This window comes from Chanodichthys erythropterus, chromosome 4 (genome assembly GCF_024489055.1).
Source record: "Chanodichthys erythropterus isolate Z2021 chromosome 4, ASM2448905v1, whole genome shotgun sequence".
Taxonomy (NCBI): Eukaryota; Metazoa; Chordata; class Actinopteri; order Cypriniformes; family Xenocyprididae; genus Chanodichthys; species Chanodichthys erythropterus.
The window spans coordinates 25,146,569-25,218,657 of record NC_090224.1 but is presented as its reverse complement, the minus strand read 5'-3'; the positions used below and the strand labels follow the sequence as shown (position 1 = coordinate 25,218,657).

Below are 72,089 nucleotides of genomic sequence, written 5' to 3'. Positions count from 1 at the left end.
TGGTACCTTTGGCCTTAAAACCCCATATAATCAACCAACTTGCTGAGCTATTTAGTGTAAATTAAAGTGCAGTTAGAATTTACAGTCTTTATAGTGTCCACTATCCAGGCACCAACATGGTGAAGGAAGCTCTGTGGACAGAGAGGAAGCTTTGGTCATCTGAAGATTACAGCACCTTCAATGACGACATTGGTGCCGGATGCTGGGCTCGCATTTTAAACCAGAACTACGTGAACGGCAGAATGACCTCGTGAGCTGTTTTCAGAAACCTTTCGCTAGCTCTGCAATACACATTCATATGCTGATGTGCTCAGAGATGGACTGCTTTGTTTTAGGACTATATCCTGGAATTTGATAGCAAGTTACTACGAGAATCTGTCCTTTGGTGGAGATGGGCTGATGACAGCGGAGGAGCCCTGGAGTGGACATTATGTAGTGGAATCTCCGATATGGATGACTGGTAACGTGTTTCTAATATTCACCTACACATGCTGCTATATAAGTTGTGAATTTTAACACTTTCAGTCTGGCCCATTTTGGGTACATAAAAATATGTACATATACAGTGCTGCTTGAAAATTTGTGAATCACTTGCAGAATCTGTGAAAATGTGAATAATTTTAACAAAATAAGAGGGATCATACAAAATGCATGCCATTTTTTTAATTTAGTACTGTCCTGTGTAAGATATTTTAAACGCTGTTTACATAAAGTCCACAAGACAAAAAAATAGCTGAATTTATGACCCAATTCAAAAGTTTATGAACCCTTGATTCTTAATACTGTGTGTCATTACCTGGATGATCCATGACTGTTTTTATGTTTTTTGATGGTTGCTCATGAGTCGCTTGTTTGTCCTGAGCAGTTAAACTGAGCTCTGTTCTTCAAAAAATCCTCCAGGTCCTAAAAATTCTTCAGTTTTGCAGCACCTTTTTAGTGTATTTGAACCATTTCCAGCAGTGTCTGTATGATTTTGAGATCCATCTTTTCAAACTGAGGACAACTGAGGGACTCAAACTCAGCTATTAAAAAAGGTTCAAACATTCACTGATGCTCCAGAAGGAAACACAATGCATTAAGAGCCGGGGGGTGAAAACTTTTTGAATTTGAAGATCAAGGAATATTGTAATTCATTTGTCTTCTGGCAAACATTTAAGTGTCTTCTGTTGCTTCTGAAGGGCAGTACAAAAAGAAAAAAGAAAAAGATATTTAAACAAAATAAAAAAAATGTGGACATCCTCAAGTTTTCACCCCTGACTTTTAATGCAGCGTCTTTCCTTCTGGAGCATCAGTGAATGTTTGAACCTTTTTTAATAGTTGAGTTTGATTCCCTCAGTTGTCTTCAGTGTGAAAAGATGGATCTCAAAATCATACAGACACTGCTGGAAATGGTTCAAATACACAAAATATGCTGGAAAACTGAAGAATTTTAAGGACCTGGAGGATTTTTCTGAAGAACAGAGCTCAGTTTAACTGCTCAGAACAAACAAGGGACTCATGAACAACCATCACAAAACAAAAAAACAGTCACAGATCATCCAGGTAACCACACACAGTATTAAGAATCAAGCATTCAAAAACTTTTGAGTGGGTCATTTTTATGTATACATAAACAGCATTCTATTTTTTTTTTTTTTGTCTTGTGGACCATATGTAAACATTTTATATGTAAAATATCTTATTCAGGACAGTACAAAATAAAAAATAACATGCATATTGTCTTATTTTGTTAAAATTATTCACATTTTCACAGATTCTGCAAGGGGTTTACAAACTTTCAAGCAGCACTGTGTATATTTCAAAAAATGGGATACAATGAGATGACAATATTCAACCTTCAACCATCAAACAGTAAAAAAAGGAAATTTAAAAATGTAAAAGCATTAACAAATTACGACAACAGACCATGAAAAAGTCAAGCTCAATTATTTCCGTAGCAATATTATGGACATGTTAAATATCACTGTAGATATATATGTCTGTATTATGTAACATATGCTGCCCTAATCAAAAATGTTCATTAACTGGAATATTGAGTGGTAATATTTCAAAGTGATTTCTGTCAAACATTCCAGCAAACACTAGGATTAGAAGTGAAAAGGGGAGGCAATTACATTTTAAAGCAAATGTGTGAAAACAAACCTGAAAAGAGACGTGAAGATTTGGGGAGGAAAACGAGAGATTCTTAGTGCATTCCAGTGAATTATTAATGGGATTTATTGTAAATTAAATAGGGTGAGAAGACCACAAATGTGCAGAATATGTTGACTTTTTCATACTGTTACAGAGGAATACAAAGGAAAAAATAAAATATTCAGGAGGAAAAGAAAGCAGCGACTGAAGAGCTCTTAGAAGAGCTCTTGTCACATTAAAATACAAATCATTACGTCCTGACATCTGAAAATAGAATGTTAAGGAAGTTTTACAGCTCATTCAGTCAAACTGATGTATAAAGATTATTTGTAGAACAACCTTATGATTCGAAATTTGTTCAGTCTTTCTGAGTGGAACTTCCCCAAACCGGAAGTGCCTCTCATAATCTAAAACTAGTTAGGGATGCTTATCCACCTTTTTCCTTTCTCAAGCATCCAAATTACTGCAACTTCCCATCTGTCGTTCTTTTCCAGATGATGGAATGCTATCGATACAGGAATAAATGAGTAGAATGAAATAACTTACATTTATTTAAGAAATAGTTCAAGTCGAGACAAGTCCCCTTTATTTATATAGCGCTTTATATAATACAGTTGGTTTCAAAGCAGCTTCACTGTGATAAACAAGAAAATAACGGCCAATGATGCAAACTTCATCAGTGTCATTATTCAGCTTTAAAGTTCATTCAGTTATGAAATCAGTTCAATTCAGCTATACGTAGCTCTACAGTAGACAATATTGCTGTTATTCGCTTTGAGTCAGTTTAGTATTGATTCAGTTTGATTCAGGTTTTTCAATTATGAAACATCAAAGTCAAAACGGCTATAAAGCAGCTCTGCAGAAAACAGTGCTGTCATCATCATTCAAGTGTTGTTCTCATCTAATAGTGTCATTGCTGTTGAATCGATAATGTTACTGAATATGAAGTGTCTTATTAACCCCAACTAACAAGCCAAAGGCAACAGTGGTAAGAAAACCATCAGGTGACAGAAATGTTCTCCCCAAAATTAAAGCTATTTACTCACCCTCATGTTGTTCCAAATCCATTAGACTTTTTTCATCTTCGAAACACAAGATATTCTTACTGATACCTGATAGATTTCATTCAAACTGTATGAATCAAGCAGTTTAATCCAAGTCTTCTAAAGACACCTTTATGTTATGAACAGATTTTATTCAGGCTTTTGTTTACATCAATGCAAATACATAACACACATCATGTATGGTAAAAGGAATCCCGAGCATGCATGCTTGATGAGAACAAACGCACCAAGTAAGCCAGTGGGACTGAGAATGGGTTGTTGTAGCAGATGAATGTCAGTTATTTCCTTGAGTGTTGAATTTTGTTTCTTTTTTTCTTTTAACCCTCTATGGTACGCAATATGATATCAATGAGGAAAAAATTATTTGTGTTGTTTTTCCTGCTTAAAATTGGACACTTTAACAATATCAATAAACATTTTCATAAATATTTAATTTATTTATTTTTTATAAGTTTGTTGCCTCGAGGCAACATTGTACCACAATGGAAAAATTTAAACATTTGGCATTTTTATGTAGAAAAAAGAAATATATTTATTGAAAACATCAATTTCTTTAACTAGACACTTGAACAAACAAATTTATCCAGTTTTTAAAGTATTAAAAGTTTCACATTAAATAAAAAGTAATGTTTTATATCCAGCTGTTGCCCTCAGGCAACATTGTACCATAGTGGAACACAAGTATTACCAAACCATCATATATTTATGTTATTATATCAAGTTATCATATCAAGTTATCATATCAATCTTCATCCTCATCTCCATCTTCTCTCTCACCCTCACTCTCTCCCTGATGGATTGCCACTATGATTTCATCTTCCTCATCACAGTATGACCCCTCATCATCATCCTCATCAACTGGCAGTGCTACATGTGTTTTACACCTTTTTGAAGTGCTATAGAAAATGTGCAGATCATAATATATGCAGAAATAGTATGTGAATTATTATTCTTATAAGTGAAAATGCAAATATATTTAGATAATTCTCACTCTTTTCCTTACAAATATAATACATTTGTATGCAAACCTATTATGCCTGTATGGCCTTATGTGATTCCATTATGGTACAATGTTGCCTTGAGGCAACACAGTTTTTTGTTATTGTATAATGCAAAGTTCTTGAAAATACTTCTTTACTTGCCAGTGAAGGTGACACATATCTTTTGTGGGTGATTAAATGGATACAAACAAGTGAAAAAAAGCACTTTTCATTGGAGAAAATATGGAGCCATGTGCACATGTGCTGAAACAGGACACAAAATGAACCCCTGTTGGTCCTGTTTTGGTCTTTTTTGCACTTTTATTGACTAGTATTTGAGTTATTCTGTCCTGAGATACATTTGATCAGTTAATTGGTGGCTTATTTTTATTAAAAACAAACTAAAATATTATTTCTTTTTCCTGTAGCACACACAACTCAATTTACACAGCCAGGTTGGTTTTATCTACAGACGGTGGGGAATCTCACCAGTGGAGGAAGTTATGTGGCTTTAACAGACCGTAAAGGGAACCTAACAATTGTTATTGAAACCATGGTGGGTGGTTAGTTATTTTCTTAGGTCTGAAGGTCACAAGTTTTAGTGAATCATTTATCTGACCTGTACACAAAATGAACTCCTTCCTGTCTCCTTTTGTAGACACATAATCACTCTCAGTGCATTCGTCCTCCTCTACCGTACTTTGAAGTCTCTCCTCAGATGGTCACATTTCGGCTCAAAGGCTCTTTTGTAAGTGCAGCTCTGTCTGTTCTTGATATATCTATTCATTTATTTCTTAACCTCAAGGCTTAATTTTATGTTTTATGCTTTCAACTTTTTCAGGCACATCTCACTGACCTTAAACTGTGGTACTCAAAATTGGATTTTGAGACCAAAAAGGATACACTCTTTGAGCTGAGGAGTCCTATTAAGGTATACTTCAATCAGTCCATGTTTGGTGTCTAAACATTGAATTGGCACTAAAGGAACCGTCCTGTTTCCACAGGTCCATAATGGTTCCTTCACCTTAAAACTGGATGTTGATGAGGTTTACACAATCACAACAGTCACCACTGGAGAAAGAGGCTTCTACCCAGAGCCCCCCAAATCCCGCCCGTTTCCGAAGAAATACTCTGATGATTTCACAATTGGTAAGGAATATTAGTGTCAACAGGAAACAACTGTAATTGACTCAACTGTCAATTCCTAACAGCATTTCTTTTCATTCCAAGATGACCCTCCATTTTCTGAGGCTCCGTATTTTGCTGATCAAACCGGTGTGTTTGAGTACTTCAGAAACAGCACAGATAATGGCTCACACGCCTTTACCTTACGGCAGGTGATCACTGAACGGCCCGTCACCTGGGCTAGAGATGCCGACCAGACCATCAGCATCATAGGGGACTACAGTTGGTATGTTTGTCCTCGGAACTGTGATATTTTGATGAGCCAGCGAAATAAGGGTGGAGCACACTTTACTCAAACTTGCATCATCGCAACATTTTATTCGTAGCATTATGGTCAATTGATCTTCCTCAGGCTTACAACAGACAAGTATCAGTAAATTTAAAAACTTACAGCTGTTAATAATGAAAATGGTCACAACTCCAATTGGTAAATACTCAGCCAATATAGAAGAAAATGAGAAAAGAAAGTTCAAATACCTCTTAAAAATTAATCAAAAAGAGAACAAAAGCACAATTCTGCACCCAAATTGTTCAAGACTTTTGCATTACTAAAATATATACCATTTAAGGGTTAGTTCAACCGAAAATACTCACCCTCGTGTCGTTCCAAAGTAGGGCTGGGTAAACAATATCGATTTATTATTTCACTCTCTTTATTGTTTTAAATTTTAATTTTTAATGTTCTTCAATATTTAATGCATGTTTGAATAAATCAGTTATGACAGCAGCAATTTTAAATGTTTATATTGAAAAAAAAAAAAAACTAATTGGAGTAGATATATGATTATGTAATTCAAAATTTTATTTATTATTAAAAAAAAAAACATAATTGAGTGTAATTTGTGTTTGTATATAAATAAGTTAATTTTAACCTTCAATATTATTATAGTAGTACCAACTGACTCCCATGTGTAGTTTACAGCATTATTTGAGAGATTTTTTTCCTCTAGAAAATTTGCCATGTACTGTAACTGATACACTACATCCAAAATAAGCAATATTGAACTTAATTGAATCAGAATCGAATTGCACAAGCATGTGAATAGAAATCGATTCAAATCGTGAAAATTGTGTCAAGACTTTCATTCATCTTCGGAACACAAATTAAGATATTTTTTTAAAAATCTGAGCCAGTTCTGTACTCTTCATTGACAGCTACACAACTACCACTTTGACGCTTCTAAAAGTTCATAAAGAGATTGTAAAACTAATCCATATGTATTAAGAGGTTTAGTCCAAATTTTCTGAAGAGACAGGTTCACTTTATATGATGAATAGATTGAATTTAGTCTTTTATTCACATTTAACATTGAACATAAACAGAAGCTCAACCGAACCTGCTTGACATGTGAGAACAAACCTCAGTGGTTCTTGTGGAAGCTCAAACATGCTGCGTAACACACGAGAATGAACCTCATTGGTTTTTGCCTGTCAAGTGAACCTGCTTGAACTTCTGTTAATTATAACTGATGTGTGCATTGATGAATGTGAATAAAAGCCTAAATTAAATTTGTTTAACGTTATAAAGTGATCATGCCTCTTCAGAAAATTTGGACTAAACCGCTCAATCCATATGGATTATTACAATCTCTTTATTAACTTTTTGAAACGTCAAAGTGGTAGATGTGTGAGTTGTGATTGGAGGGACAGAAATTACTAAGAATTTCTTCATTTGTGTTTCAAAGATGAGCGAAAGACTTACATAGTTGGAACGGCATAAGGGTTGAGTAAATTAATTTTAAGAGATGCCAGTGCAAGTTGCTTTCAGTTAAAACCACTCAAACATGCATTTTAGTCTGGGAAAACTGGGGGATTAGTACATAAATATCTACAATGGATGTCTACAATGCTAATGAATTTAATGATTCTTAATGAGTTGTTTTTAATTGTACTGATTTTTGAGTGTTGTAAGTCTGAGGAAGGTCAATTGACCGAAATGTTCCAAATAAAGGTCCCACTTTATATTGAGTGGCCTTAACTACTATGTACTTGCATTTAATCATCTGATACAATGCACTTATTGTGCACATACATGTTTTTACATTGCACTTATATTGTAAAAACACCTGCATGTAATTACATCTGTAATTAATTTTTAATTACACTGTTGACCCATCCCTTACACCTTACCCCTACCCTTAAACCTACCCATACCACCAAGGCTTTCCCTAACCTTACCTGGATCCCACCTCAATAGCAGTGTTTTGCAGTTCAATATGAACCCAATAAGTACATTGTACTTATTTTTTCATGTAAGTACATAGTAGTTAAGGCCACTTAATATAAAGTGGGACCCAAATAAAATTGTGATGCAAGTTTGAGTAATCTTTTGGATTTATAAATTTATTTTGGACGTCCCAATTTTTATTGGACATTCATCTGCCCCACCTATGAATGATTTGGGTGTGCGAGGCTCTATATTATCTATTTAGAACACACACTTTTCAGGATATTGTATGAGATGTTTTACTCAACAGTTCTATAGTAAATGAGATTGAATAATTCTGCCTCATAATTAATCAAATATATCCAAACTTCACTCTTGTGTAACTAGGACAGACCTCACTGTGTCCTGTGAGGCCCTAATTGAGACCAATGTCACTGGAGGTGTGTTCCTGGCGGCCAGGGTTGATCAAGGTGGAGAATCTGTCAGAGAAGCAAAGGGTGTCTTTTATTGGCTTTTTGCAAATGGAACCTATAAAGTGACAAATGACATAGGTAACAATTTTATGTTTCCATTCCTTTAAATATTTTAAATACAATGTGTTCATGTTTGTTTATATCATTCTAAACCGGGTTTGAAATTAAGTTTTCACTCACCAGCCGATTTTTAAGGTACAGCATAAAGTTACAGGCCATTCAGAACTTCTACTAGCCAAAACAAAAATATTAGAAATAAACCAGATTATCAAAATTAGAGCAGACACCATGGCATAACTGCTAGAAGCTTTCCACACTGTCTGCAACAAAGTGACTGTTGCAAATCTATTTGTTCTTCGTGTCAGAAGTAGCTTAGTATCGATGATAGAGATATTATTGTTTGATGGCTGGTGCCTTTGATGATATCAAAACAATAAGTGGCTTGTTTTCTGATTAATGTATTAGTTGCACATTAATGTAAAGTGCCCCTATTGTGCTTTTTCGAATATTACCTTTCATGTGGTGTGTAATATAGCTGTCTGTGAATGTAAGTGGTCTGCAAAGTTTACATATTTTGTAAACTTTTTTCCCTGCATCTTTTGCGCATGCGGGTCAGTTCAATATCGTGAACTGTTCACACTTGAATCTGATATTGGCCACAAAATAATGTGAACAGCCAAAAAGAAGAAAAAAAAAAAACTAAAATCTGAGCAATAAATCAGAATTGAGCACTGTGAACAACCTAAGGCTGTGTTAACACTGTCATCCCAAATCTGATTATTTGTGTATCCAATTGGAATCTGATCTAAATTAATTATGACTGTCCGCACTGTGTATCACAACTATTCGGATTTGATTTGTATGTCCATGGTGTTCTTTTGTTGTCCAAAATATCTGCATTTGTTTCTATGCAAATGACGATGAATTGGTAGGCATACATTAAAAACAATAACCGCAACATGGAGGGGTTTGCAATACAGATGTTGTCTTATTGTCAACATTACAATGTGTAGCCATCGTGCTGGACTACTGCATCTTATGAGGCAGCGGCAGAAACGTCGGAGGCTGGAATGAGTGGTTTTATTCTGTGCTGTCATCTCAAAACGACTTCCTATATTGTAATTTTCCTATGCAATTTTTCTTCATCACACAACCATTCTTAATTCTCAAGATAAAAAAATAATTAAATAAATTAGTAAATAAATAAGTAAATTTAATGATCAAGTAAGTTAACTATTGCTCCCCTCGCCCCACGATAATATTGTGTATTGGCGATCTCACAGGCTGACGATATGACCAGTGTTGGGAGTAACACAAATTACCTAATGAGAGTACTTTTTCCAAGTAGCTAGTAAAGTAACGCATTACTTTTAAATTTACAGGAAAATATCTGTTACTTTTTCAAATAAGTAACGCAAGCTACTTTGTTTTCAAATGTATTAACTGACAGCTCTCCTGTTCACATGTTGAGGGAAATTGAGAGTAAGTGCAGAGGCGTTGTGTGAGTAAACATGGTGTTTTTTATTGTAGTTCTAGACTAAATATGAACATGCATTTACTTGTCTCACTTGCACAAAAAGAGTCAGTATTTAGAAAATTAATAAAAACAGTGAAATGCAAACTCAGTTATGCAAACCTGCACTAATTAAATGTTAAATAACACAAATATACTTTATGTACTTAATCTTACTTTATTAACCAATGCCTTTGCTGTTGACCTTCGATGGTCCAATTCAACTATACTAAGCAAAAATTAAATTAGATAAACATCACATTTGTGTTTCATTTTTTGTCTTTATTGTTGAAGAGTGCCTAACTTTTTTTGTCTGAGCTGTGCCCTCTACTGTACTGGCGAATTTGCATTTCCATACATTTTTAAGGAGTAATGCAATATTTTAATGCATTACTTGTAAAAGTAACTTTCCCCAACACTGGATATGACTATGAAGAATATCGCACAACACATCGGTGCAAATGGTTTCTATGATCACACATCAAATTTGGCTGAGAAATTGCCCCTAAAAGATCATTATTGTGTTAAATGAGAAAAGCATTTACAAAGCAAGTATAGACATTACAAGAGGTAGCTTTAGAAATAAATATTTTATTTGATTCAACAAAGAATTTATTACACACAAACTTTAAGGCTTCAATGGCCATTTTTTTTTTTTTTTTTTTTAAGAATTAGTATTCAGATATATTTACAGACCTAAACATGGATACCAACATTCTTCAAAATATCTTGTTTTATGTTCCACAAAAGAAAGTCATACAGGTTTGAATTCAGGAATGAAATTAATTTAGGAATGGAAGTGTTTTCAACTTGAAGCAGCGCTGCGCAGACCAATCATTGTACCACAAGAACAATTCGAAAGCATACAGTCTGCTCTCTAATCGCTCTCGCGGTACTTTGATGTCATATACCAGTCGGTCTGCGCAGCACTGCTTCTAATCAAACAAACCTAATGGCTTTCTTTATGAATGGGCCATTGAATCATTGGTTCACCTGATTGATTCACTCAAAATGTGGATTCATTCAGAAACAAAACACCAATGTGCTCAGAGATGCAGAACATGCTCTGGCTTAATAGGTAATATTTTTGTTGGAAAATATGACAAAATATTTTATAACAAAAACAGACAATATTGTGTGTAAAATATATCACAACATTTACTTCTTCTTGAACTGTTGTATAAAAATATCAATTGCACTCATGCTATTCAGGACAAAAACAGCACTCGTGTGATATTTTCTTAATATCAGATCATATAGGCCTATATATGAGACAAAAACTCATATAGGGCATTTTTGCCCTGATATCTTGCATTTTAGGGGCATATAACTGCATGTTATAGAATCCATCACGCAGTGAGTTGTTGTCCTGCATCATGTTTGTCACCAATCAACTATATGAAATGTAAGATGATATACGTAGGTCTAGGGCAGGTATGTTAAATTATTAATTTAATGCATTAAATCGACAGCCCTAATTGTGACTGATCTTTTGTTTTTCACACTAAAGGTGGAAAGAGAGTTCTTGCTGAAGGGCTGTCAGGAACAAGGGCAGGTGTATGGTATACCTTAACCCTTAGTGTCAAGGTAACATCTACACACATATGTGCAACCTTTTAACAATTTATTATGTCTTTGTTAAATGTGCATCTTTTGGTCTGCAGGGATATTTTGCCTCAGGGATGCTGAATGGCTATCCACTGTGGAAGAATGCTGTTGTTCTCGAACCAAAGAATGGCTGGGCTGCACTAGGAACTTTATCTTTTGAATATGCACAGTTTGATAATTTTGCAGTAAATGCAGAGTGATTTCCACTTACTTTGATAGGTGCATTCACTCCATGTCGGAATTACTGTAATTATGAGATTCTAACTTGAAAAAGCCTCAAGTCATTGTAGAACTTCTAATTACAAAAAGAGCTCTGACTTGTACCACGTGACCACTGTCACCTAACTACTGCAGATTCATTTTCCCATTGATAATTTTGCCATATAAACGTATAATTCTGAGGATGTGAATATAAGTTGTCATCCTGTAATTACATTAATTACAACATGGCGTGAATTCAGGATTTTGCTGCATTGACACCAGGTCCTTTTACCATGTTTCTTCAAAATGTCTTTATTTCGGTGAAAAAAATATCACTGTGATGAATGTCTTGCTGATTTGCCTTTTTTTTTACTGGAATGATTGGTTTTATTTTTAGGATTTATAAATGCAGAATCTGTGTGTGAGATGTTGATCTTCAAAAAGGGATATTTGTTTGAATAGAAACAACTCTATATTGTAAACAATACTATTTAAACATAAAATGATAAAAGACCTGGCTTATACAAGAGCAGTCTAGACAATGTGCATAGGGATGATAAATGTTCTAGACAAAGTAGTTAATTTTACCTGATGTCAACCTAAGAATGATGGGATCATGCATAACCTAAAAAAATGATGAAATGATTCTTAATAAACTTGTATCATGAATGATCATGTATCATGTCCGAAGCACTTACATGCCGACTTTACCTCTGTGTGAAATAAAAGCTGTATTACACTTACATTAAATGTTTTTGGCATTAGACATAATGTTTGCACTTACTTAACCATGTTTTAAATTTGATTAAAAAAATGGTTATTTGGTTTTGTCTAGTATAAGTTATTGGCATGAGGCATGAGCAATGTATTATTTTTCTGTTGTAAATGTTTTGTAGTACGGAGCCCCTAAATGGACATGGTGAAGAAAAAAAGATGGTTGAGTTCACTTCCAAAATGTTTGCAGTCCCCTGAGAAACATTGCATTTGCTCGCAAAACCATTGCGTTCCCTTGCAAAACATTTGCGTTCCCTCGCAAAATGTTTGCGTTCCCCTGAGAAATTTTGCGCTTGCAAAAAACACAAAAGTTGCGAGCGAACACAAAGTGTCTCAGGGGAATGCAAACATTTCAGTTTTTCTTGGGGGGAAAGCAATACACTTGTGAGAGAGTGCAAAATAGTGGTGGAAAAAAAATCTAAAGGGACATGGTGAAGGGGGAAAAAAGAATGGAGGAAAATGTTTCTTGGGAGAAAGCAAAACGTTTGTGAGCGAATGCAATAGCATTGAAATATATTTTTTCCTTCCATCTCATAATTTTTCCAATCACATTGTCTCTTTAGGGGCTCCATAGTATGGATAAATAAGAGAATATTTGATATTACAAATACAAACTACAAAAGCACAATGCCAATGCTGTTCCTTAAACATTGTGGAAATGCAGACCTTTCTAAGTGTTTTAAACTTTTTTTTTTCAGTAAAAGGAAAGACATGATAGTGTTTAATGTTCAGTTATGTTAGAGATTTAGAAAAGTTTCTGAATCCCTAAATTTCCTCTCAAAATTCAGTCCCTTGCAAAGCATGCTGGGAACTACATGTTAACAAAAATTATTCAGGTAGTTGTAACACAAATGGATTAAGTAAAGTTCAGTTTTAAATTGAACCCCAAGTTACGACACATGCTCTCAATGAAAAATGCAGAGCAGTTGGTTCATGCATTCATGACCTCAAGACTAGATTACTGTAACGCTCTACTGGGTGTTTGTTCTGCTCGGCTTTTAAACAGACTACAGTTGGTCCAAAATGCGGCAGCTATAGTTCTTATTAGAACCAGAAAGTATGACCATATTAGCCCAGTTATGTCAACATTACATTGGCTCCCTATTAAACATCGTATAGATTTTAAAATCTTGCTACTTACTTATAAAGCTCTAAATGGTTTAGCTCCCCAGTACCTAAGTGAGCTCTTAATGCATTATAGTCCTTCACACATCTATTGCGATCTCAGAATTCAGGCCAGTTGATAATATCCAGAATATCAAAATCAACTGAAGGCGTAAGATCCTTTTCCTATTTAGCACCTAAACTCTGGAACAATCTTCCTAGCATTGTTCGGGAAGCAGACACACTCTGTCAGTTTAAATCTAGACTAAAAACACATATCTTTGCTCTTGCATACACATAACACATTATCAATACATTAACATTTTTCAAATCCATTAAAGGATTGTTACGCTGCAATAATTAGGTCGGCCGGAACCGAGAACATTTCTTATAACACTAGATATACCTGTACATCAGAATAAGAATGGCATATACGCTAATATCAGTCTCTCTGCTTATCCTGAGGTTTGCCGGGTGCTGGATACAGGCCGTATCCAGATCAGATGGAGAACCTGTGTCTGGACCTGACTACAACGTAGCCCAGGAGACAATGGGCCTACAGACCCAGTTCTGGCTACATTTATAATTCAAATTTTTAATCCCTGTATCCGCTTACATATATTTATATATAATCTATTTTTAATCTCAATAATAAAAATGTATAATTCAGATTTTGATCTCCATATCCATTTACATATATATATCTTCCAAGGGTTTTTTTCCCTCCTAGGACTTTTTTCCCAGTGTTAGCACGCTGGGTTTTTCTCTTAGGGGTTTTTTTCCAACCCTGGGAGTCAGCCGACATTGGCTTAATGTAGCACCATCTTGTATATGTTACACATTATCACGCTTGCTTGTACAGCTTATTTTTAACCACTTCTCTTTTTTTTCTGTGTTTCTAATATGTAAAGCTGCTTTGAAACAATTACTAATTGTAAAAAGCGCTATATAAATAAATTTGACTTGACTAGACTTAAGAACAGTTGGGACATTTTGTAAAATGCAATACAATCAAGATTCTGTGATTTTTTTTTTTTTTTTTAATTCTCTTTAAAAAGTACAAAGAAATGATTTTCACTGACCAACTTGGTAGTATTCTGTAAATATAAACACATTTTGATGGCTGCAACACACTCCAGTTGGGACAAAGGCATGTTTACCTGTGTCACATCACCTTTCCTTTTAATCACACTTTTTAATCATTTGGAAATTGAGGATAATTGTTGCAGTTTTAAAAACCTGGCACTGTCTTGTTTCCCAGGAAGGATGTCATCTTGATGGCAGTTTATGTCTCTGTACAATCCCAATATACACCTCCACGTCAATGGTACCTTCACACATATGCAAGTAACCTATGCCATTTGCACTGATGCACCTCCATACCATGATAGAATGTTTGCTGCTGCACCTGTCGCTGATGAAATTCTGGATGGTCCCTTTGGTCTTTGGGACTGAGAACTCAATGTCCGTTTTTTCCCCAAAACATGCTGAAACGTGGATTCATCTGACAGCAGCACGCATTTCCACTTTCTTTTAGACCATCTGAGATGAGCTTGGGCCCAGAGAACTTAGTGAGTAAATTGTATTTATATGGCACATTTAAACACAGCAAAGTTGATCAAAGTGCTGAACAGAGTATAGAAAAAAAATCTGAATAAAACAACACAGAAGACAATACTACAATAAAGCAATACTAAAATTAGATTAAAATGCCTGGCAGAAAAGATAAGTTTTCAGCCACTTCTTAAAGGGAACCCCTGGTGTTAAGACTTGTATCCCAGACAGCAACATAGTGTCAGCCCAGATCTGGCCCACACCTGGTCCGCATGTAATCCACCTGTACCTAATGTAGGCCAGATTTGGGCCACACTATGTTGCTGTCTGGGATGGCTTAATATAACGTAAATGATGTCTTTTACTGAAATATGTAGTAGAAAACCCATGAAAGATTTACATTACATATTTGGATAATGGCCGATGTTTGTTTCTGTGTCGGTGACATCAAATGGTTGCACTCACTGCTCTACTGACACTATCCGCAACACAACTCGGAATATAATATACTATTCCACATTGTGCGGCTTTTGGATGTAATTTTCATTCGATGAGCCACAAGAAAAGCGATGTAAGTCTTTACTGCTTTATAGCGATAAGAAGAGAAAAGAATGGGAAGTTGTGAAGAATGTGTACGAATAATAAAACTTTCTAAAGATCCACGTTTTTGTTCTCTTCACAAGCCCTGGTGCCTTTGAGGCTTTTAGAAGACCACAGCTGAACGAGCTTACAGTTGCCAATGGATATAAGTGTATGCTTTAAAAATGATAATAGAAGGTGCAGGGCGAATATCCAGTGACAGATTCCATAAGCGAGGGGCAGCAACTTGACACCATTTCTGCATAGAATTGATTTATAGGTTTCTCCTTGCATAACAGAGATTCAAGCTGCATTTCTTGATGCCCCAATAACAGACTGTGTTCCATGACAACGATTTTCCAATGTACTCCTGAGCCCTGGATGTCACAGCAGCATATGGTTTCTCATGCAGTGCCATCTGAAAGCTCGAGGAGGGTCACACACATTCAACATTCAACAAAAGTTTCCTGTCTTGCCCGCCTACATGGACTGAGATTTATTTATTTATTGCAGGTTTCGTCTTATGGAGGACGAATTAAAAAAATAAAAAATAAATCTCAGTCCATGAGACAGGAAAGTTAAAACAAAAAATAAATAATAAATAAATGCCGAAATCACACATAAATAAACCTATAAATAAATAAATGTGCAAATAAATACATAAATGCATATTCCTGCATAAATAAATATATAAATAATTAAATGTGCGTGGAGATAATAAATAATTTAATAAATAAAACGAATGTTGGGGAAAATTAAAAAAAAAAAAAAAAAAAAAAAAAAAAAGGTAAAGGAAATGCTAATCTGAAACTGAAAGTTTAGCATTTTCTTTTTTAATCGTTTTTTCATTTTTGAATGTAGCTCCGTATTTATTTTTCCTTGGTGCAAGGTGCTAATGAGAGGGTGTCAATCAAACATCAGAAGGCGGGCTCTATGCCTCCATTCATTGTAAAAGCGTCATTGGCTGACACTGTTGAAAATAGTAGTAGGCTATGCTATTTGCTGATTAAATTCTTTCAGAGTAGATGCATGTATATACAAGCATTAGGCAGTTAGCAGCTACATTTGATAAGGTTTCTACCTCCGTAATAATTCTGTCTGAATTAGCACATGACAGCGCAGATAAGTTAAACTGAACAACTTACATCATTTGTTATATGTTGTTTGAGAAAGATAGTGCTTATGATGACCGTCATCCTTCACTCCTTCATTTGTAAAATCATAAATTGACTTTTCACCACTTTACTACTAACCAGTTCGATGATGCATTAGTTAAATCTGATTGGCTTGATGATTTGAAATAAGGCTGGGCAGTGTAAAGTGTACAGATCAATGGTAGCCTACTTGCGCTGTCTGGCACATACCCAAAACACGCACACAGAAAGCCTCTTCTCAGGCCCTGTCCGCACGGAGATGTGTTTTGTGAATACGCACAAATTTTGTATCGGATAGGCATTTCATCCACACGGATCCAGTGTTTTCGAAAGGTGAAACCGCTATTTTTTGAAACTGGGTCCTAGAGCCTATCCGTTTATTTTCTGAAATGATGATGTCATCACCCCACGTGTCGACCCTAGTCAGACGCCGCTAACAGCACAAAACAGTAACAACAACAGCAGTAGCAGACTCTAGATGCTTTTGTTCATGCTGCAGAAGCTGCTGGGCCAAAATAAAGCATTATTTCTAAGCTTTACTATAGTTTGTATACAGCGCGCAAGGTTTATGCGCATGCTCCAAGTCTTATTCACTGCTTTAAGTGCATCTCTGTGGCAGAATTACAGTGCCACATAATGGTCTGGCATGTATACTACATTATTTTGATGTAGATATTTTTTGAGGCGAGGAAACAAAAAGATCGGTTTAGGGTAAGCTCCAGCTTCGTGTGGACGTAGCCTCAGTCAGCATATGATCCCGAACAGAATTCTATTTCACAACTTATTGTCAAAATGGCTGTCGTACAGAGTGTTACAGTGTCGGTTATGTAATAAATAAGACATCGCTATGTATTTAATAAAAATCAATGTTTGTTTAAATATATTAAATATAGTATAAATATATTTTTTTAAAAATGGCCCATATGATCTTTGCCATTACCAGACCTGAGCGACATGTGCCATTCAGAGTTGACCAAATGAAGCCTGGAAATGTATGTTCTCTATTCAATAAAAGATAAGATAAAATAAGAATAATGATAATTGTGAAATAAAATCACTATTAATATAGTAAAATAAGATTTTGGGACATTTATGAGGGCATTAAGCAGAGGTCAGGTGGATAGCTTGGAAATATTTCCATTACTTTGCATTTGTAACATTACAGATAAGAATTTAACAGTAAAATATAAGTTATGTCATTATATCATTGCTTTATTTGATGTCAGAGATGTTTCTAATAGTTGTGTTTTCAATTGTTTTTCTTCATTTCAGAAAAACCTACAGAACATAGGAAGAGGAAAGGAATTCTTTCTTTCCTCAACAGGCTATGGAAGGCTATGAAGCGTCCTTTGCGGTGCTGTTGCCACTGTAGTGCTGTGGATGTTGTGGAGCCTTTTGTCCCTCCATCAGATCTGGAGCCAGAGGCCGATCCCAAGCCACCATCACTTTGCGCCAGATCACTCCAGCATCAAGCAAAATAATGGTAAATCATCATTATTTCTCCAACATCTTTCTCCTACAGTATTGCCATCTTTTTTTCCACTAAAAATATTTTAAGACTCGTTTTCATAAAATATTAATATTATTTTCTCGACACAATCAGCACTGATATTTTTGAAATAAAGCAATGAATCTAGCAAGCTCATAAATTTCTTGTATTTTTCTGTTTGTTTTTTCAGTCTTTTTAGTCTCTCTATAATGTGGGAGAAATAATTGGATGTGGAGGATTTGGCAGTGTTTACGAGGGAACACGCAAATTTGATGGCAAAAGGTACATCTTACCTATAACATTTTATTCTTGCATGCATCAAAAAATATTTAAAACTATTTACACATGGTTTAATACAAATTAGTGTAGGTCAGGTGCTTGAATACTGTTACTGTTATTGAAACTGTTATTTTTTTTTGTTTTTTTTTTGCAGGTTGACATCAAGCGGATGTGCAAGATTGACAACGATTGTTATCTTCATATTGTAAGTTGGCCAAAACCTGAATATGCATTTAGTTGTTTAAGAGCAGCTTACTGTAGTTAATACACCCGTAGGAAGCATTAGGTGTAAATGTGATTGACAAAAGCTTAGAAGCACCAAATAACTTTGAGCTGAAGAGGCTCTTTTGAACACATCTAAAAAGATCAATGAAAAGTACATTTAAAAATGATGTGTTTTCCTCAGATTTTTACCCAGCTGACTTTCTTTCTACTACTTTTCTCTAGCCTGGGCATCCAAAACCTCTCGTTACAGAAGTGACGCTGTTGCTAATGATGAGGCGAGAACCCATAAGCCCCTTCATCATACAACTATACGAGTGGTTTGAACATCCTCGAAAATTCACTCTCGTTATGGAGTACTCAGAACCCTGCAAGAGCTTGCATGACTTCATCACTAATGATCCTCAACTGCAAGGGTCACCATGCAACAGCCCACATGGAAAGAACCTATATGTGGATATATGCGCATATATGAAACCTATATGCAGTGTATATGCACATATATGCTGCATATATGCACATATATGATAATATATATGCTGCATATATGCGTATATATACTGCATATATGCTGCATATATGCCCTATATATACTGCATATATGCGTATATATGCCAAATATAGGCAAAATTGAGGTGCATATATGTGCATATACAGGAAATATAGGTCTCCTGTATTGCTTCTTCATATCCACAATTCCACATATCTATATAGCTAATGGCAGGATCTGGTCATATTGTAGCTCATATCTCATTTTTGACTGTCATACATGATGCCTAGCTCATATTTTCTATTATCAAGGCAAAAACTAAGAATTAATGAAAAAAGATTATGCAAGAACTTATGTATGTGCGAACACATGAAATTGGTATCACATGTAATTGGCATGTTATGGAATTTAACTACACTCTAAAAAAATTGGCTCTTCAGCGGTTCTTTGGGGTGGTTAAGGTGCTATATAGCACCACTACCTCATAAAGAACCTGTAAAGCCCCTGTATGGTTCTTCAGCAGTTCCTTGCTGTGGTTAAGGTGCTATATATGTACATATATGTACATATATGTACCTATAATATAGGAAAATGGCCAATTTTATATATGTTACATATATGCAAAACCTATATCAAAACCTATATTGAAACATATATGTTTATATAGGTTTTATCCATGTGGGAGACTCTGCTGGCAGTACAACACTGCATTGACCATGGTGTTTTTCACAATGACATCCATGCGCAGAATTTCCTGTTGAATAAAAACACGTTTCAGCTCAAACTGATAGACTTTTGCTGCGGTCAGCTATTTAGTAATGATGGCTACAAGAGCGACTTATACATTGGTGAGCATTTTGGGAGTGTGGAAACTTTAAAAAAAAAGCTCAACAATGTGCAAATGTCTTGCTTACAGGAGTACTGGATTACTGCCCATCTGAAGTCTTGACAGAACCTCGATTCCACGCTGTCCCAAAAAATGTCTAGGCTCTAGGAGTGTTGTTGTACAAGATGGTGAACGCTTGTCGTCCTTTTCACAATAGAACAGAAATCACACAAGCCAAAGTTACATTTCAGAAATCCAACTTCTCCAAAGGTGAGTGAATAATATTGCAAACATTGATAAACAAAATTCGGCTGCATTTATACCTTTAAAGATTAAACAGGTCATGAGCACATCAAAGTGAACAGAACATTGTGATGCGACATGCTACAAAGCATACTTCAATACCATAAAGTCACATGGTCATGACTACCCAGACAGCAACATAGTGTGGCCCAGATCTAGCCCACATCTGGTACATGTGGATTACACATGGACTAGGTGTGGGCCGGATCTGGGCTGACACTATGTTGCTGTCTGGGTAACCAGCTCTCTCCTTATTAAAATTTGTACAGAATTCAGTGATCTGATTAGCCAGTGCCTAGCCCAGGATCCAACTACACGGCTGACATTAGAGCAGATGTTACAACATAAATGGATGAGAAATTAACTAGATTGGAGAAGTTCAGGAGATTCACTTGATCAGTGATTTCAGGTTTGAGGAAGTGAAGCAGACAGAGTAGGATTATTATAATTTCTCTTCAATTCTGGATTATTTGTAGTGAGACTTTCACATTTGTGTTCATTGTAATGTTCTTGTCAAGTCAACCTCATTTATACAGCGCTTACTATACAGAGTGTTTCAAAGCAGCTTCACGGTAATAAACAGGAAAATAACAGAACCATTGATGCAAATCAGTTTGAAAAAATCATTCATGAGTTGACCTGTTCATATAATTTTTGTATTGGATAGGAAATAACATACTTGCTGTCCTTGGTGGAGGGCTTGAACTCAATACTTGACCCGAAGGCTGAAGTCCAACCCGAACCTGACAGGGAACTCAGAGCCTGTCCACGTCTGAGCAAGAACACGAGAGACTGCAAGACTGGAAAGAAGTCAAGTCATCACAGCCCCAAGTGCTTTGTTTTAAAAGTCATTGTTGCTTTGTTGTTAAAAGTCAAGACAAGTCATCTTTATTTATATAGTGCCTTATGTATGACCATTCTGTATTATGTACAGTGGGTATGGAAAGTATTCAGACCCCCTTAAAGTTTTCACTCTGTTATATTGCAGCCATTTGCTAAAATAATTTAAGTTCATTTTTTTCCTCATTAATGTACACACAGCACCCCATATTGACAGAAAAACACAGAATTGTTGACATTTTTGCAGATTTATTAAAAAAGAAAAACTAAAATATCACATGGTCCTAAGTATCCAGACCCTTTGCTCAGTATTTAGTAGAAGCACCCTTTTGATCTAATACAGCCATGAGTCTTTTTGGGAAAGATGCAACAAAGTTTTGTTGATCCTCTGCCATTCCTCTTTGCAGATCCTCTCCAGTTCTGTCAGGTTGGATGGTAAACGTTGGTGGACAGCCATTTTTAGGTCTCTCCAGAGATGCTCAATTGGGTTTAAGTCAGGGCTCTGGCTGGGCCATTCAAGAACAGTCACAGAGTTGTTGTGAAGCCACTCCTTCATTATTTTAGCTGTGTGCTTAGGGTCATTGTCTTGTTGGAAGGTAAACCTTCGGCCCAGTCTGAGGTCCTGAGCACTCTGGAGAAGGTTTTCGTCCAGGATATCCCTGTACTGTACCACATTCATCTTTCCCTCAATTGCAAGTTGTCCTGTCCCTGCAGCTGAAAAACACCCCCACAGCATGATGCTGCCACCGCCATGCTTCACAGTTGGGACTGTATTGGACAGGTGATGAGCAGTGCCTGGTTTTCTCCACACATACCGCTTAGAATTAAGGCCAAAAAGTTCTATCTTGGTCTCATCAGACCAGAGAATCTTATTTCTCACCATGAGTCCTTCAGACGGGCTTTCATGTGTCTTGCACTGAGGAGAAGTTTCCGTCGGGCCACTCTGCCATAAAGCACCGACTGGTGGAGGGCTGAATAGAAATAGAATACTATTCTTGTATTATTAGAAATATTTAGGTCAGTCTTGAAGCTTATAGGAATGGTTACCTAAAAACAAATAAAAAAGTTCTGTCATGAAACTCCAGATGGCGCAGGCTGATAGGTCCTTAACCCTCTAGTGCACACATGTTGATGGCACATGAAAAAATAAATATTCCCAAAATATTTTTTCATTGTGCAACAATGGTACAGAATCATAGAGAAAATTATCATCAAAATCACATTTTTTTTTAAATGTCAAGAAATCATTAAGTAAAAAGGAAAAAACACTTGAAAGACACTGATATATTGAATTTGATACATGCATAGGTCTGTATCATGTAGTGTGTCATGCCATATAATGTACTTCATGTAAAAAGATTTCACTCTGTACAAAAGTAAAAAAGCAGTTCTTCTCTGCTGTGAAATAGAGTTGTATGTTACAGTTTTTGCACATCACTTTGGGTCTTCCTGCACACCCAAGGAGCCCTGCATCTTCCCTCCTTATAACACATTATGGCCAACGTGAAGTATTGTCCAAAACCTCCTCGAAAAGTACCCCTTATCTAAACTGAATTTCTGAACATGCAAAAATAAAAAAATAAAAACTTCATAAAACCTGACAAAAGGCTTCTCTACACCTTCATACACACACATATTTTTTATATACATATATTTTTACAGTTCATGTCGTTTTAAATAAGATTACTAAGTGAAGTTCCTAAACGTAATTTAGGGAGGAGCGAGCCCATCTAATCTTCCAATCAACAGCCAGAGTATATAAGCAGCTGCTTACCTCTCTTCAGTCTCAGCTGTTTCAGCATCCCTCCACCTCCCCAAACTCCACCTTCATTTCAGGTACCTTGCCCTATGTAATCACATCCTATATTTATTCACTGGGGGGTGTATCAGAGCTCGAGTTGAAGATGCTTCATCGAGCCCCTCCTCAGTGGACAGCAAGCCAAATTAGCTAACCTAATATCCTAAAGATTATATGGGCAAACAAACTCGTTAAAGCAAATAATCTTGCCTTCTTCTCACACCATGTGCTGTGACCATGTGTCAGAACAGGATGTCCCACCTTTAAATGGTGCTTGATAGTGACTCCCACACCTTACTGGACTGTTCTTTGGTACTTTCTCAACCTTTCTAATTGGTTGTAATCATTTAAAGAAAGATTTACTAAACATAGGGCTTAAGAAAACTTTCCGTTGCCTGAGGGCAACGATGTGCTGTAGACTAGAGGGTTAAAGCAACACCATGTAACATTTGCTCACGGTTCACCCATGTGGTTGATCACAATTGTCTGTTACCAGTGTTGTAAATACTGTCGCTGTATAAGCTTCACTGTGGGCAGCACAATACATGTGAATTTGTTGACTATGCTGACGGTGCAGAAACCGTATATAAGACTTACAATTCCAGTTGTAGGAAGGCTAGGTCTCCATCCGTTTTGCAACACATTGCCTCTTTCAGCCCATGCCACCGAGTGTAAGCACGTCCGATATTGATTCGTGTTTGGGCTTATGTCCGATCACTCTCTCTCTCTCTTTTCTTCACTTCCTCCGACAAAACCCTTTGGTTTCTTTGCTGGGTCTGCCATGCTGTTGGATTTGAGACTTGCATATTAGATTGTTTCGTCTTATATAGCTGTTGGCTAACTCCTCCCAGGCTACGAGTAAAATATATCTGACGTATGCTGTAAAGCAGGTCGCACACTTCCGCTGGCAGGGGATGGGCAGGGCTGTGTGTACCGACCCAAACACGAAACTTGCAGAGTGTGGTTGTACCTGATAGGAGGCTGCTCAGGTAGCTGCGACAGTAGAATTCGTCCAATTAAGAATTGCTCTACCACTGAAAAATTTTTAGAGAGATTATTTTAAGGTAAAAAATTACATAGTGTTGCTTTAACTCAACCTGCTTGTAATCACATTATTCTCTTTAGGGCACAGCTGATTGGTTCCTGCTGTATCAGTAGCCAATGAGCTCACGTACTCAACCTACAAATACTTTGTTAGCATTTGCTGTAGTTGCAGTGCGCTTTAAGAAACCCTCCACCTTCCCCAACTCCACCTATATTAACTGAAATTAATACAGTTGTGTATATGAAAACCTGAATATAAAGGCTGCGATCCTCCTGGGACCAAGGAATAGACTACAGTGGACATTATATTTTAGTGAATTTTTCTGACACCATACATGTCAAAGTTTTAAGTCTGGATGTCCTGTAAAGAGAACATTCAAGGTTTCACCATGACAACAACAATAACAACTCCTTTGTCTTTAAAATTGACTTTAAAATTGACCAAATTTTGCACTCTTATGGAAATATGATACAATTTTGTAATCATAATTTAAATCTGACTAAACTTCAAATTGATTTTCATAAATCAACATCTCAAGAAAATATTATGGAGTTTCTAATACTATACTAATAATATTATAGCTTTCATACATGTCCACTGTAAACGACACCAGGACAATCATGTTTATCCAACATCAGGCATTTTGTGAGACGTGAATAGGGAAATAAATTATATATCAGTATTCCAATTAAATATTAGATTTTAATATAAAAATGTTGCCAATTACTCCCATTATTACACTTCTTTTTTTCATTACATGTTGCCCCAAAAACACATTAATATGCACATTAGGTAAAGTGTATAGATAGGCCTACATTGTATCGAATGGGACTATACATTTATGGCCATGTTAACCACATATTGGATAAATTAAAATGGTTTGTGACATGGCCGCATTAGCACCTCAGGTGTGCATTATTTTCTAAGAATTCAACAGCCCGTTGTCAATTATTCCTTACCTAAACAATATAATGACATAAAAAATACTAAATTAAAAAAACTGAGGAGTGTTGTAGTAGCCTACCTAACCAGCAGGAGAACAGTGACGTATGAACTAAATTTGGTGACAGTACAGTGTGTTACAGTGAAGTTATTGAGTATTTTTTCATAATATAAAATGAGCAAAAGGGTTTTGGGTTTTGCACTTTTCAGGCGGTCCCTTCAGACGTGTATCTCCGCCGCCTGCTTATAGAGACCAATTTATTATAAAGCACATTTGAGGAAAATTGGGTTGTTGTAGCTTGTTAGGTTACTATGATTGGAAGTAGCTGTTTTTGTGTTTTAACAACCTTTAGCTCACGAGTTATTAATCTGGGAAGCTCGAATCTGTGAATATATTGCCAACTTTACTGAACTGCTTGACATAAGCACTGACTGCATTTCTTTATATTTTAATCCAACAAGTTCAAACTCTATGAGCTGCGCAGGATGACGCGATTTTGTAGGCAAAACCCGGAAGCGAGTTAGCATTTTAGGACTTCCGGTTCCAACGCCGTAAAGTATGGGTTTTTTGAATGGGTTTTTGCTAAATCGCCTGAAATAAGGTCTGTGGTAAACAAAGCCTCTAAATACTTTCAAGTTTTGATCTATGACATAAAACACACCAGTTATAACCCTTGTGATTTTTTAAACTTTTACTGTGTCTTAAATTCGGCGGTTGCTAACAAATTGCTAAAAGGGACTACTTCCTTTGGCGGGGACTTTAGACGTCATCATGACAAACAGGACATTTGGACAGCATTTCTCATGAAAAAGTGGATAAGTATTCATACACAGCTTATATATAATCAGTGAGCATGTTTTTAAATAGAGTTGTTTTCTAAATAAAGTTTGAGGACGCTTGGTGGTGACGACGTTGATCCGCGACCATGGTGTGCTGTAGTCCGTTTATAGCCTACTGTTAGCCTTTTATATCTGACGACTTTATTTAGGCTTCAAAATCTATAAATGTTGTGTTAACTTGTAAAGATTATCTTGATAGACAAAACATGTAAGTGTCATAACCCTTTGTTAAACACAGAGCTTATTTTCTGCGATTTTCCAAAAGTCTATGGGAAAAATGAATAGGCTTTTTCAGTCGAGGGAACCCGTGCGCTGCTAACTTCCGGGTTGGCCTACAAAAATGCGTCATCCCTCGGGCACATTAACGTTACTAACTGAAACACTACTGCCAGCCAGCGGGACATTAAAGAGGAAGTGTTTGTCCGAGCTCACAGCAAGGGAACGATTATAACTTTGCGAGGGAACGCAAATATCTTTGCGTGCGAACGCAAAGTTTCTTTGGGGAACGCAAAAGTTTTGAAAAAAAAAAATAAAAAATTCCTCACATCCCAATTTTTTTTTCCACCAGCACTAAAAATTTCCTTCCTCATTTTTTGTTTTTCACCACCACGTCCCTTTAGGGGCTCCATAATTTATAGTGTGACGTATGCATTTTTTTTTAATACATATATTTCAAAATAATAATAAAGGGTTTAGGACAAGGTTTTATAAAATACATTGCGTTGATATTTCGTGACATCCAAATATTTTGGGCGCTGTGTGATCTTTTCAAGTCTCCATAGCAACCAAACGACAAACATGGCCTACCACAGCGAAAGCCGCTCCAAACGAGTCTTTCTCAACAACATCGACTCATACTCATCCAAATTTATCGCGCAGGTAAAAGAGTCTACTGAACGAGTCTTTTACGTAAACAACATGAATATAATAATAAGCGCTGTGGTTTAATGTTGTTTTGTTTAGTTCTTGTCGTCATGTGTCGTCGGAGAGTCTCTCACTGATGGAGAGGAGGAGGACATACACGAACACGCTTCAGAAGGCGCATGCTTTCAGATAGTCGGAACAGTTGCGAATAAAGATGCAAGAAAACAACGTTTTGCACTGGAGGAATATTGGGTTAGTTTATCATTTATTTTGTGGTGTTGTGGGTAGATTTTATTATTTTATATATATATATATATATATATATATATATATATATATATATATATATATATATATATATACAGTAAGTTACAGTCCAAAAGTTTGGAACCACTAAGATTTTTAATGTTTTTAAAAGAAGTTTCGCCTGCTCACCAAGGCTACATTTATTTAATTAAAAATACAGTAAAAAACAGTAATATTGTGAAATATTATTACAATTTAAAATAACTGTGTACTATTTAAGTATATTTGACAAAATAATTTATTCCTGTGATGCAAAGCTGCATTTTCAGCATCATTACTCCAGTCTTCAGTGTCACATGATCCTTTAGAAATCATTCTAATATGCTGATTTGCTGCTCAATAAACATTTATGATTATTTTCAATGTTGAAAACAGTTGTGTACGTTTTTTTCAGGATTCCTTGATTAATAAAAAGTTCAAAAGAACAGCATTTATGTGAAATACAAAGCTTCTGTAGCATTATACACTCCGTTCAAAAGTTTGGGGTCAGTAATAATTTTTATTTTTATTTTTTTTAAAAGAAATTAAAGAAATGAATACTTTTATTCAGCAAGGATGCATTAAATCAATCAAAAGTGGCAGTAAAGACATTTATAATGTTACAAAAGATTAGATTTCAGATAAACACTGTTCTTTTGAACTTTCTATTCATCAAATAATCCTGAAAAAAATATTGTACACAAATATTTTGTACAATTGTACACATTAAATGTTTCTTGAGCAGCAGATCAGCATATTAGAATGATTTCTGAAGGATCATGTGACACTGAAGACTGGAGTAACGATGCTGAAAATTCAGCTTTGATCACAGGAATAAATTGCTTTGTCAAATATATGTAAATAGTACACAGTTATTTTAAATTGTAATAACATTTCACAATATTACTGTTTTTTACTGTATTTTTAATTAAATAAATGTAGCCTTGGTGAGCAGACGAAACTTCTTTTAAAAACATTAAAAATCTTAGTGGTTCTGTATTCTGTGTGTGTGTGTGTGTATATATATATATATATATTTTTTTTTTTTTTTTTTTTTTTTAAGTGTGATTCACGCATCATTCCTGGGATTCGGTACTATTTCAGTCCCTCAGACTTTTTAAGAGATGGTTCACCAAAATGAATTGTTAAAAGCTTTTCACAATACTTTGGTATGTATGTCCATTATAATGAATAAAAATAATTATATAGATAATTATTAAATAATTATTAAAAATAGTTGCATTTTAATTTTTTTTATAATAAAATAATTTCTTATTTCTATCGTACACTAAACATTCTGTCTGTCATGTCCGCACTTCACTGAATTTGAACTTAGAAAATATTTAACAAAATGCACAATGTCTATAATTTTTGGCAATATTGAAAGTATTTATTTGTGTTAATTTTTTGTGAAAAAGAATTTCAAGATATTTTATAAAATAGCAGACTTTAAAGTGATGTCCCTCAGTCTGAACTCAACCCCATCACGCCAACAATTCTCCGCCTATAATAATTTAGATTCCGCCCATATCACGTGACATCATTTACATCATTCGGGTCTCTTTAACAGTGGTGCAGAAGATGGTAAGTAGTGTCATTCTTTTTATTCATATTTTTGGGGCGTACTAGTCATGGAATGTACTGTCATGCTTAACAACTCAACCCCATCACATAAATTTAAGATGGAAAATGATTATTTTTCAAAATTTTATTTTTTAAAGTATATACAGTGTACTTATTTCATTGCTGCAATATATGGTCTCCCCTACACTGCAAGAGGAACAGTGACCATTTTTTGCAAAAAAACCCCAAAAAAACAAAAACTCAACCCCTTCACATATTTGTATATTTCTCATTGTTCCGGGGTTGAAAATTTGTGACAGGATGAAGTTTTTCACTTCGTTTATAAATAATTTTAATGATAATAATAAAAACTTGTCATGATTTCAGTAAAGATATACTTAATAAAATCATGACAACTCATAATTTTGTTAAAAATAGAATATTTGACATAATGTGCAGCCACATTAGCAGCAGAAAGACAGTTTTGCATGCAGAAATGATAGAGAAAAAAAATATATATAAAATTGAAGGCAATATCTCCCTTCAAAGCCTCTCAGTCTTCAGCCTCGTCACACTATTCTCAACTATTGTTTTGGAAAAAAATAGGGAAGATGATTAAAAATGATCTGCTGATTACCACCCGACATGTTAAGGACATCTAAATTGAAAACGTTTTTTACAAAAATAAAGAGACCGGAGACACATAATTTGTTTATTTTTAACTTCAGTCCCATAAAAATGTGAAAATTATCATAAATGTTACATTAGTAGTTATTAAATTGTTATGAGGGACACATGAGCAGTAGGTAGATGTTTGTTTTATAGCAAGTTTTGCATAAAAACCTTTTTAAACCAATTCCATTTTGTCCATTATGGGGTTAAGAATAAAAGGTGTATGAAAAAAACCTGAAAATAGTAAAACGTCTTTAATGCCTGAGGTGGGAAAATATGATTTGATGGAGGTTTAATATGTGTCTAATGATGTGGGGTTTTAGAAAATTAATTCTATGCAGTTTAAAAAATACAAAATTTAATTTGCTATATTACCGAATCCCAGGAATAAACCTCCATATATTTTAAATTTCTGAATGAAAATTAATTTAGATATTTTCAGAAGCATACTGTAAAAACATTTCAAGGTGATACAACATTGCTTAAAAATTTTACTATTTCTTAGAAAATAAGAAATAAGCAGTGAAGAAGTTTTGTTAAAATATCAATATTTGAACCAACTTTTGTCCACCAAATAAAAGTAATTTGGTGCAACCAACATGCATCTCAATCAGCTTTCTAGTTCAGTATTCAGGGAACTGATTAGGGAGTCAGACATTTTAAGGGCTGTCTCAATCGCAAATCCTCCCAGTGCACTGAAAAGTTTGCTTCCTAAAAAGTCACAAGCCAGCTCAATACACATTATGACACAAAACAGATGTATTGAAGAAACTGTTATTTAATTATATTTCAGCATAAACAAACATTGATAGACAGGTAGCGAACATAATCTAGCTACTACCATTATAGTTAATTTACAGCTGAAATGTTGAAGTTATATGTAACAATCAAATTATTTATGTTAAGGTACTTTAATTAAATAACAAAAAAAAAAAAAAAAAAAAAAAAAAATCAGAAAAATATCAGTTTCACTGTTATTCATAAAATCACTATATTGCCAAAAGTTTTGGGATGCCTGCCTTTACATGCACATGAACTTTAATGACACCCCATTCTTAATCCTTAGGGTTTAATATGGAGTTGGCCCACCCTTTGCAGCTATAACAGCTTCAACTCTTCTGGGAAGGCTTTCCACAAGGTTTAGGAATGTGTTTATGGGAAATTTTGACCATTCTTCTAGAAGCGCATTTGTGAGGTCAGGCACTGATGTTGGACGAGAAGGCCTGGCTCACAGTCTCCACTCTAATTCATCCCAAAGGTGTTCTATCGGGTTGAGGTCAGGACTCTGTGCAGGCCAGTCAAGTTCCTCCACAACAAACTCGCTCATCCATGTCTTTATGGACCTTTCTTTGTGCACTGGTGCGCAGTCATGTTGTAACAGGAAGGGGCCATCCCCAAACTGTTCCCACAAAGTTAGAAGCATGAAGTTGTCCAAAATGTCTTGGTATGCTGAAGCATTAAGAGTTCCTTTCACTGGAACTAAGGGGCCCAGCCCAACCCCTGAAAAACAACCCCACACCATAATCCCCCCTCCACCAAACTTTACACTTGGCACAATGCAATTAGGCAAATACCGTTCTCCTGGCACCCGCCAAACCCAGACTTGTCCATCGGATTGCCAGATGGCAGTGTTTTACACCACTGCATCCAACACTTTACATTGCACTTGGTGATGTAAGGCTTGGATGCAGCTGCTTGGCCTTGGAAACCCATTCCATGAAGCTCTCTACGCACTGTTCTTGAGCTAATCTGAAGGCCACATGATGTTAGGAGGTCTGTAGCTATTGACTCTGCAGAAAGTTGGCATCTTCTGCACACTGTGCGCCTCAGCATGCGCTGACCCTGCTCTGTGATTTTATGTGGCCTATCACTTCGTGGCTGAGTTGCTGTTGTTCCCAATTGCTTCCACTTTGTTATAATACCACTAACAGTTGACCGTGGAGCTTTAGTATTGAGGAAATTTCACAAATGGCCTTATTGCACAGGTGGCAATCTATCACGGTACCACACTTGAATTCACTGAGCTCCTGAGAGTGACCCATTCTTTCATAAATTTTTGTAGAAGCAGTCTGCATGCCTAGGTGCTTGATTTTATACACCTGTGGCCATGGAAGTGATTGGAACACCTGAATTCAATGATTCAACGTGTAGTGAGTGAGGGTGCTTACCAGTGCCCGAATTCATGTGCACAATACTGATTCACGAGCTAGGGAGCTGATTGAGACAATGAATAAATCATAGATGATCCCTGTGTGTCAAGATCAGTAAGTCTCATAAATTATAATTTGACCTTTAATGAAAAGGCAACGCTTTTCTCATTGACCCTTGTAACAAGTCTCAGATGTGTCTTAAAACTTGCTGACTACCTAAAGCATTTTTGAGCATCTCGTTTCATTATATTTCAGTCTGTGAATCGAGAGGAACTCCTGCAGTGTCTGATGAATTGTGATGTTATTGTATATAATATCACTGAACACACTGATCTCATAGATGAGGCAACATGGGCCATTTCAGGTAACAATTCCTCAGATTACCAGACTATTTATTTAGGCTGCAACTCAAAATATGGTGAGGCATGTTCAGATGACCAAAATTATGCATCACATTATGCAGCTCACTAGGTTTTGGGATACAGCCTTAATGCCATTTAATTTCTTTTCAGTTTCGTTCTTTATTCACAGGAATTAAATAAAATTGTATATTAAATCTGTATTTACAATAGCTCTGCACTCTGAAATTGAACATTTTAAGTCTTCAAAAATATTCATCCTGCTGTCAACAATCATGACATGGGCAATGACCAAACCAGCTGATCCTGTGAGTGTTGCTTTTATATATATTATACAGTAATGTCCAGTATGGAAGCTTCTTTCCACCATGGAAGTCCAAAGTCTGAATTGTGAGCTGACAAGTTTATATCACTTTTAAATTTGAGAGTTTATATGTCACAATTTTGAGAAAATCAGAATTGTGAGTTTAAATCTCACAGTTAAAAATTTTTCTCTGAATTATGACGCATAAACTCACAATTGCAAGTTACAATGAATTGTGAATTGTGAGATATACAGAATTGTGAGATATAAACTCGAACGTTGTCGGCTCGCAATTCAGACTTTTTTCTAGCAATTGCGAGTTTATATGTTGCAATTCTGACTTTGTAACTTGCAATTGTGAGTTTATATCTCTCAATTTTGAGAAATAAAGTTACAATTGCAATAAATAAACTCACAATTCTGAGTTTTTTCCTCACAATTACAAGTTTGTCTCATAATTCTAAGACCAAAGTCTGAACTGCGAGATATAAACTCACAGTTCTGACTTTTTTCTCACAATTGCCAGTTTTTTATCTCACAACTTTGAGAAAAAAAAGTCAGAATTGTGAGATATAGGATCGCAATTGCGGTAGTCAGAAAAAGTCAGAATTGTGAGTTTAGATCTTGCAGTTGACTTTTTTATCTGAATTACGAGAAATAAACTCACAATTGTGAGTTACGAAGTAAGAATTGCATGATATAAACTTAGACAAACTCACAATTGTGAGTTACACAGTTAGAATTGCGAGATATAAACTCTCAATTGCGAGAAAAAAGTTAGAATTGTGTTTATCGCAATTCTGTTTTTTTTCCTCAGAGTTGTCAGATATAAACTTGCAATTGCGAGATATAAAGTCCAAATTGTAAGCTGACAATTGTGATTTTTTCTCACAATTTTGATAAAAGACTTTAAAACTTGTGAGTTTATGTATATTTATGTAATTGTGTTTATGTATATTTATGAGATATAAACTCACAATTCTGACTCTTTTTCTCTGAACTATGAGACGTGAACTCACAATTGCAAGTTTTAAAGTCAGAATTGCGAGATATAAACAATTCAGGGATAAAGTTTTATTTGTGTGATGTAAGCACAATTGCAAGATAAAAAGTCATAATTGTGAGATAAATTCAAAATTACCCTTTTTATTATTTTGTTTATTCTGTGGCCAAAACAAGATTCCTTCAATTTGACACCACATTGAAAATATATATTTTTTTTATTTAGGTTTTTTTTTTAATTTGAAAATTGTAATAAATAAACAAATAAAAGTTTTATACATTACTCTTTTCAATTTGTTTTTGATTATGTTGATTGATTATATATTATATTGATCAGTTGGAATGTGCTGTACATTACAGTGACCATAAACAGACCAGACATCATTACTTTTGCTATTTTTTCTGATTTTATCTTAAGGATGATCCTGATATTCCCTTGACTGAAGAGGACTACAAAAGAAAAAGACCACATCCAAACTTTAAAGAACACACAAGCACCGAGAAGCTTGTTCTTAAACTGGGGAAGACTGTAATGATCAATCCAGAATCCGGCCTAATACATTTAAAATCATTTATGAAATGAAACAAGCTTAGAATACCTTAACATATGAAACAAATTCCCTTTTCTTTTCTTTCAGAAAAAGTCAAAGCTGGCTACTTATGTTGTAACATCAGGGCTGCAGTATGGAATGGGCGAGAGCATGTTTCACTTCTTCTTTAAAGTACTAAATATGACAACAGTATGAAAGCAGCATAATTGTCAATTATGAATTCATAATCACATTTTGTTGCTAACTTATTCACTTTCCCCCAGACAGCTTGGCTCGGAGAGCTTAGCAGTGTTCCTGTTTTTGGAGCTGGGACAAATATCATTCCTGCCATTCACATCCATGACCTTGCAAGGTTTGAGAAACTGCAGTTGTGGCATTTACTCAGATGTTGATTGGTGTATTGTTTAACTTGTAATTTCATTTTCATCTCATATTTTTGTCATCATTTGTCATTTTAGAGTGGTGCAAAACATCATCGATCACAAACCAAAAACACACTACTTCATCGCTGTTGATGATTCCAAGAACACTTTTGAAGACATTGTGAAAGTATGAAATCATTACACACTTCATTGCTATATGCTGTACTGACTGTAATGCTCACACTTTAGTTTTGCAATGAGAAAACACCACTAAAAATCATTTGTAAACATGCAGCTGTCTATTTCCTTAGGCCATTGCCTCTGCCCTGGGTTCTGGACAAATAGAAAAAGTCCCAAAGGAGGATGCCTATGGCACAAAGGCAATTACGGTTGGCTGTTTTAGCTGAACACACATTTTTACCATGTCATAAAATTATATGTGAAGGAAATATATCACATTGTTGTGTATTTTCACAGGAAACTGACTTGCTTTACCTCAGTGTCAACCTTCAGATTGAGTCTGTTTTCTTAAAGGACAAATTAAACATCTCCTTGGATTATGAATCTGGAATAGTTGAAAACATATTTCGCGTGGTGGAGGAATACAAACAGACAAGGCATTTGTTGGTAAGCTTTGATAACACTTGTTGAAGTAGAATATATATCACAAATAAAGTCATAATGTTTTAATTTGTTTTTGGCAATCATTTTTTGGCATTTTTTTTTGAAGACATTTTTAACAATATAGCTTTACATGCTTACATGCTCCTATTTTGCATTTAATTTCCATCAGCCAATAAAAATCTGTCTTCTTGGGCCCCCTGCTGTTGGCAAAAGCTCAGTTGCTACAAAGTTGTGCAGATATTACAAACTTCATCATATTAATGTCAGTGAAGCCATCAGTGAGAAAGTCAGACAACTGGTGAGTGAGGACTACATAACAGCTTCTTTTTATATTGATATTTTAACAATGTCTACAGCAATTAATATCAATTGTTGCATTGCATACAAACAATAGATAAAATACAATTAAAAAAGGTAAATAAAATAGAAAATAAATAAAAAAGGTACAATATGTTAACTATAACCAGTATTGGGGAAAGTTACTTTTAAAAGTTACCTGTACTTGCTTGTTTGGTTTATAATAATATACTTAAATTCTTGTTAAAACACATCTAAAACACATGCTTATTCTGTGCATTTTAATCACTTTTTGTGTGAAATCATATTTATTTTGTCCATCAAAGGTGTACTTTCACTTTAATTGAGCATTAGCAGCGCAGCAAAAATAGACCCAGTTATATACATTATATTGTACAAAAAATCGTGGAAATAAACAGTTTTAGGATTTTGAATAATGTAAAACTTTTTACCTTTTTTTAAATATTGATTTGCTGATAGTATAATGTATAATGAGTAAAATATATTAAAAAGTATAAATAGAAGCATTTTCAGTCTCATACTTTTTGGCCCCACTGTATATGAAGCTGTCTTGAATGAACAGTATGTGTTCTTCAGGAGGAACTGCTTGGAAGAAATGAGAAGACAAGAGAGAATGAGGAAATGGTCATTGGTGCTGAAGAGCAGCTTAAAACTCTAAAGAACAACATGCTTCAGAATGATGGTATGCATTGAATGAAGCTTCGACATGATCCTATATAGATTTATGTACCTAGAAATATGATTGTAAGATTGTAACAGATCTGATAAGTAAGTGTTACTTAATGCAATTTTGATTGTGTTTTCTCACAGGCCAGTTGGATGAGCAGCATGTGATGCATATCATAAGGGAGAAGCTAAACTCAATGCCTTGCAGAAATCAAGGATTTGTTCTGGATGGATACCCAAAGACCTTTACACAGGCACAAGAGCTTTTCTATGGTCAGCTATCTTCTTTAAAAACAAAACAAAAACAAAAACAAAATGGAAATATAAAGTTACCTTTAACTTCTGAAATGTTTTCCAGATGCAAAGATGGAAGTAGAAGATACCAGATCTACAATACCTCAGTATAGCAAAGTGTTGATTCCAGGTTAGTCATTTCAGAACATACACACAGATATATATTTCACAACTTATGCTTGTAAATATGTTTAATTGCATGAGGCAACCTTCAAACATCTTAGTAATATCACAATAATTTAATGGTTGTTAATGTTCATGTAATAAAAGAGTTATGGCAATAATAATGATGCATTGGAAATTACCATTATATAATTATTACCTTTAAGATAGTCTTCAGCTTCCACATGCTTTTTTCCCCCATTGAATATCTTGTTTATTTTACCTGAAAATACACTACTGTTCAAAAGTTTGAGATCAGTTCATTTTTAAATAAATTAAAACTTGTATTCCACAATGACGCATTAAAGGGTTAGTTCACCCAAAAATGAAAATAATGTCATTTATTACTCACCCTAATGTCGTTCTTCAACCATAAGGCCTTCATTCATCTTCGGAACACAAGGCACCTTTAAGATATTTTTGTTGAAATCCGATGGCTTAGTGAGGCCTGCATTCACAGCAATGACATTTCCTCTCTCAAGATCCATAAAGGTACAAAAATCATATTTAAAACAGTTCATGCGAGTTCAGTAGTTCTACCTTAATATTATAAGGGAAAAAAAGAGGGAAAAAAATGAACTTAAATGGTTTTAGCAAATGGCTGCAATATAACAGAGTGAAAAAATTAAGGGGGTCTGAATACTTTCCGTACCCACTGTATATATATAGTTTATTTAAGGCCATTTCTATGATGTTATTTTAATGGCAAAAGTCGAGAGCATGTTGAGAGCGCATCCAGTGTTGAGCAAGCACAAATCTCTCAACTTGCAGTCGGATTTCCTTCACTCTCGCGCTCGCTCAGATTCAGAATCAGAACTCATACTGTCCTTGCACTGTCCCTAAAATGGTCTTCTTTCCTGCATTTAAAGTTGCCAGAAGCTTTTAACCACCTGACGTTCATGACTGACTGACGAAATAACACAGCTACCTTTAGGTAACGTTATCTTCAGATTTCAGCGAGAGTACGACAACACTCATGAAAAGAATGTGCTTGTTTTTGTCAAATTCTAATGAAACATCCATTTGACGTTCATTTGAGTTAAATAATAAGCGATCTGACGCTGGAACGTGTTGTTTTTGAAATACTGTGTTACCGCTGTTGTAAGTGGAGGAATGGTGACTCATGTACATACATGCGCATCAATCTATCACGATTCGCTAGACTCTTCTTTCCAGCGAAGTCACTATCAAAATGCACACAAATTTGTCCCTGTTATTGATATACAATCATAAATAAACTTCTTTGATCTTAATGCGAAAAAAAAAAACTATGCAAGGGCGGATTCGAACCGCTGATAATTAGAGCACAGCTGAACTTCTGACTCTATTAACAAAAATTCTACCACAAGACTAATGGGGAATACGAAAACAAAGTGCAGATTTGTCTAAAATATAATAGTAGTATGATAGTAATATTGTAACGTAGCTGTAAGGATGAAACTATAACATTATAAAAAAAAAAAAAAAGGGGGTTACTGGGCACCCACCAGCAGAAACATAAATCAGCGCCTGTGATTACAAATATTCCTCTTTCAAAGAAATACTGTTCATTTGCTCTTTCTGTTGAGCGAAGAATCCTGAAAAAATGGATTGGTGAATGCTGTGTTTCGTGTTAACAACCACTGGCTTTTTCTTACAGAGTTCGTCTTTTCACTGGACGCCACTGATGAATTTCTTAAAGAGCGAGTTCAGAGTCTTCCACAGAATGTGGCAGAGGAGATGCACTACACTCAAGATGAGTTTACAAAGAGTCTTGCAAAATTCAGGGAGACTTTGGCAGAAGACGAGTCTGTGCTTGACTATTTCGATGAACTGGAAATCCATCCTGAACACATTGGTTAGAACCCAAACTATCACACTTATTTTTGTGCTTACATAAGAAAATGGCACTCCATCAAATTGTTAAATGAACTGATGTATAAGCCGATTGTTATGAAGCAGGGTGGTATTGTTATTAAGAATTGTATTTTCATGATATCATTTAGACTGTGAGAATGAGGCCACGGTGGACAAAATAATTAAGACAGTGGGGCGGCCGATGAACTACGGTTTGAGTCCAGAGGAAATGGAGGAAGAGAGGAAGAGGAAAGAAGATGAATGCCACCAGCAGCTGAAACAGGAGAAACTTGAGAAGGAACTCAGGAAGATAGTGGAGAATGATAAAATGGACGCTCTTTTGGAGGAATGGGTAAATTTGACCTAATGCTCAAACAAAACCTCAATCATTTGCCCTCACCCTAACACTGTCTACACCGGATGCGTCAATCGTGCCACACAGCAACAGATTGAGGCTCTCTACACTGGACGCGACAAAGCGACTTTTGCAAATCCATTTAGTTCTTTGTGTCAGAAGTATCACGAGTGCTTGAAGTACATCAGAAATAGAACGGGGCATCAGTTTACTGTCAGAGATTTGTCATGTCACACCGCATCCAGTGTAGACAGCATCGCTCGTTATAATGAGTTCTATTGTCTTTTGTCAGGTCACGTTGCACCGCTCGCGTCTGGTGTAGACATGGTATAAAGGCCTGTTCACACCAAGAACGATAACTATAATGATAATTTGCATCCACACTAACGAACGATAATGGATAATTGTCTGTTTATTCTAAGCTTGCACGCTGCTGTTTTTGCTGTTCTTGTTGCATTTAGACATTTTTAACCAGCAGATGCCCTCAGCATGTTATGTTTCAAGTGAATCTAGCTAGTGTTATCGATCTAATCTAACAATAAATTAAAGTTGATGAAGTCAATATAGTGGAATAAAAAAAAAAGAAGCATAGTCTTTTTCACTGCAACTTCAAAGGAAGCAAGACAATGTTGTCGAAACTAGCTCTGAGGTAATTTTATGTTACACTGTTTGCAAGCCTGGCATAGTGATCTTATCATTATCACTTCAATTTATTTGACAGATTATATGACAGATTTATTTTCTTTAAAGTATCCTTGAAAAGGGGGTTTGACTTGTCAAACTGAGCCCTTAAATTAGAATGGATTCTGTTTGGCTGTCAGTGTTTTATCGTTCAACAGCTGGAAAAAGTCATTCTGAAAGTGATCCCAACAATATTGTTTCTCTATATCATTATAGCGGTGGTGTGGACAATGCTATATATATTTAGTGTAACGTGTGAGCAGGCATGAGAATTCAAATGTAAACAAATGTTTAACAACAAAAACAGGTAATCCATAAACAAGAGTAATCCACAGAGAGCAGGTGAGAGCAAAGGCAGAAACACACACAGGAGTAACATCCAACAAACAACTACTGAAGCACAGAGGTTTAAATAGAAATGTTAACAATGGGCTGATGAGGGACAGGTGTTGGTGATTTGATGTCATGGTAACTAATGAGGGTAACTATAGCAACACACAAGGTACAAGGCAAAACATGAACCAAACACATGAAGTGAAGACAGAAACAAAGAGAGCCAAGATTACACTACAACATAAAAGTCCTACAAAACACAAGACAGCAGAGGGATCATGACATTTAGAATGATTTTTAGAACTATATGCTTATCGTTATATCTATAGTTATCATTTTTGGTGTGAATGGGCCTGAACTACCAGTACTGCAGGAAGTAGAGGTGCTGAGGGTGCTGCAGCACCCCCTGGCTTGAGAAAACAATTCCTTTTACTTTAAAATAAATGCTTAGTTTGTGATTCATTATTAATTTTAAATGAAAACACAACAACAATAAAATAAAGACAAACTCATCTATATTAAATGAAGAAATGCAACTTTTATTAACAAAAGTTCTCTTCCGCTTTTGCCTCCGCCATTGTCATCACGCCTCACTCGTCATGTGACTCCTGCAGCTCTGTGTTGTTTCTCTTGCTCTTTGGAGCAGACGCTCCTCACTTTATAACTGTAGGGTCCATTGTCCAGCTGAACTAAACTGATTTTATTTCTATAAAATCGCCAAACGACAGGGCATGTAATGTAATCGGTGTACGGCTGAACACCATGTAATACCGGTAACACTGACTACTGCACCAAGCCTACTGTGCACACTCATAACTTCAATCCTGGCAAAACTTGACGCCCACCCCCTTCACACACATACTTTTTGTCTCTCACTTGTGCCTGATTACCTTGTTTAGTTACTTTGTGTGTTTATTAAATAAAACTAAACTTAAAAGTCCAAAAGAGAGACATGACATTTACTGCCCCCCAAACCTTTTGAACAGTTTGAACAGAAGTGTATGAATGAGCATTCATACAAACGCATGAGCAAACGCATTCTCTTTCCCTTGGAACGACTACATTGTTCAGCTTGTGGATGTGTATTTGCAGAATAGGAACATGGCCGAGGTGATTAAGCAGGAACATGAGCAATTAGAGACACGATCTGTCCCCATGAGACACTACTTGATGAAATATGTCATGCCCACTGTCATTCAAGGACTGGTGGACTGCTGTAAGGTCAAGCCTGATGACCCTGTCGACTTTTTGGTAACACTTGTCATACGCTATTCATATCATGTGTTTTATTTAACAAAAAAATATTTCAACTCAATTGGTGTCATATTCTCTGTACTCCATTTCAGGCTGAATACCTCTTCAGGAACAACTCAGATGATTAGCTCATTCTGCTATAATAATTAACAATAAATGTAAAATTAAAGAACTGTCATTAAAAGTGTGTGCTGTTTATTTCATCTCTATAAAAGTGAAAACAGGTGCTTGTTAAAGATTTACAATTTCACCACTTTCTCATTGGGGGCTGCCCAAGGGGCCAAATCACACGATAAGCCTTGCTTTGTAATTTGGCCAATTTATTAAAGGGATAGTTCACCCAAAAATGAAAATTCTGTCATAATTTACTCACCCTTAAGTTGTTTCAAACCTGTATGACTTTCTTTGATCTGTTGAACACAAAAGCACATATTTTGAAGAATATGGGTAACCAAACAGTTGACAGGCCTTACTGACTTCCATAGCATGAAAAAAATAAATAAAAATGCTATGAAAGTCAATGGGGTCCATCAACTGTTTGGTTACAAACATTCTTCAAAATATTTTCTTTTGTGTTCAGCAGAAGAAAGAAAGTCATACAGGTTTGGAACAACTTGAGAGTTAGTAGATAATGACAGAATTTTCATTTTTGGGTAAACTATTAATTTAAGATAAATTTATACAGTGCATTTCCAATGCTTAAAGGAACGCTCCACTTTTTTTTGAAAATAGGCTAATTTTCCAACTCCCCTAAAATTAAACAGTTGAGTTTTACCGTTTTCAAATCCATTCAGCCGATCTATGGGTCTGGCGGTACCACTTTTAGCATAGCTTAGCATAGTTAATTGAATCTGATTAGACCGTTAGCATCTCACTCAAAAATGACCAAAGAGTTTCAATATTTTTACTATTTAAAACTTGATTTTCTAGGCCGATATGGCTCGGAACTATACTCTCATTCCGGCGTAATAATCAAGGAACTTTGCTGCCATACCATGGGTGCAGCAGGCGCAATGATATTACACAATGTCTCTCACAAATGTCTCCATGGTGGCAAGGCAGGGGGTCACAGGCACTTCGTAATATCATTGCTCCTGCTGCACCCATAGTACAGCAGCAAAGTTCCTTGATAATTACGCCAGAATGAAAGTAGAATTGCTAGCCATATCGGCCTAGAAAATCGCAGCTTTTCATTTTCCGTCGGTCTTAGTACATGATGTAACTACAGAAGAGTCAAGTTTAAAATAGGAAAAATATTGAAATTTTTGAGCGAGATGCTAATGGTCTAATCAGATTCAATGAACTATGCTAAGCTATGCTAAAAGTGGTACCGCCAGAACCATAGATCGGCTGAATGGATGTGAAAACGGAAAAACTCAACTGTTTAACTCTAGGGGAGTTGGAAAATTAGCCTATTTTCAAAAAAAGTGGAGTGTTCCTTTAAGGCAAAAAATAAACAATTTATATAAATCTGCATGAAATGGAAGTTGCTCAAGGCCAGTGGCAGACGCTGCGGGAGCGCAAGCGCTTTAGAAAAGAAAGAGGCGCAGCTGCACTTTCCACGCGTTTTTGGATGCGGCCCTAGTATATTATGTTCTTTGCAAACAGCAACAACTTTGTTGCAGATAAGACACACTGGCTTTGCATTCACAAAACTAAATATGATGAACGCACAGTTGTCTTTCCACTGTTCTTTGTATGCCCCATTTTCGCTGTCAACTTTCCTCTTTAGACTCTTTGATAGTGCCATTTTCTCTCACCAGCTAGCTTAAATGTTAACATCATTCTGCACACGACGTAATAACATACCTCCAGCACGCAAACAATTTAAAAAAAAATGCAGTTTATGTGAGTAGTAGTATGTGAGTACATCTATCCGAGTATGTCCATCTGAGTGAAACAGCTTGAGCAAGAAAAATGTGGGCCAGGACATGATTTTGTTCATTTGGAATCGATTGGATGGTTGTGGTTTGCTATTGGTTCATCTCATGTGAGTGACAGATTGCCCCGCCCTGACACCAGTAAACATGTCATCAGAGAAGAGGGAGGGGAAGTTATTTTGATTAAAGATTAAGAGGGCACAGGGCAAGAATTAAAATAAATAAAAAAAAAATAAAAACGTGCACGGTCAAATCATTTATAATAAATTATGCAATATTCCCTAATTTGATTTTATGGTGACTTTAAGAAAACATATATATATAAAAAAAAAACACAGACAAGACAACTAAACTTAATGTGAAAAACAAAAATTACTTGTTTGCTGAAAGCTGAGATAATGGAAAATTTATTTAAATTTGTAGTCTCGCTAATTTCAGTTAAAAAACCCAAACTGCTGAACACTGTATTGCAAACAAACAAACAAAACAACAACAACAACAACAACAAAACATAACCTACAGTATGGCAAAAGATAATAATGTAAAACAGTATGCAGTATAACTACTAAATGTTTCAATGGTATGCAATATAAAAATTGCTATTTTTCATTTTCAAACTAATTTCTTATGAATCAATAAATCCGTAAAGAAAATCAATTGAAATTGTCAACATAGCCATTGTGCCGCTTTAAAGGATAAAACATATAAAATGTAAAATAATAAAACATTTTTTTTAAATGTTCGTGACGACGGTATGACAAAATACAATGATTTTTAGCTATGTCTGCCCCTTTAAATACTATTATTTCGTAATAGGTTACAAAAACAAGACGTGTATCAGCCAGCGTCAGCAAGGCATGCGTCATGGCGTCACTTCCTGTTCCAATTGGCAGTTGCATTTGCCGGAGCGCCATGTTATTTCAAACAAAAGAAACAACTTCACTGCCTTCCTAACAGTTCATGACAGGCTGAAACACAATGGCGGAATATAACCTGCTTCTCAGCTTCTCATAAACCGGAGATTTTCATAATGCCTTTGTAAGTATGTCGACGGAGTTTTAAGGACAAACGTGGTCAAAGCTAACGCGAGGTCCTGGGCCTTGTGTCACGAATCGGTTGAAAACTCGACACTTTGATAAAATCATTTTATAGTGCCGTTTAGTTGATGAACTAGTTTACAATGTATTGATTTTGACAGCAATCTTGTCAGCATGCAGCTGGCAATGAGATAAAATGACCACCAGGACATCAGATGTAACGTAGAGATTGCTCTCATACTAAGCACGTCGGCTTGTATGTAACTCACAGACATTAAATCTATAGCATTCAAGAGCTGAACTTTGTTCACATGTAGATCAGTAGTGCACGTATTGATGTAGGTCAGTGACTTCTTAATACCCTTCAAGGGGCGTTCACAGAAGACGCTTTCAAAACAAATTGGCGAAGCTGAACGCAACAGAAGGCATGGTCCTCCAGACGCTTTTATTAAAGTTGAACTATTTTTATCTTGACATATGGTGTCTGCGGGCACTGATTGCGCGAGACCCTGGGAAAAAAACAGCGAGCCATGTCGCAATTGTCAGAGACACTTAACGTTACATATATGATTAAAATTAAACGCGCCACTTGTGAACGGCGAATAAATAACAGCAAGAAATATGCTCTTTTTTTCAAAATATTTGTTCTACTGTGAGCTATTCACACTAGTTTAGACTCAAAAAGGGTTTGTTTATATTGGAGCGTCTGCACTAATCTGGAAACTTGTGCTGTTTGTTTTTGATCATAGGTAAATACATAATTTCTATTTTAACTTTCTCTGAATTTCACTTCTGTATTCTCTTGCAAAGTATTAATGAAAAAAGATGTTCACAAAGTTGTGCTGACAACATTAAAATGACATAAATGGTAATATGTAAAGGTAGGTTCCCAACTATCTTTAAAGAGAGATGATCCAAAAATTCTGTCATCAGTTACTCACCCTCATGTCGTTTAGCGCCCATAAGACCTTCGTTCATCTTTGGGACATAAATTAAGATATTTTTGATGAAATCTGAGAGGTATCTGACTCAGACAGCAATTTAACCACCACTTTCAAGGTCTAGAAAGGTATTAAAGACATTGTTAAAATAGTCAGCGTGACTGCAGTGGATCAATTGTAATTTGATGAAGCGACGAGAATAGGGCTGAACGATTAATCGCATTTGCGATAATATCGCGATATAGGGCTGGACGATTAATCGAAAAGTAATCGAAACCAAAATTCAGAACCTCTAACCGACGTAATTTTCCCATGTTGGTTATTTCGATTTTTTTTGATCCTGTTAATACTTCCCCCTTAAAAACATTACAGCGTGTGTAGCCACATGACTGCCCCGTGGCCGTCCAGTCAGTGGCATAAAAACAAAACACGCAGGTGAACGCCGGTTCAGCACATAGTGATGGTGCGCGAGCGGTGAGCCTTGTGTCTTCGCTAAACTTTGTCAGTTGTATTTGTTTTATAGTTTGGACATTCAAGCAATTAGATGATCGAATGTGTATTATATTGAGCTACCGTGCCCGCACAGCTGTATTGTGGCACGAACACTCAAACAAACAATAGCTGCACAAAACGTGAAGATCACGCGCACAGAGAGGAACGCAGAAACTAGTTGTCAGTGCTGTCCTGTGATTTATCACTAAAGTAGCTTAGAAACTCAACTTATAATAGCATGTATTTTTCTACTTTTGAAGGAACTATTTACAACCCACAACTTCACAATTAATGGAGAGACGGTATGACTTATTCACATACGCAGTCACTCGTATTGGTACTTTGTTAAATATTTACAGTACAAACCTTGTTAGTGAACTATAAGGGCAAAAAAAAACAGAAACAAAATAATCGTTCATTAATCGTAATCAAGGTAAAATGTTTATTAATCGAGGTTTTGATTTTTCGTCCAGCCCTATCGCGATATGACACAGCGCAATTTTTTTAAACCGCAAAGGCTGCAATTACACACTCGTCACGTGACGCGAGAGTAAAGCAGTCTGCAGAGGACTCATCAACTCGGCACGCTACGCATATGCCTAGCCTACAGAAAAGCACAGTTTATGATTAATCTATCTAATATTGGTACTATACTATACAATAGAGATGGGAGAAAAGATTGTGTAACGATTCTGGATCGATTTTGAGCTTAACCACAGATGCACGATGGCGCTGCGTGTGTTAGAAATTGGAAGCAATTGCTTGCTTCCAATTGTGCTCTTGCTTCCAATTGTGCTCTTGCTTCCAATTGTGCTCTTGCTTCCAATTGTGCTCTTGCTTCCAATTGTTTTCTTTCTTTCTTTCTTTCTTTCTTTCTTTCTTTCTTTCTTTCTTTCTTTCTTTCTTTCTTTCTTTATTTCTTTATTTCTTTATTTCTTTATTTCTTTCTTTCTTTCTTTCTCACACACACACCACTCTAACCATCCACAAAATCATCTTTAATAAAGTTCGGAAAGGTTAAAGCGAATGGCCGACACTGTTCATGTGTGCAGCACGTCACATGCGTGTGATGCTGATGCCAGCCAGTAATGAGTCATTTTCATTAAGTCTAGAGTGTCAGTGAGAAAATATGGGGCACGCGATAGATGCAGCCTCTGTATTGACAGTAAATTTGTTGAAATTAATAAACTTTTATTCATATCCTATAGTATTTTGTACATGCTAAGTTGCATGTACAAAAAAAAGTCAGTATTGTACAATTGTGATAGAATATATAACAATTCATTTTACAGCACCTTCATAAATCGAATTAAAACATAAAAGCAAAATCATCTGATGCGCATTCATCTTCCGATTGTATTGACTTGAATATGCATGTGATCTCATAATTATAACTTCACAACTCGTAATTTAAATATGAACTTCCCAGGAGGACTGTAATGGACCATTGATCTTTAGCCATTATTTGAATATGTTAAGCCAGAATATGTTTCTGTTGACAATTAATGTTTGACTTTTTCACAGTCCAATTACCAATCAGGTGCAAGCAGTACAGCAGACCCCAAAGCATTATGGGATCACGTCTCCTATCAGCTTGGCACCGCCTAAAGAGGCCGATTTGGTTCTTACGCGAAAGCTGACAGAGACACTTCGACCCTTCGGTGTCTTTGAGGAGGAGATGGAGCTGCAGAGGAGGTAAATGAAACGCACATCATTAAATCACACATGTATGTGTATTTGCATCATGACAGTTTGTGATTGAGACCATCAGCTTGTTCTTTAACAGTTACACAACTTTTGAAGTTAACTTGTTACGCAGAAAGTTAATCAAATCCATTGCTTTTACCTTTTTTTGTTGTTTTTCACACATAAGGCCCTGATTAAGGCTGTAAGGATTCCTCGATTAAATTCGAATACTCGATTTTAAAAAATCCTCGATTTCAATTTGCCCGTGTCGAGTAACCGTTAAAATACCGGAAGTGGTGCTTTACACGGACGAGAATCTATGAAATGCATTATTAGACCGTTTTCTAAGACGGCACGATATTAAACCCGTTTAAAAATCGTAATAAAGCATAATGTTATTGTGAATTTACAAAGGCTGTCAATTAATTAAATAAATGTATGTGCTGCAGGTTTAATATATATGTGCTGTAATTATTTACATACGTATAGGTTATCTGTATGCCTCTCAGAGCGGCTCCGTTCACAGTAAATGTGAATGGTTTTCATTTACATTAGTGGCGCATCTCAAACTCCATCTCTGCATATGCTGTAAGTTTGGATTGCTTTTAACATTCATCTGGAAACACAATGTGTGACATTTAATCAGATTTGTAAGCAGGAGAATACATTATAGATACATATGTTTCTACTTGGTGCAGTGTGCTAACTGCGATTTCAAAATAAATGTTTAAGCCCTCGTTTAGGTTCTTGTTCAAGAAATTACAGTGATTGTAACATTTCTGTCTTAAAGAAATAGCCAAATATTAAAGATTAATTGGACATTTTGAAATAAATGTTGTAAGCCAATATTAAACAAGGATTAGATCGCGTTGTAAAATGTAAAAACAATCGTCAGGCCACTGGCGCCCTCTGCAGGCATTTGTTATAATACATAAAGAACATTAGTTGTACAATTCAATACATTTTGACAGTTTTGTTCAATAAAATCATATTTTTAATTGCTTTTGATACTTTATTTGCATCAATTATTATTGTTATTGCTATTATATATTTATTTTTAGCGATACGTGTAAGTGGATGTGTTTTGTTGTGTAAGCACCTTTTATAATGATTGCGTTAGTAGTTGAGCTATATACGCGTCGAGTCTCGCCATGTTTGTTTACGCCACGGTCAGGAGAATAGATCTGTCAGGTTGACAACATGTGAAATTATCCACTTATTTCAAAATACACGGATGGATGTAAGTGTCTGGTGAATTGGGAGAAGAACAGGGTAAACTTTATGTATGTATGTGCTGTGCGCTTTCTTTTCAGTAACAAAATAAACACGACAAAAATTACATTGGTGAGAAAACGGGAGTTAAGAAAGCATCTGATCATTGCGATGTGGCTATGTTTGCACCAGTTCTGCAATTCGGAACTATAGTCAAGTTACGTCACATTTATTTTTATAGCTCTTTATACAGCGGATTGTTTAAAAGCAAGCAGCTTTACAGTATTAAATATGAAAAACATGGTCAGTGTCTCTTTTAATTAGAATTACAACTTCAATTTCTACTACAAAGTGGTTCTGTAGTGTGTTTGTTTTTACTCATGGATGTCTGACCTCAATGGACTGGACAGAAGAAATGAATCGGGGAAGATTTCCACATCAAAGAAGGCGGAGCCTCAGAACCACACCTACTTATTATGAAATCTCCGCAGACCATTGGTAGTTTAAAGGTTTTTACCAGCCGGAGTGAACTTTTCTGGAAAGTTTGCTTTGGCAAGCTGTATTAAACTGATTTTGTTCAAAATGACATCACATCAGTTCGTCCTTTGCCTTTACTTCCTGGAGGATGATGTCTTACTAAGCAACTGGATTTTTCGAAAGATTAAAATAATTTAAAAATTATATTAAAGACAATAAAATTATATAAATTGTTGGCAGCTGTCTGTCTAAGAAGTCATGTTTTTGGAAAAATTACAAAAAGGACAAACTGTTGACACAGCTAAGATATTTCCTATTTTTACCAGTTTATATTAAAAACTTAATACAACAAGGATGTATTAAAATTGTTAAAAAGTGTCAGTAAAGTCATATTATGTTACAAAAGATTTTTATTTTAAATAAATGCTGTTCTTTTGGACATCATCAAAGAATCCCGAAATAACGTGCATCATGGTTTCCATGGCTGCTGAAATTTGCATAGAGTACATTACAAATATATTAAAATAGAAAACTCTTTCACAATATTACTGTTTTAAATGCATTTTATTTATTTATTCATCAAATAAATGCAGCCTTGATAAGCATAAGAGACTTCTTTCAAGAACGGTAATTCTTACTGCCCCAGACTTTTGAGTGATTGTGTTCGCTTCCATAATTTCTGTCTTTAAAAATTGTTTATTTTATCTTATATACATTTATCTATATCCATAAGTATGAAAATGTACAGCATAGTCTTGACCCATCTTTAGGTTTCATCAAATTGCTGTTGTCTAAACATGTTTCTTTTGCCTACAGAATCCTAGTGCTTGGGAAGTTAAATATGTTGGTTAAGTTGTGGATCCGTGAAGTCAGTGAAGCTAAGGTATCTTATGGTCCTTTTAATAATAATAAAAACATAAACTTCTGAATAACCACTCGCAAGTACAGACTGTTATATATTTTCATATATTTACAGAATATTCCAGCATCAGTGATTGATAGTGTTGGTGGAAAAATCTTCACGTTTGGATCCTACAGGCTTGGAGTTCATACGAAGGGCAAGTTTTCATAGATCTGTGGTAGATAGATCCATATGTACTTCACATAGTCTCTGTGTGTCTGTAATATCTCATTCACTAACCTAATTGTTTAGGTGCTGATATTGATGCTCTCTGCGTTGCACCGAGACATGTGGACAGATCAGACTTCTTCTCTTCGTTTTATGAGAAATTAAAGGAGCAGGAGGAAGTCAAAGACTTGAGGGTATGGAGGCTTTTGTGAATGATACATACGTAATGATCGTACGTAAACGTACGATACGATCGTAATGATACGTACTATAAGTGTACGTATACATCTTCCTCTCAATATCTGTAAGGCTTAGTAATTGATCTTTGATTTTGCCTTCTAGGCAGTGGAGGAAGCATTTGTACCTGTGATAAAGCTGGCTTTTGATGGCATTGAGGTATTTTTACATCCTTACATACACTATATTGCCAAAAGTATTGGGACGCCCCTCCAAATCATTGAATTCAGGTGTTCCAATCAGGGCTTAAAACCTTAATTTTTTTTTTTAAGCTGAATCAGTATTTTAACGTTTCTGTTATAGCGTTCCTTTACTATTATTAACGTTCCGAAACCGGTTTGATTAGAAATAACTTAACTTTTTTTTCCATGTAGCCTACTACTGCTACTACTAATAATAATAATACGTGCAGTATTTTATTTATTAAAAAACAGGTTTTGTATTTGTTGTCTAAGCCAATAGGCCTACAATTCTCTTTTATAACAAGATTCTGTCCAAATGTAAACCTATTAGACGAAAGGGAAAAACTATCAATGGTTTATAAATTTCAAGATATTTTAAAATGTTTGCTGCATGGTTAAAAGTACCAATGCTATTCCTGAGAGGAAAAAGATATGTTGCGTATATGTTGCATTTTATTATTACATTCAGAAATGATGTAAATTAGGCTACTGTAAATAAAGTATAATGTTTACAAATAGCCTAGCCTATATAGCTTTGTTTTTAATGTTTGTAAACATAAATTTTGAACACAACTGCCCTATTTTATTTACCCCACTCCACAACAAAACATCTAAAGTTAACAGTTGGCCTATACATGCTATATAAATGTCAATCCAAAACAAATAAAAAATTATCTTTTCTTTTTTAATGCCATTCCAGTAAATGGCAGCTTGTATTACAAACTTGAATTGAGCAGTGTAAGTTACCGTTTTATATCTTTGGTTGAATATTTTATTTTAATATTTAACAGGCTGCGAGCGATAAGCAGTGCAAGAATTTGTGTGCACACGTGAGGCACTGACACGACCACTGGAATTTTTTTTTCCTTCTAAAAAACAGTAGCCTAAACTGTACTTCGTAATTTATGGTCATACAGGTAAAAGCAAGACATCATTCATACATTTACAAAAGACACTCAAATAACGAAAACAAGCAGAATGTCTCAGTTTCCTTTACCAGATTTTTGAAGTACGCCACAATGAAGCAAAATTCAGCACATTTTCTTTAATTTTGTTAATCTGTAGACCTAATTACTTAAGTGAAATATATTTCGCGTAGCCTCTAGGCCTAAACATTCCTTTTTATTTTTCTATATGTTATGTAGCCTAGAGTTTTATCGTTTAAGCCTACTCTGTTCACAGAAGCACTGCAGGTGCGAGATGTGACATTGTGTGAACGCATGTTCAACTATCATGCGATTTTTCGCTAGTCTCAAAATGCACAACAAGCTGCATATTACTTGCCATTCATTTTCACTGAAATATAGGCATAATGCTTGATGGTTGGTGAAATATCATCTGAAAAACTAATGCCAGGGCAATGCCATTGACTTACCTAACCTATGATGAGCGCGGGTGTTTCACTCGCATTGTATGCATCAGCGTCACATTTGCATAGGCTGTACTATTTGAATTTGTGATTGGTTGACTGCCAAATCAAGATATTAAATGTAACAATAAAATAACGTTATTAACCAGTTAATGGCCATTTCAAGTTAGCGTTTCTGTTCAGAACGATTAAATTTCCGTTTCTGGTTATGTTCCTGTCAGTTTCATTCATTACCGGTTTTCGTTTTCATTCCTTTAACTGGTTCAGAGCCCCGGTGGTGTATACAATTAAGCACCTAGGCATGAGGACTGCTTCTACAAACATTTGTGAAAGAATGGGTCCCTCTCAGGAGCTCAGTGAATTCAAGCATGGTACCATGATAGGTTGCCTCCTGTGCAATAAGTCCATTTGTGAAATTTCCTCACTACTAAATTTCTCAACTGTCAACTGTTAGTGGTATTATAACAAAGTGGAAGCAATTGGGAACAACAGCAACTCAGCCACGAAGTGGTAGGCCACGTAAAATCACAGAGCAGGGTCAGCGAATGCTGAGGTGTGCAGAAGTCACCAACTTTCTGCAGAGTCAATAGCAACAGATCTCCAAACTTCATGTGCCCTCCAGATTAGCTCAGTGCGTAGAGAGCTTCATGGAATGGGTTTCCATGGCCGAGCAGCTGCATCCAAGCCTTACCTCACCAAGTGCAATGCAAAGCGTCGGATGCAGTTTTGTAAAGCATGCCACTACTGGACTCTAGTGCAGTGGAGACGTGTTCTCTGGAGTGACGTAACACGCTTCTCTGTCTGGCAATCTTATGGACGAGTCTGGGTTTGGCGGGTGCCAGGAGAACGGTACTTGCCTGACTGCATTGTGCTAAGTGTAAAGTTTGGTGGAGGGGGGATTTTGGTGTGGGGTTGTTTTTCAGGGTTTGGGATTGGCCCCTTAGTTCCAGTGAAAGGAACTCTTAATGCTTCAGCATACCAAGACATTTTGGACAATTTCATGCTCCCAAATTTGTGGAAACAGTTTGGGGATGGCCCCTTCCTATTCCAACATGACTGCGCACCAGTGCACAAAGCAAGGTCCAATAAAGACAGATGAGCAAGTTTGGTGTGGAGGAACTTGACTGGCCTGCACAGAGTCCTGACCTCAACCCGATAGAACACCTTTGGGATGAATTAGAGTGGAGACTGCGAGCCAGGCCTTCTCGTCCAACATCAGTGTCTGACCTCACAAATGCGCTTCTAGAAGAATGGTCAAAAACTCCCATAAACACACCTAAACCTTGTGGAAAACCTTCCCAGAAGAGTTGAAGCTGTTATAGCTGAAAAGGGTGGGCCAACTCCATATTAAGGCAGGAACACACCAAGCCGACGGTCGGCCGTCTGGCAGTTTTTGTTCCTTGGTCGACTAAGTTTTCTCAGTGTGTTCCACACCATCGGCTGAAATTGATCCTCGTCTGCCTTTTTTTTTTTTTTTTCAGCCGATTTGACATGTTGAATCGGCGTCTGAGCTCGTCGGGCCATCTGATCATTCTGATTGGCTGTTCAGCTACTGCCACCTGCTGGTACGGAAAGGCATTTAATCTTACACAGGTGCAGAACGGACAAGCTACTTGGCTGTCGGCTGTCGAGCATCGGTTTGGTGTATCAGGGCAACTTTGGACCCAGATGCTGCCGATGTGAGCCAACCCCGCAGTCTGCTTTCATCGCCACTAGTTCATCAGCGTTGGCTTGGTGTGTTCCTGCCTTTAAACCCTGCGGATTAAGAAAAGGATGTCATTAAAATTCATGTGCATGTAAAAGCAGGTGTCACAAAACTTTTGGCAATATAGTGTATATTACATAAATGTTAGTTCACGCCAGAATTAAAGTTGTGATTATTTTTTCTCCCGTGTCATTTTGTGTGTTTTGAAATGTTGATTTGTTTGTGGCAGATTGACATACTGTTTGCCCGACTAGCACTACAAACCATTCCAGAGAACCTGGATTTGCGAGATGATGGCTTACTTAGGAACCTTGACATTCGCTGCATCCGAAGTTTGAACGGTAATGGGTCATAACTGATGAATCATGTTAGGGCTGGGTATTGACACAGATTTCACAAATCTATTCGGTTTTAATATAGATTTGTTTGGATTAGGGGTGTGTGATTTAATTGAAATTTAATTTTGATTGATTTCAATGTTAGCTTCCAATGGTTATGAAAATACGATAATCGAGATAAAACGATTATTGTTTCATTCCTATTCCTTTTCTTTTCAGCGGTGCGCTTTTGCTCCTCCTTAAAAGCCCAAACTTGACGTGCAAATCAGTAAAATTGTGTTACGTGACTTTTGTAAAATGGGACATATTTGATTTTAAAAATATTTATTAAAAGTGCAAAAGAGAACTTGTGCTGTTCCTCAGGCGGCTTTCTGTGCACGCGCTCAGAGACTAAGCGGAACGTAGACAAGTTAAGTTAACTTTGAGCTCCAGGTGCACGTCTGAGCGGTTACACACAAACAGATACACACAAAAATGTCAATGTTCGGCTTGGTGAGTATTCACTTAAAGCCAGTTGGTTATGTCTTAAGTGAATGTATACAGTTGGGAGAAAATAGAATGTGTATCAGTTTACTAAATCTGTGCATTCGGTCTGCTGCAGCCTAATGTTAATCAAAAGACAAAGAGAAAATCACTCTGCTCTTGACTGAATGACTTTTGTAGCTTCAATAAGAATCAAAGCAAGTTTAATTCTTACAGTTAAGACTGTTTTGTTATATTTTACATTTGATTATTTAATTTCTGTATTAGGCTGTTAGCTGAATACTCATGGGTTTGCTTGGAAAAACTTAAAGCACTGTTTAATTTTTTTTATCTTTTTGTCCTGCTGTTTTTTTTTTTATTATTGCATTACCTACAGTTTCCTTCCTTTACTTACATGAGTTAGCCTAGTATTCTGCTGTGGTATTGAAATTGATATTGAGAATTGTGACATTTTTCTGGCATGTAAAATTTAAATTTTATAGCAACCTTATTTCCAGCAAATATATACTTAAGATGCATACCGTTCAGGCATAACACTATGACCACCTTCCTAATATTGTGTTGGTCCCCCTTATGCTGCCAAAACAGCCCTGACCCATCGAGGCATGGACTTCACTAGACCCCTGAAGGTGTGCTGTGGTATCTGGCACCAAGATGTTGGCAAAAGATCCTTTTAAGTCCTGTAAGTTGTGAGGTGGGGCCTCCATGGATCGGAATTGTTTGTTCAGCACATTCCACAGATGCTCGATTAAATTGAGATCTGGGGAATTTGGAGGACAAGTCAATGCCTCAAACTCGTTGTTGTGCTCCTCAAACCATTCCTGAACCATTTTTGCTTTGTGGCAGGGCACATTATCCTGCTGAAAGAGGCCACAGCCACCAGGGAATACCATTTCCATGAAAGGCTGTACATGGTCTACAATGCTTAGTTAGGTGGTACGTGTCAAAGTAACATCCACATGGATGGCAGGACCCAAGGTTTCCCAGCAGAACACTGCCCAAAGCATCACACTGTCTCCGCCGGATTGCCGCCTTCCTATAGTGCAGAGATGACCATTTGTGCTCCGCACTGGCACTTAAACTGAGGCACTACAGCAATCTGTCATGCCACATTAAAGAGCATCAAAATGGTATTTGTTTGAATTTTGTGATAAAATTGACATAATTTGAAAGTTGACACTTTGCTTTGTTTAGTGCCACAAAGCAAGTAATGTTTAGTGAAGTTTTTTTTTTTTCCTTTTTTTTTTTTTTCTCACACATCATCAGAAAACAGCAGAGACTATTATATTGTTTCATCAAAATGGAAATTGATTAAAATCAATTAATATTGTCAACCCAGCCCTAAATCTTGTTTACTTGTTTAAGTTCTCCCCTGGGTAATGTCAATTTATGTACTTTTTTGATTTCCTGATTTCTAAATTTGCTGACATTCAGGTTGCAGAGTGACTGATGAGATTCTTCACCTGGTGCCCAACATTGAGAATTTCAGACTGACTCTTAGAGCCATCAAAATGTGGGCCAAACGTGAGTAAATGCCTGTCTGTCTGTCAGCCTTGCATTGTATTGTTTGTGGAACATGCCACAAAAAACAAACCCTACAATGACCTGCTGTGTTTGTGGGTATTAGTGCAGTCAAAGAAAAGCAGCACTGCATCATTGTGCCTTAGGAAATTCGTTTGGCTTGCATTTGCTAAGAATTTGCCTAGAAACAAGTGCACTCATGCTTGCACTTTAGTGAACAAATGACCGATTCTTGTTTGGCACTTGGCCTTTAGAAATGCTTCATTGTGAAAAATGTCAGGTCAGTTAATAAATGAGGTTTACAGAACAAAATAAAGAAATAAATGACATTATTTGAAACTCCCACAGGTCATAATATCTACTCGAATATCCTTGGTTTTCTTGGGGGCGTATCGTGGGCCATGCTGGTGGCAAGAACCTGCCAACTCTACCCCAACGCTGTGGCTTCCACCCTGGTCCACAAGTTCTTCTTGGTTTTCTCAAAGTGGTGAGTTCTTCAAACTGAAAATGACATAACACAGAATCTGAACTTTTGATCTTTGCTTTCAGAGAGCCATTCTCTTCAATTTCATTTATTCATTATTTTTCTTCCTGGGTCTTGTTTCCAGGGAATGGCCAAACCCTGTCCTTCTGAAGCAGCCTGAAGACTGTAATCTCAACCTCCCAGTCTGGGATCCCAGAGTACTGTCTTTATTTATTTATTTATTTATTTTATTTATTTATTTATTTATTTATTTATTTATTTATTTATTTATTTATTTATTTATTTATTTATTTATTTATTTATTTATTTATTTATTCATTCATTCATTCATTCATTCATTCCTTTGTATTGCAAGGCAATATATCTAAAGAAAATGTATATATTTTAATATATGTATATATAAATATATTTGGTCTGATTAAATATTTTTTTTAGCCCACTCATGAACAAAAACAAAAATTGGCATCAGACTTAAATCATACTTGAACTTTCTGCACAGACCTCTAGCCTGCCATATTTAGCATATCATTTACAGTGATTACAGTGAGGTATAGTGATTTTTCTGCACTCTCTCAGATTATTCACTTCTGACTTCAGGCTTCAGGTTGTTTTTTTTTTGTTGTTTTTTTTCCCATCAGGTAACCCCCAGTGACCGGTACCACCTCATGCCAATCATCACGCCAGCTTACCCTCAACAGAATTCCACTTACAATGTCTCAGCATCTACTCGGGCCATCATGGTGGAAGAGTTCAAGCGGGGTCAGTCTCATTTCTGAAGATCCCTAGAAACACATTCTGATAGAAATAAAGGAGCGTGCTTTGAAAAATGAAAAATGTCAACATTTTTTCATCATGTCTTTCTAAATCTGTATGACTTTACTTTTATTTTATAGAATGTTCACCCTGGTCTTTTCCAAAGTTTGACATGGTCTGAAGTGGCAAAAAAGGACCATTTAAAAAGCACCATGAGTATTACATACGACTTGTGTGCTATTTTCAAGTTTTCTGAAGCTTTCTTTGAAGAACAGACAAATTTAAGTTTAAATTTATTAAAAAGCTTCCCCTCTGCAGCAGCTCTTAAATCTCATTTGCGTTTAAGTACATTAATGGATTCAGGTTACGTCAAAAAAGGAATATAGACTACTTTTGTGGTGCTGTTTGTTTGTCCTTTAACAGTGTTTTCAACACCTTTTTTTTTTTTTTGTTCCACTGCTAAAAAGAAAGTCATGCAGGTTTGGAATAACCAAAATAGTTTTAATTTTTGGCTGAGAGATTCCTTTTAAGATGCAAAGATACAGCACAAGGCTATTGCGCTGATTTTAGGCACCACTGTTGACTCATATCGATTGTTTAACTTCTCACAGGTCTTGCAATCACGGATGAAATATTGCAGAATAAAGCAGATTGGTCCAAACTATTTGAAGCACCAAACTTCTTTCAGAAATACAAGTATGTATTAAGCTGCATATCCTGTTGGACACTCATGGTGAGATTTAATCATTTCAATAAAGATTTATTTCTCAAAACTGCACCCACACACATTCATAGCCCTTTCACAAGTACTACCTTATGTAATCAGTGTCATCAATTTGAAATAAAAGCAGAATTTTGCATATTATCAATTTATGCGTATGGAGTACAACAAAATTGCTTTTATGACACTTCAACGTTTTTGACAATTAAAATGTGTAATAGTCCTGCTGAACAAATTACAACTGTAGAGCATGACTGAATTGTAAGTAAGAGATAGTTACATTTATATTTTTCAAAGGTAGGTATTTCAGTTTAAAGTGCCTTTCTAAAGTGGTTTTCTTGTGCTATATTAATTTGTGTACAATTCAAAAATAAAATGTTTTAGTTCACAATTTGTACAATGTATTTCTTGTTAGTCTGTGTTTTAATAGTGTTTCTAATTTTCAATTTTTTGTTTTTCCAATTTCTGTTTATGTTTAGCATTTAGTCTGTATGTGTTTTTGTTTCTTTTTAGTTAATTTAAAGTTCATTGTTACGACTTGAAGTCAGTAGGTGTGTTCGATTTGAAGCAGCGCTGCTCAGACCGATCAATGTATGACATCAATGTACCGTGAGAGTGATTTGAAAGCATGCAGAGCCATCTGCTCTCTAATCACTCTGACGTTACTTTGATGTCATACACACAGATCGGTCTGCACAGCGCCGCTTCAAATTGAACACACCTCATATTTCAGTCAAAGGATACAGAATTCAGACTGATGAAATATGAATTTTGGATGTTTTCAGTGGATAATGGAGGTCTAAAACAGCACATTGCTTTGCCATGTGTTAATTGAAGATCCATTGTGCTTAAAGCCTGATTGATCCCCTTTTTGGGGGTGGTTTTGTGGGTTGATCTTTTTTTTCTAACTAATTTTAGCCCATTTAAATGTTTCAAAAACCCTTCACTTTACAAAACAGTCTTCCCACCCCACATGAGGATGCAGCGACTGCATGCAGTTCATTGTGGTGCTCAGAATTCATAATCACCATTATCTTGTACAATGTAGCAATTAGCTGGTTTCAAAGAATGAATTAAACATTTTTGATTTACAGTATCTCATTCTTTTCTGTCCAGACAAGCCCCTAAAACATAGGGGGAGTCCAAAGTGTGGTGCTCTGCAGAAAAAAAACTTGAACATTTTAAGCTGCTATTAACTTTTTGCAGTCAATGTAGATTATACTGCTTTTTCTTTGGTCCCTTGGTTAATCTATGAGATATGGGGAGCTATTCCACTAAAACAATTTTTTTTTGTTTTTTAAACAAAACAATGCTGAAAGTGTTTGTACACTATTCTATTAGATGCAAGTAACCCATATTGAGACACTTTGGATGTTTGCTTCAAATAAATTTGTGAATATATGAATAGGGAAACTGGATGAAAGATAAAATTACTTTCAGTCTAAAATAATTGATCAGCATAAGAGGACTAGATTTTTATGTTTCTAATGAAACTGTAAAAATTGCCATGAATCTGCTGTTAAAGATAAGCGTTTTAGTGTGTAAAATGAAGTATGATCATGGCTGGATATAAGGGTGATCCCTGCTGTCTTGAATGAAGTTCTTAAAGATATGTTTGTCTTTGGAGAGAGGTGTTAACGGTACAGTTTCAGTGAGATGGGGGCGGGTCAGCCCTGTAAGTTTTGCCGGGTTTGGTTGACGAGCTTTAGTCTAAAGGATGTAATGGCATTGTTCTGTCTTTTATGTCCCAAGGCATTATATAGTGTTGCTAGCAAGCGCACAGACAGAGAAGCAGCACTTAGAGTGGTGAGTACAGCTTACCGTCTTCATCCAGCACTGTCACATGCTTTATCGGACCGATGTTCTGCTCATGTCCCCTGCATCTGTTTAAAAAATGTGGTGGACATGGACTAAACATACTGTTTGTCTGACAGGGTGGGCCTCGTGGAATCAAAGATCCGAATCCTGGTGGGAAACCTGGAGAAGAATGAGTTTATCACACTCGCCCATGTGAATCCACAGTCATTCCCGGGACCAAAAGAGGGAACTGACAAGTGAGTATAAGATGCTTTTGTCCTTCCCTTTATTGAACCTTTACAAAGGCTTAAAACTGACTTAAGAAAGGAGGTGATGTCAGTAGTCCCAATCTCAGTCTCTTTCCTTTGTGTACGTACAGGGAGGAGTTCAGCACAATGTGGGTAATAGGTATTGTGTTTAAAAAAATGGAGGGATCAGAAAATCTTAACGTGGATCTGACGTTTGACATCCAATCCTTCACAGACACAGGTAAGACTTCCTTTCTATTGGAAGTCCTAAAGAGAACACACAGGAAGAGTGGACATTGCTCTTGTTCTCTGGATGTTTTCTAGTAATCAACTTGTGTTCTTTGAATGGCTGTAGTTTACCGGCAGGCGATCACTAGTAAAATGTTTGAGCAAGATATGAAAATCACAGCCATGCATGTGAAGAGGAAACAACTGCATCAACTACTTCCGAAAGTCGCCATTCAAAGGGGCAAGAGAAAGGCAAGAGTCCATCTGTTCCTTTGCAAACATGATAGACAATCGCTTAGAAATCTAGGTTTAAATGCATGTGCCACACTTAGTATTTGTTGTTTTTGAAATGTTGATTTGCAACAAGTCTAAATGTCAAGTGTATTCAATTAATAAAATATGTAAGGTGTAAGGATTAAGTGTACATGTTTAATGGTTTTCAAAATATTTTTTGGACATGCTGTTGTCTTGAGGTTTTGTTATTTGTTATCCATTAATCTTGACTCACAATCGTGAGAGGGTCTATCCTTATGTCCTCCTTATGATATAATTTCACATTTTATAGTTTTTTTGGCCTTAAGATGGCATGTTATACCACAGTGACTTGGATTTAGTGGACCAAAGTCTCACTGCCTATTTTTAGACATTAAAAGATTGTGCTAGATTCTTTTTTCTTTTCTAAAGCATTTTAGATCAGTTGTACTCAACCTTTTTGACTCTTAAGTATTTGAAGGCCCATGATATTTGCTAAGATATTTCCTTTGGTGTTTCTGCTTGTTTCCAAACCTAATTAGCAGAAACTTAGACTGTTGATATATTTAGTTATGCTGTATGTCCCTCAAAGGGGAAAAAAATGCATTTTTATTCATTTTAAAGGTGAAGTATGTAGCTTCTGCGACACTAGTGGCACCTAATGGAATTACAAAAATAAAGCATATTTTGCAAACAACCTTTTCGTGCATTGCGCCTCCACAACTCAAACATTGCAAATACTGTATATCTCTTATGGGTGCTTGTGAAGGCATGCCTTAGCAGGTACTTTCGATAAAAGGTCCATCATATTAGGAATATTTTTGGCTGTGTTGCTATGTGTCATGAGCAAGCAGCTAAGTAGGCTAACACTCAAGGGCCATTTTCATGAGTTTTTAACTGAAATTTTTGTGTGTTTTGGCCATTAGTTTACATGACAGCAGCATTTTGGGGGCCTGAAAATGCAATGATTTAATTTTTGAAAATGGTGACATCATGCGCATGCATATTACGTGTTTGTTTTTTTTATCGTTTTTACAGATGCTGTCCATTGCAATGCGTTGCTTCGCACTGCATCGTCAGTTTTAACAAAACTTGTTTACATTTTGAAGATGTAAATGCAGTGAAATTTGGCTTGCACTTCTATAACTGGAGCTTTTTTTTTTTTTTTTTTTTTTTTTCCTCCCCCCATGTAATCAGTCATAGTCCCACAGTGACTTAACACCCTCTGGCTCAGCCTGTACAGCCAGTAGCCTTGACCCAACTCTCGGTATAGGTTGAGCTGGAAAGAGACTGACAGATCTGAGTAGACTACTCTCAATGTTTAGATGGTGCCAAGGGGGCTCAATGTTTACACTTTTGAGGGAGATAAGCCCTTGAATGGCATACTTATAATAGTCAATGGACAATAAACTGGGTTAAGAGAAAGTATTTTAACATTAAAAAAAATCTTACATACCTTACATAATTTGCTGAGGTGGCTCTGGCTGAGAACCAGTTTTAGAGGATCTATTTTTTGGGGGTTTTTTTTGTACAATCTTTAGCCCACATTAACATTTTTATATATTATTTTTAATACATTACATTAATTGAATACATTTGATTTTGACAAAAAGTGTCATGTTATTGATATAAAGACATTATTGTTATTGTAGCAGCGTTGATGAATCTCAATAGTGATGTACTATTTTTGTTAACTGTGTCTTGTTCTCATTTCATTTTTCCTGTAGCATTCGTCTGATGGCCTTCGTGTGATGAATGATGGCAGTCTTGACCTATCGGTCGACAGTGACAACAGCATGTCAGTGCCCTCCCCAACGGGCCCTTCAGCTGCCAAGAGCGCCCGTGCCTCCAGCCCTCAGGGGTAAAACATCAAACCATTTTCACCTGCTCACCTGTTTTTCTAAAATCATTTGTCTGACTTTCTGTAAATCTTGTCTTTTGGGAATACCTATACACATGCTTTTTTTTTTTTTTTACCTTTTTTTTTCTAATCTCCTCTTCTCTTCCTGACTGTAGTTCCACTGGGACGGCCACAATCAGCTCAGATTTGCAGGGAAAAATGGACACCTCAAGTGGAAGCACGCTCCTGACTGGTGGTAGGTCTACTGGGACCTTAACCTTATAAAGCTTACTGTATTATATTTGATACAGACATTAATACTGCAGAAAAGGATTACTGGAATCATTTCAGATAGGCCAGTGGTTCCCTAACTGGGGTACGTGACATGACACGGGGTACGCATACAAAATGTCTTTCATTCAATTTTCGTTCATTTAATTCTTTCCCACCTTAAAATAGCATTAAAACCGAGCATGTATTTCAGAGCATAATGCCGGCCGTAAATACATGACATCTATTCAAAATACCACATCTTTTGCGGTCAAACTGATTAAATCCATTTCCACACAAGCGGCGTGCATATGGGTGATTATAGATTACGTCAGAGTCTTCTGCCTTAGCAGATCGCGCTATATTACTGCCGTTCTCGACAGTATACCTGTAGATTTAGCACTTACTAGCATGAAAAATGAATAGCCTGGCACAGAAGGATCATAGAGATAAATTTAAGATTCAAACAATTGATACAAAACATACCTTTTGTGAGTTCTTGTTTTTAATGTTGATAATATTATATGTGACATTGATTTTATAGAACACTTCAACAAATAATTAAGTCATGTTCTTCACAATATTGTCAGTATTTACTCTACTTTGCAATGAAATAATAGTTCCAGCGAAAGCCACAGCAGAACTACAACAGACACAGGTGTTTCGTGAACGAATCTGTGGCTTTGAACAAATCGTTTGTGAAAGTCTTGATTCAGCCACTTGCTGTATTAATGCGTGACTCGCGCATTGACATACCACCACCTACTGACAGTTTTAGTATGTAAAATAATAACTTTTCATGTTTTTTATCATCATTGCATATTTTACTATAGAATTATTTTTTTTTTTTATTTAAAATATTTTTTATGATGTAAAGATATTTATAAAGATAATAGATGCACTGGAAAATCAATTTAGGGGGCAGATATTGTCCTTTAATGGAAAAGGTGCAGTCTAAGTGGAAGAGAGGGGGTACGCAGAAGGATGGTGAATTCCTCGGGGTGCTCCGTTTGGGAACCACTGAGATGGGCTATGTCAGTGTCGATGTGTATCGAAATGTCAGTATTTTTGATAACACTAGATCTGATTGGTTTACATTACAAGTTATCAGAATTTCATTGTACATTTTTGCTTTATAGATATCAGCAACTGCACCAAATTGTATATTTTTGCTCAGTTTGAGCCTTTGAATAAAATTGGTGCTTTTTTCCTCCTTGAGGGTAAGCTCCATATTCTCACTGTATCATAGTATATGACCCATAAAAGCCTGATGCTAAACTAAACCACTTTTTCTTTTTTTTTTTTTCTTTTTTTTTTTTAACTTTTAAAGACTTTTTTATCTCTTATTTAATGTCAAAGTAGACGACGTGGATCAACTTATTAGACAGCATTCTGGATTTTTGCGTTCGCGAAATGAATTACTCTGAATTGTCAAACGTCTCTCAAAATGCGTGCCACTGATGCGAAAAACGCAGAAAATCGAACCTGATCCGAAGATTTTTTTGACGGACGAAAGTTTCGTAGGCAGTGTGCAAACGCGATTGACATAACGCGAGGTCGAATTTATTTTTTAACGTGCGAAAGTTTCGCATGCTAATTTCGGACTTGGTGTGCTTTACAGGGTTGATGTCATTTTAAAGTTGGCTTTTTTATTTTGTAATTTTGTCATTGATTGAAGTCCAGACAATTATTAATATAAATATATATATAAATACAAAAAGTTTTTGGTAATTCATAAAACTAATCCATTCAAGTTTGCTTCACCCGTATTTTCATAGGATGGAAAAAAAAAACTTAGATAAATATAGAAAAGAGCATCTTGAACATTTTTCAAAATGTTTCCTTTTGTACTCCCCTGAGAAAATATCCTCATGTTGTTCCAAACCCAAATGACTGAGTAAATGATGACAGACTTTTAATTATTTTAAATTGTTGGACAATTTATGATTTTAACATTTTGTAATACAACTTCTGATTTGTTTTTTGTGAGCAGTGGATGGCACTAAACCCGATAATGTTGGGACTTCCAGCAGCAACTCCCCGCAAAAGGGGGCTGCTGCACTAAAAAGGCCTGCCTCACCCCTTCAGCAAGATTTGGAGAAGAAACCCAAAGTGGACAATGTACAACAGAACCCTAATCCTAGTCCATGTTTATCTGCTGGCCCTGCCAAGAAGAGACCTGCCTCACCCCCTGGGAATGAGACATCCAAGAAAGCCAAAGTAGAGGATGTAAGACAACGCCCTTTAATCTGTCAAACCCTTTATACATTTTATTTTCAGCATTGAGTTAATAATTTTATATTCTACACATTATCCAATGCTTTCTTTCAAACAATGTGCACAATGAAGGCTGCAAAATTACAACAAAACAGTACATTTGTGTGTGCAATTCATCTTTTTTTATTGACAATAGAGTTGTTAAAAATGCCCCCATTCAAGAATCACTCATAAACGTTATATATAAAGTGTGGATGGCATCTGAAAAGCCTATTTAAACTCTACTCTTCCAGTTCTCAACCCCAGAAGGAAAGTCCTCAGGTGAAACTGATGGTCATGTAGCTGTGGATCCAGCGGTAAAGGCTATTTGTTCTTTCTTTGTTACAAAATTGCCGACATTTTTATCTCCATTCCCTGAACTTAAAGATGCAGTTTGTCTATAATCTTTGTTTTACGTCGCTCAGAGTGTTAGTCTCTATGTGACTGTTGTTGTTTTTTCTTATGCAGATTGTTGAAGTGGTTCCTTCAGATGGTGAATTTAAAACAGAGACTGACTTGACGGTAAAAATATTGTAAAAATAGGGTATGCTAGTTGTTATAAATGGAGTGACTATGTGAAAACTTAAATGATGATGTCATTTCCTATCATTTTCAGGAGGTGGACATAGCAGAGAAGATACCGCTTACCCAGGTTAGGACATGCTCAATTGCTCAATGCTCAATACATAATAAGATTATTATTACATAACAATAATCATTCCACCATGTCCACGACTCAGGTCATTTATCTGTTCACACTGTAAGCTTAATACTCCACAAAGCAGCAGCCAATCAAAACAGAATTTTCAAGCTATGTTCTAATAACAAAATATCTTTATGCATTAATAGCGATAAGGGTTATGATGTACACTAGCATTTAAAAGTTTAGAGTCAGTGACTTTTTTTTTTTTTTTTATGCTTTTATTCAGCAAGGATACATTAAATTGAAAAATAATAGTAATGAACTTAGTTCTTTTTTTTAAAAAAAACTTCTTGTTCATCAAAGAAATATTAAGCAGCACAATTGATTCCAACACCTTTGATAAGAAATGTTTCTTGAGCATCAAATCAGCATATTAGAATGTTTTCTGAAGGGTCATGTTACACCGAAGACTAGAGTTAATAAGAAAGAATTTCTTTTAAATGGTAATAAATCAGTTTTTACTGTATTTGACTTCTTACTGTAAATTTACTATAAAGTGCAGCCTTGGTGAGCATAAGAGATGTTTCAAAAACATTAATCTCATTAACCCCAAACTTTTTAACCGTATTGTACCACTTTGTAATGGTATTTAGATAATTGTGATTTGTAGGCAAGCAAAAAACAGGCCATTTTTAAGAGCTTTTAAAATAATATGCTACAATAATAAGATCTCTGAAAATGATTCCATCAGTATCTGTGGTGTTTGCAGAACTAAAGTTAGGCTTTGGTATATAATTGTGTATAAAGTTTATTCCAAATAATTTTAATGTAAATAGTCTTCTGTAGAGCTAAATAGAAATTCCCATCAAAATGCTCAGTGAACAAATACATTATATCCTCTACATGGATTAATGTATTTTCAGTTATGGAAAGCAAACTTCAAAAGCATATATTAAGGGACACTTTTATTTAGTTAATCATCAAGTCATATTATTGTTTAGGTTAAACAGATAAAATAGTCATCTAATATTTTATCTAATATAATGCCAATATATTTATCATTATAGTTATCTTTATAGTTATTGTTCTTGGTGTGAATGGGCCTTTACACTGATTCCAATCCATTTCACATTTGAGTTTTATCAAACAATCTATCCTTTTTTTATGTTCCACAGAGAACTTCCAGCGCTGATCTGTCGGACGTCCCAGTCCTCCCGACCAACCCCATCGCCGTGGTCAAGAACTCTATCAAGCTGAGACTCAGCAGGTAGAAGCGGCCTAATCTTTTGCCCCGTCTCGTACTCAGGAGGTGAAAGTCCCCTCGGTTCCTGCCCATGTGCAACGCGGCTCTCCACAAGGGGGCAGCTCTGTTCTTCCACAAACTTCCCTGTGTCCTCTCTCTCTCTCTCTCTCTCTCTCTCTCTCTCTATATCTCTCTCTCTCGCTCTCTCTCCCTCCCTCCCCTTCCGTACACTGCAAAAAGATGTCATACACAAAAACCTCAATGTGATTTAATGTGTTTGTGTGATTTGGTGCACATGCTTTGTAAATCCGATCATATCCTTCTGTTTTGACCTGAAAGACAGTGACGCTTTGCTTTTTTCTTTTTCTTTTGTAATCCATAAAGAGGCATGTAATTATATTCCAGGGTAAAGTTGGTCCACCGGAGACCAATCCACAATATTGTACAGAGCTGAAGGTGTAGATGAGCATCAAACCATGCTCAGTAGGTGGAGATGCATTGAATCAACATGAACTAATGACAGTACTAATCTGACAGCGGAGGACATAGCTAGCTCATCCAGATGATTCTAGCTCACTAATGCAGCTGTAATTTAACCAAATCAGTCTGAGATTAGTGTAAACACCATCGTTTTGCTCCGCCGTCTTAGCAGGGCATTAATTATGGGTGTTATTAGGAGTGGAATAGCTAGTATTCCCAGCATGCTTTGATTCGTGCTCCGAGGAGACCAGTGCTGGCCGTTCATTTAGGCTTGTTTTACCATGTGTATATATATATAGAGAGAGACAACAATATTGAAACCTTTATTTGCTTACAACAGCTTGGTTTTCCTGTTCTATGCTGGGATTTTCCTAATGTGGAATCGAAGATGCATTTCGAATGATCAATGTGATTTAAAATGGCAGGTCAACTCGTTTCCGTTGACCTGATTTTGAGGATGTGGATGTGTAAATGTAATGACGAAAAAAGATTGATTTAAGTTTCAAACGAATGTTGGTTTATTGGGGCAGGAGAGTGATTTTGTTCATTTTTGAAATCTGTACAAACTTTTCTTACTCCGTGTTTTGTCTTGATGGTCTGTGTTGACTGTGGATTCGTGTAACGGTAAAGCTGCCGCCCCAGGAACACCCGTCACGGCACAGATTCACTCCTGTGAAACGCCTCCTATGGCCTTGCAATGTTCTTTCAGTTCTTTCATATGCTTATTTGTAAGGACAAGGTATTGTACTTTTTCACAAATAAAAGTCTACGTTGTTGCAAAAAGAAATCACTGTGATCGGTTTATTTTTTTTATCGCCCATTAGCAGTAGTGATTATTAATGTGCTAATATACATCACACTGCACAAATTAACCAAAAGTTGGTGAATTTAATGTAACTATAAGGTTTGAGTCTTGGACCAATCATGAAAATACTGATTTGAACATTTACTGTAAAATATTAACTACTATAGTGATGGCTTTTGGTATAAAAAAAAAAAAAAAATGATGCAGGGAATCTACACTGGAATTACATTTAAGAAAAAATGTCTTGATTTTATCAATGTTTTTCAGATTTTTATATTGTACATTTTACACAAGCCATAACTATTTCTATAGGTATTTTTTTATACTGAAAGCATACTAATAGATCTATATAATATAAATATAATAGATCTATTGTAAATGAATTTTTTTTTCATGTCTTATTTAATTTTCATATATTTCAGACAAAGGTATTCTAATTTCAGTATGACCTGATAGAATTGCATTCAGAGTGTCAGACTGTGTATTTTTATTATTAAATCACAGCCTTTTGTCATTTGAAAATCGCACTAAGCCATATCACAAACGGGCATAAAGTTATTGGCCAACTGGCGAGTAACATTTGCATAGACTCGCCAGTGCTTTTGCTGCTTGCCGAGTGCTAATTTTAGGCTCTAATGTATTGAATTAAATATCTTTTGTTCATGGGCAATAACTGGAATTTTTATTTTTTATTTTTTTAAGAAATTGTTGCAATTTTTGTTACACTGTAATTACACAAATAAGTAGGCTACTGTGTACTACTAATTAGCAACACGTACATACACTCACCTGCCTGTAACTTTAGTAATCCTGAAGACCTTGATTAGCTTCAGGTGTGTTGAATAGGGTTGGAGCTAAACTTCGCAGGACAATGGCCCTCCAGGATCAATGTTAAAATTTCCTGATAATTTACCTCAGGTCAAAGTTTGAACTAAATTGTCATATACAATATGCTAGTGCAAGTATATAACAATTAGTTCAAACTTTGACTTGTGGAGGGCAGTAATATACTTGGCAGTGTCTACACTGCCGGAATTCTAATAGAGATGAAGAAGAGAGCTAGTTCAAGATTAGCATTTATGGTTAAAAAGTATATAATTATTATTTATTTTTTTAGAAAATGAGTGATGGTTTCTCTAGATAAGACCCTTATTCCTCATCTGGAATGTAGAATGCTTTAAAGCTGCACTGAAACTGTCATTTTGACCATCAATCGTTTGGAGGCCATTGAAGTCAACTATATGGAGAAAAATCCCGGAATGTTTTCATCAAAAACCTTAATTTCTTTTCGACCGAAGAAAGAAAGACATGAACATTTTGGATGACATGGGGTGAGTAAATTATCAGGACATTATAATTTGAAAGTGAACTAATCCTTTAATTAATAGTACTCAGTACTTATTTGAGTAATTACAATGTAACTATGGCACTGTAAAATAAAGTGTAACCTAATGTTCCCCACCCCTGCTTTAAGCCTGGGATACACTGCACTTTTAAGCAATCCTATAAGATCATTACAAATCACACTGTGCGACATGGATCTATTAAACATGGGTATGACATGCATGTAGGCTATGATGCAAATTTCTATAGAAGAATACAACGTCATCAGCATGTGCTAGTGGTAAACAAAAGGCCATGTTGAATCACACTTTGGCAGTTGTAGTTTTTATGCGTGCTGAAAAAAGCGGCGAAAGAAGAAGGGAAAAGAGCTTGAGGTTAGCAGTTTTAAGTTTTAGCGTCATGTCGTGTTGATTTCATGTCGCATTTTTATTGGATGGTCCGTAGACGTAGGACGTAGCAGCAAACACACTGTGTGATAATCATGCTGAATTTCTGACACTGTCAGAAAATGATCGTAGGCTATCTTCGGTCGCAAGACCAGGAAAACGTCCGTCTTTGAACCTCTCTCACTGTACGACATACCGATTAAGAACCACGATCACAAAAATCGCCCACGATTGTTTCACGATGACAATCTTTCGTCTGGGAAAGCCAAAAATCGTGCAGTGTGTCCCAGGCTTTAGAGAGATAAAGTTAATGACTTGAGCACCAATACAGTCCTGAAGTACACTGCCCTCCAAAAGTTTGGAAACACCTCTGGCAAAGTGTGGTTTTGGACAATATCAGCATAAATCCTTATAATTTTTTGGTGCACATACATTAAAGTAACGTGACATTATCATTGAAGACCAGCAATAATAATTTTCATGTTGATTACATAATAATGGCAATATATACATGTCAAAGTCAGACATGCCCCTTTGCCAGCTGTGATGCCTTACTGGTTTAAACTTGGCCCAGGTTTGTAAAAGATTTTTGGGTCAGCACACCTTAATAGCTTCAATTATTGATTGCCAATTAAGTTTAGAATACAATGAACCAATTAGAACCCAGTTTAGGTCAGATAGCTGCTAATGGTAGATATTTTGATGAATCGAAAATTAAGTTTTTTTCTATGTATAAACTGTTTATGTAATATATGTTTTCGTAGTTTGTGTTGTCCCTTATCAGTGCAAAATTATCACAGATTAAAAAGGATTCATGCCAATATTGTCCCAAACCCCACTTTTCTAGGGCGTTTCCAAACTTTTGGAGGGCAGTATACAGCCAACTATTCATATGCACTGCAAATTTTTCCATTTTTGATCCATGATTTCATTGTGTACATTTGTGTACTTTTTTTTTTTTTTTTTTTTTTTTTTTAATTCACCTTAACAACCTTTAATAATTTATTTTCAATTTGCTCTGTCAGTACTATTTTTTTTTCCAGTCACTTTCAAACCCTTTAGCCCTTTTGTACCTTACTTTCATTAATTGCAAAAACAAATACCTTTTTTTCCCCTGGAGAAATTGTAAGTGATGCTTACTCATGCAAAACATGTCACCAGTTATCACCAAAGATTTTTTTTTTTTTAATATATATATTTTTTTTTGTGAAGAAAAGTGTGACAAATTTATAAAATCTAAAGAAACTTTTTTCTTTTTTTTTTTTGCAATGGAAAGGTTCCATAGATGTTAAGGGTTCTTCACATAACCATAATGCCAATAAATAACCTTTGAGGGTGTTTCCTTAACCTTTCAAGAGATATTCTGTGCAAAACAAAAGTTCCTTGCAACCAGCTGCTGGTCCCTGAAGGCTCAGATCATTCCTTCAGTCTATGGGATATTTTTACCCATATTACATTGTCTACCAGCTGAAAATTCAAAGTCTGATTGCTTTGAAGATTATTTACAAGCTCATTTAATTCTCATAACTACAACTACAAAGTATGAGCAATACATTGATGCGTCCCTTAGCAATCACACTGTTTCCCGAACACTCCCTATTTCTGCTGTTGGTCATTCAAACAGCTAGTCTTTCCCGAAATTCATGCTGTTGGTTGAGCCAGAAGTTTGAATGCACCACATATTTTACACTCTACAGGAAGTCAGCTTACGAAGGCTTATAATTGTCTACACATTAAACTAGAATTGATGGAAGTATTTTAGCATTAAAAAAAAAATAACTTCATGGCATGTCAGTATGAACAGAATCAAATTTCTACACTGCATTTGCTTTTGTTTCGTTCACTTGTATTGTTTTTCACTTGATTCTTTGCTTGCCAGTTCAGTAATCTGCTAATCAACAGTTCAATAATCAATGCATTTGTTTTTTCTTCTTCATTTTCTTAACTGTTTGGAAGTACATCCCAGATACACATTTTAATTTATTCAGCTGCTGCTGTTGTTGTTGATTGATCAGTAATCATTATAGTCAGCTGAGCGTGATGATGACAGTTTGCCTATTCTACAAAAAGGAAAAAAAGCTTTGTAATTCTTATTCAGTAGGTATTTGTGAGTGGAGTGTACCAAATAAAATGAGCTGGCCTCAAAGCTGATCTCAACCCACTGAACCTGATCTCAACCCATTGAAAAGAGTTTTGATTTGAGGAACTTAGAAGTTACAACAAACATTTGTGTCCAATAGCATCTCAAACTCAGTTCCTGGAGGCCCACAGCCCTGCAGAGTTTAGCTCCATCCAACTCACAGCAGCTTGGAAGTTTATAGTAAACCTGGAGACCTTGATTAGCTGATTCAAGTGTGTTTAATTAGGGCTGGAACAAAAAATTGCAGGGCTGTGGTCCTCCAGGAGCAGGATTGAGACCACTGATCTAAAAGATGCAGTTTGTCAATGGAGATTTTCCAAAAATTATTTTTCAGAATATATTTTTGTTATCTTGGTAACTTGAGACCAATACAAAGAAAGGATTTTTATAAATCTTGGCCAACTGAAAAGTATAAACATGAAAAGTATGAGCATGTACAGCACTCAATACTTAGTTGGAGTAGATGACATGGCACCCCAAACCATCACTGAATGTGATAACTTTACACTGGACCTCAAACAACGTGGATCGTGTGCCTCTTCCTCTAGACTCTCGGACCCTGATTTCCAAAGGAAATGCAAAATTTACTTTCATCAGAGAACATAAGTTTGGACCACTCAGCAGCAGTCTAGTCCTTTTTGTCTTTAGATGCTTCTGACGCTGTCTGTTGTTCAAGAGTGACCTGACACAAGAAATGCGACAGCTGAAACCCATGTCTTGCATACGTCTGTGCGTAGTGGTTCTTGAAGCACTGACTCCAGCTGCAGTCCACTCTTTGTGAATCTCCCCCACATTTTTGAATGGGTTTTGTTTCACAATCCTCTCCAGGGTGTGGTTATCCCTATTGCTTGTACACTTTTTTCTACCACATCTTTTCCTTCCCTTCACCTCTCTATTAATGTGCTTGGACACAGAGCTCTGTGAACAGCCAGCCTCTTTTGCAATGACTTTTTGTGCCTTGCCTTCCTTGTGCAAGGTGTCAATGGTCGTCTTTTGGACAACTGTCAAGTCAGCAGTCTTCCCCATGAAGTGTAGCCTACAAAACTAGACTGAGAGACCATTTAAAGGCCTTTGCAGGTGTTTTGAGTTAATTAGCTGATTAGAGTGTGGCACGATGTGTCTTCACAAGGCACAAGGTATTGAACCTTTTCACAATATTCTAATTTTCTGAGATACTGAATTTGGGATTTTCCTTAGTTGTCAGTTATAATCATACAAGTTTCACTTTTTGAATGGAATTAGTGAAATAAATCAACTTTTTGATAATATTCTAATTATATGCCCAGCACCTGTATATGTGCATATATATATATAGGTGCTGGTCATATAATTAGAATATCATGAAAAAGTTCTTTTTTTTTTTATTGTAAAT

At 36.0% G+C, this 72,089-nt stretch overlaps 3 protein-coding genes across 3 annotated transcripts in view; all 3 read left to right on the top strand.

The window, feature by feature from the left end:
* galca (galactosylceramidase a) overlaps positions 1-12,098 on the top strand; it is a 15,300-nt gene extending 3,202 nt beyond the window's left edge. Inside the window, exons 8-17 of the mRNA XM_067384627.1 lie at positions 95-250; positions 336-460; positions 4,606-4,733; positions 4,836-4,925; positions 5,019-5,108; positions 5,182-5,326; positions 5,408-5,588; positions 7,917-8,080; positions 11,026-11,102; positions 11,180-12,098. Coding sequence (XP_067240728.1) covers positions 95-250; positions 336-460; positions 4,606-4,733; positions 4,836-4,925; positions 5,019-5,108; positions 5,182-5,326; positions 5,408-5,588; positions 7,917-8,080; positions 11,026-11,102; positions 11,180-11,323 — 1,300 coding nt within the window. The 3' untranslated portion in view covers positions 11,324-12,098. The remainder of the gene's footprint in view (positions 1-94; positions 251-335; positions 461-4,605; positions 4,734-4,835; positions 4,926-5,018; positions 5,109-5,181; positions 5,327-5,407; positions 5,589-7,916; positions 8,081-11,025; positions 11,103-11,179) is intronic.
* Positions 12,099-17,403: 5,305 nt separating this feature from the next.
* ak7a (adenylate kinase 7a) lies at positions 17,404-40,375 on the top strand. The gene is made up of 21 exons (XM_067382896.1): positions 17,404-17,481; positions 18,412-18,462; positions 20,766-20,929; positions 26,337-26,442; positions 26,527-26,679; positions 31,353-31,461; positions 31,670-31,764; positions 33,181-33,291; positions 33,401-33,484; positions 33,577-33,665; positions 33,772-33,862; positions 33,987-34,064; positions 34,153-34,302; positions 34,469-34,597; positions 35,194-35,299; positions 35,428-35,556; positions 35,642-35,707; positions 37,379-37,576; positions 37,725-37,927; positions 40,037-40,195; positions 40,291-40,375. Exons 1-21 carry the CDS (start codon positions 17,404-17,406, stop codon positions 40,324-40,326), a joined length of 2,385 nt encoding a protein of 794 aa, XP_067238997.1. The 3' UTR covers positions 40,327-40,375.
* Positions 40,376-42,953: 2,578 nt separating this feature from the next.
* papola (poly(A) polymerase alpha) lies at positions 42,954-66,820 on the top strand. The gene is made up of 23 exons (XM_067384625.1): positions 42,954-43,116; positions 46,073-46,243; positions 48,740-48,806; positions 48,900-48,981; positions 49,077-49,186; positions 49,335-49,388; positions 52,715-52,826; positions 54,741-54,830; positions 55,176-55,314; positions 55,436-55,508; positions 55,950-56,070; positions 56,676-56,760; positions 58,538-58,591; positions 58,720-58,839; positions 58,962-59,071; positions 59,186-59,310; positions 61,038-61,171; positions 61,327-61,406; positions 63,414-63,649; positions 63,931-63,993; positions 64,145-64,198; positions 64,293-64,328; positions 65,495-66,820. Exons 1-23 carry the CDS (start codon positions 43,109-43,111, stop codon positions 65,588-65,590), a joined length of 2,220 nt encoding a protein of 739 aa, XP_067240726.1. The 5' UTR covers positions 42,954-43,108; the 3' UTR covers positions 65,591-66,820.
* The last annotated feature ends 5,269 nt before the right edge of the window (positions 66,821-72,089 follow it).

Excerpts from the sequence above, each read along its gene's own strand:
- papola (XM_067384625.1), top strand. Across the intron at positions 46,244-48,739 it reads GAGATGGAGCTGCAGAGGAG|AATCCTAGTGCTTGGGAAGT; the intron begins GTAAATGAAACG and ends TTTTGCCTACAG. Across the intron at positions 63,650-63,930 it reads AGAAAGCCAAAGTAGAGGAT|TTCTCAACCCCAGAAGGAAA; the intron begins GTAAGACAACGC and ends CTACTCTTCCAG.
- ak7a (XM_067382896.1), top strand. The coding sequence starts at position 17,404 with ATGGCCCATATGATCTTTGCCATTACCAGACCTGAGCGACATGTGCCA. Across the intron at positions 31,462-31,669 it reads GGCAACATGGGCCATTTCAG|CTCTGCACTCTGAAATTGAA; the intron begins GTAACAATTCCT and ends TATTTACAATAG. Across the intron at positions 37,928-40,036 it reads ACGCTCTTTTGGAGGAATGG|AATAGGAACATGGCCGAGGT; the intron begins GTAAATTTGACC and ends GTGTATTTGCAG.